The 72,089-nt window shown below is 35.3% G+C and overlaps 5 protein-coding genes across 8 annotated transcripts; 2 read left to right on the plus strand and 3 right to left on the minus strand.

The window, feature by feature from the left end:
* Positions 1-20,276: 20,276 nt before the first annotated feature.
* LOC110728662 lies at positions 20,277-20,972 on the minus strand. The gene has a single exon (XM_021908306.1). The coding sequence runs from the start codon at positions 20,970-20,972 to the stop codon at positions 20,277-20,279; it is 696 nt and encodes a 231-aa protein (XP_021763998.1).
* Positions 20,973-22,982: 2,010 nt separating this feature from the next.
* LOC110728601 (3-oxoacyl-[acyl-carrier-protein] synthase I, chloroplastic-like) lies at positions 22,983-29,341 on the minus strand. Of its 4 annotated transcripts, none has more exons than XM_021908241.1 (8): positions 28,659-29,341; positions 26,893-27,324; positions 25,249-25,422; positions 24,695-24,808; positions 24,457-24,558; positions 23,994-24,060; positions 23,329-23,437; positions 22,983-23,188 (listed from the first exon to the last, which is right to left on the minus strand). In XM_021908241.1, the coding sequence occupies exons 1-7, from the start codon at positions 29,133-29,135 to the stop codon at positions 23,370-23,372; spliced, it is 1,434 nt and encodes a 477-aa protein (XP_021763933.1). In that variant the 5' UTR covers positions 29,136-29,341; the 3' UTR covers positions 22,983-23,188; positions 23,329-23,369. The 4 variants fall into 4 exon arrangements, with proteins under 4 accessions (XP_021763933.1, XP_021763932.1, XP_021763931.1 ...); XM_021908240.1 differs by having other exon boundaries at positions 22,983-23,193; XM_021908239.1 differs by having other exon boundaries at positions 22,983-23,197.
* Positions 29,342-34,134: 4,793 nt separating this feature from the next.
* On the plus strand, positions 34,135-39,631 carry LOC110728602 (high mobility group B protein 14-like). The gene is made up of 6 exons (XM_021908242.1): positions 34,135-34,272; positions 34,369-34,545; positions 37,073-37,130; positions 37,235-37,279; positions 39,034-39,114; positions 39,229-39,631. Exons 1-6 carry the CDS (start codon positions 34,205-34,207, stop codon positions 39,283-39,285), a joined length of 486 nt encoding a protein of 161 aa, XP_021763934.1. The 5' UTR covers positions 34,135-34,204; the 3' UTR covers positions 39,286-39,631.
* A 12,929-nt stretch (positions 39,632-52,560) lies between these two features.
* LOC110728603 (uncharacterized protein ycf23-like) lies at positions 52,561-54,969 on the minus strand. The gene is made up of 9 exons (XM_021908243.1): positions 54,651-54,969; positions 54,335-54,400; positions 54,144-54,218; positions 53,994-54,056; positions 53,855-53,914; positions 53,642-53,731; positions 53,432-53,539; positions 53,205-53,327; positions 52,561-53,095 (listed from the first exon to the last, which is right to left on the minus strand). Exons 1-9 carry the CDS (start codon positions 54,843-54,845, stop codon positions 52,961-52,963), a joined length of 915 nt encoding a protein of 304 aa, XP_021763935.1. The 5' UTR covers positions 54,846-54,969; the 3' UTR covers positions 52,561-52,960.
* Positions 54,970-60,340: 5,371 nt separating this feature from the next.
* On the plus strand, positions 60,341-62,229 carry LOC110728664 (cation/H(+) antiporter 15-like). The gene is made up of 3 exons (XM_021908307.1): positions 60,341-60,832; positions 60,922-61,093; positions 61,205-62,229. The coding sequence occupies exons 1-3, from the start codon at positions 60,341-60,343 to the stop codon at positions 62,227-62,229; spliced, it is 1,689 nt and encodes a 562-aa protein (XP_021763999.1).
* Positions 62,230-72,089: the final 9,860 nt, after the last annotated feature.

Raw genomic sequence — 72,089 nt, forward strand, 5'->3', positions numbered from 1 at the left:
ATCACAACACAAATCATAATCAATTCGAGCTTTCAAACACAACAAGCACAAATGAATGACAAGCTTTCTATATAGTAGAAGTGAGCACGCAAGGGGATGTCAAAATTTGATTGAAGGATAAACCATGCTAAGCGTAGATAACTCTACATGCACCATTCCCCCCGCATTCCACTCAATCTTACCGCGTTCTCTCATCTAGGTTCAAATACACCCTTAGGGGTAGCATCTCTTGACTCCGCAAGGGAGCCGGAACAAAGATAAGTCAATGAAGACGAGGGGAACCCGACGTCTCACCAAGTCATGCTCTGTCCATATGCTTGAAATCTAGCTCCCTCCACCGCCTAGTGACTCAACTAACCTAGGTCGAAAGGACATTGAGAGGGTTGTAACGTTGGCTAGGGGGGTAAAGGTGTGGAAGAATTTGGAAATTGGTGCTAAGTCTAATTTGTGAAGCAAAGGGTGATCTAGCCTCTATTTCAAAATCAAACATTCCCAACTTTCAAACAAGATTACCCCAAACTATAACCAACTTACCAATCACTTTGAACTTTCATTTTCTTCTTCTTTTCATCTTCAATTTCTTTTATTTTTTTTTCCTATTTGAGCTTTTGGATTTTTTTTTTTTACAAATTTTATTCCATTGTCCTTGCCCTTTATAACTATGGATGGCTTTTTCTTGAATTTGCTCTTGCTTTTATTGAACACAAATATCCACAAATCACAACCTCACTTTCCATTTCATGCCATAACCTATCTAACTTTTCAAACCAAGACGATAACAAACTTTTGTGAGCCAAAAGCCTCACAATTTTAAAGGTGAAAAAAAAAATGAAACAAAAAGGCCATGAGGTTTGTAACGTGCTCATGAACAAGAAGAGATAGGCTCAACATGTCTAGCAAGGGGAAAATGCAAATAAAAACACAAAGAAGCAATAAAATGAAAAGCTAGTCCTAAAACAAAGTAAAGATAGTCACTGAAAGAAAGTGCCTTTGTCCTCCCTAGATTTAGTTCGGTCACGATCTTGGGTAGCTAGACGTCAAGTTCTCGATCTAAGCATGCCTTGGTAAGGATCCTATGTGTTGAGGCTTAAGAAATTTGATGATGATGAGTAAAAGCAAACTTCAACTAATGTGTTTTCTCTAAGTATTTAATTAGAATAGGTGAAGTTGACTTAGGAAGTGGAAGAGTAGCCTGCCTATGAAGATCCAAGGAGAATGAAAGGAAAGATAAAGAGAATAGAAGAAGAGTTCCTCATTGGAACTAGAAGTGGTTCAAAATAGGAATACGAAGATGAAGTTCCCTAATAGGAGCTTGACAGCAAGCTAAGAAGACTAGCTTGGACTGCGTTGAAGACAACAAGTTCTATTGAAATTTGGTCTGAGAATTCCAGCAAGGAGCTAGAGAGTTGAAGACAGTAGGAACTCAATCCTAGTCTGCGTAGAGCCTAAGTATCCATACAATACGACGATTGAAGAGACAATCCAGCAATAGACTAAAAGTATTATTATTGAGGTTTTTGTTAAGTTTATTTTTACTAGGTTGTAAGTATGTTTGGCTAGTTTATGCATGAAATTTATTAGAAGCGTGGCAAAGCTTGGAAAGCATTTAAATATGGAAAGTTTTATAAAAGATAAGTTTTAATTTAGGAAAATATCTTTGAGAGATTTTATCTTATAAAATTTGGTTTTGCAAAATAATAATCTTTTCTAAAATATATCTTTGTTATTTTTTTCAAAAGATTTTCTTCAAAAGATTAGTTTCACAAGGGCTTTAAAAAATGACAGTTTTCTAATATTCTATCTTTTGAAAACCCTACTTTACATACAAGTACTTCTTGTATATAAACGAGAGATCTTAATTGAAACAACTTGTGAGTTTATGCGTGAAAAATTTGAAGAGTGCTTAAGAGTAAGTTTGCCAAGTCTAAACTTTGTCATATTAGTTTTGGATTTCATGTGTAGCTTTCCAGTCACATATTAGAGTCAAGAGTTTGTATTATTTTTGTATTGGGTGAGGGATTAGCTTATTGCATACAGTTTGTAGGCTTCAAGGTTGAAGCTGTGTTGTGAGTACTCTGGGAGTGCTGAGTGAATCTAAGTCTGGGACTTAGATTGGGTAGAATAGGGTTCTACTGCGTAGAAAATTCATTCTGGAACTTGTGAGAAAGGTCTGATTGTAATAGGTTGTAACAAGGAGTGCTTGGCCTATTATAGTGGATTGGTTTGGTGTTTGAAATCCCTTGGAGGGTCGAGGTTTTTACTTCCAGTTGGGCCCTGGAAGGTTTCCTCGTAAAATCCTGTGTGCATTACAAGTTCTTTTAATATTCTATTTTATAATTCTACAAAAAGTAGTCACTAGGAACTCACTACAATTCACCCCCGCTCTTGTAGAAGTTTGTCTCAACTAACAATTGGTATCACAGCAGGTTTTCACGTATAAACAAATAACTTTGTTGAGTAAGTTCTTGAGGAGAGATGAATTATCGAGAGAAGCTTGAAGAAGGGCACTCGACCCAACGTCCACCTATGTTTAATGGTAAGTTCTATACCTACTGGAAGAACAGGATGGAGATCTTTATCAAGGCTGAAAAATACCAGGTTTGGCATGTTATTGAGTCTGGTGATTTTGAGGTAACCAAAACTAATGAGAAAACCGAGGAGTTCCTAAACCTTTATCTGATTTTTATAAGGAATATTTTAAAAAAATATGAATTTAATGCCTTATCAATAAAACTATTGCATTGTGGACTTAGACCCCATGAACACAATAGAATCATGGAATGCAAGTCTGCAAAGCAAATATGGGATCTACTTGAAGTTACTCATGAAGGTACAAACAAGGTAAAACATTCTAAAATTGAATTATTGATGTCTAAATATGAAAGATTTGAAATGCTGCCTAAGGAAACCATAGAAAAAATGTTTACTAGATATAATGATATAATCAATGAGTTGGGTTCCCTTGGAAAACACATTCCCATTGATGAACAGGCTAGAAAGGTGTTGAGAAGTCTTCCCTAAGATGAATGTTGGGGATCCAAGGTGATTGCATTGCAAGAAACTAAGTACTTCACCAAGTTTAACATGGAGCAGCTGGCTGGATCTTTGATGACTCATGAACTTCAATTAGGAACTAATGCTGAAAATTCTACAAAAAAAATCTGGCCTTGAAGGCTCAGGAAACTGATGACTCTGAAGTTGATGAAGATGAGATAGCTATGCTGGTGAGAAGATTCAAGAAGATGCTTAGAAACAGAAAGTTCGATAGGAACAAGAAATTCTCATGTTCCAAAGAGACTTTCTGTTTCAAGTGTGGCTCGAAATAACACTTTATTAGAGACTGCCCATTAAAGGAAAGTGATAGAGCAAGATTTCAGGGCAAGGATCAAAGCAAGGAAACAAAAGCTTACAAACCTTCTTTCTCTAAGACGGATGTAAGAAAAGCTATGATAGCTGCCTAAGGTGACTCGGAATTAGAAGAAGAAGAAGAAGAAGAAGAAGAAGAAGAAGAAGAAGAAGAAGAAGAAGAAGAAGAAGAAGAAGAAGAAGAAGAAGAAGAAGAGCCTCCTGAAGAAACTGCACACTTGTGTCTAATGGCCTAAAGAGACGAAAAAAGCTAAATTAAAGGCTTTAGAGGCTGAGGTATGGTATAATTATAATCAATTAAAGCATTACTCTAAAGAAAACTTAATTGACATTGTCTTGGAAACTCAAAATGTGCTAACTAATTTGCATGTGGCTAAATCTTAAAGTGACGAAGCACAACTTACAAGGAACACGGTGAATGGATAGATAATATGACACTTAATATTCAACAGAGATTCTTCGATTAGTTTGATGATAATTTGAAATTAAAAGAAATTGTTGAAAGGTTCAAACATGATAATATACTAATGAATGTGGAAATTTCTTTATTAAAACTCAGTGGTGCCACTCTTAACTCTTAAGTTCCTCCTTTAGATCAATATCCAAATTTTGAAAAATTGAAATCTAATTCAGAAGAATTAAAATTGGATAAGGCTAGACTTGAGGGGGAACTTGAAAGAGCTAGGAAGGACAAGCAACCAGTTAAGTATACTATACCTGACCGGATTACCAATGCTCAAACCAAAAGAACTGAAGGTCTAGGGTATAAGAAGAAGTTCCAAAAAGAAATGAAGTATGTTGACATATCATGTAGTATTGTCTGTTATTTCTATGGTATGATAGGGCATAAGCAAAACAAGTGTCCTAAGAAAGACAAGAGCACTCTTAAAAACGAGAATCATGTTAAAAAGATATGGGTCAAGAAAACTAATTCTACATCTAATACACAAGAACCCAAGGAGACCTAGGATCTTGACACTAACATTTGATTTTTCATATAGGTTCCACTGAGAGGGAACAACACGTGGTACCTTGACAACGGCTTTTCTAAGCACATGACTGGAGATAAATCAAGATTTCTCTCACTAGACGTGTACAATGGTAGGACTGTGATCTTCGGAGACAACATGAAAGGTGATATCATTGCTATTGTAAAAGTAGGAAGGTCAAGTTCCCATGCTATTGATAATGTATTTTTGGTTGAGGGTTTGAAGAAAAACATGTAAAGTATTTCGCAATTCTGTGACAAAGGTAACTCTATTAGCTTTACTTCCAATTCATGAAGAATCATTAACAATGACACTGGCAATATTATATTAGAAAGAATTCATAAAGGGAACACTTATATAGTGGATCTTAACAAAGTTAATAATAGTAGTTTGACATGTCTTTGTGTCATTGAGGATGATCCACTTCTATTGCATAAGAGATTTGGTCATGCCAGTTTCTCTTTATTTGACAGGCTTAGAACTAAGGAACTTGTGGAAGGTCTTCCATTCATTAAGTTCTTAAAAGATAAAGTTTGTCATGCATGTGTTAGAGGAAAACAGACTCGTGTTTCTTTTAAATCTAAAAATATGGTAAGCACAAAAAGGCCATTGGAACTCATTCATATGGATCTCTGTGGTCCAATGAGAATCCAAAGCAGAAGTGGTAAGAGGTATGTTATGGTTATTGTTGATGACTTCTCAAGGTATACATGGGTATTCTTTCTTGTAAGTAAAGAAGAAACGTTTGATTAGTTGTTGCTTTTGTGAAGAAAGAACAGAGAAGAAATGGTCACCAACTAGTACATCTAAGATCAGATCATGGAACACAATTCGAAAACTATAAGTTTGATAAATTCTGTAAGGATCAAGGAATGGACCATAACTTCTCTACACCTAGGACTCCATAATAGAATGGAGTGGTTGAAGGCAAGAATAGAAGTATTGAGGACACGGCTAGAACAATGCAGATTTCCAGTGGAGTGCCAAGGAACTTCTGGGTAAAAGCTGTCAATACAGCATGCTATATCTTGAACAGGGTTACTGTTAGAGTCATCACCAACAAGACACCATATTTGCTCATCAAAGGGAGAATGCCTAATATTCCTTGCCTTAGATCTTTTGGTTAAAAGTGTTTTGTTCATAACAATGGAAAGAGAAACTTGGTAAAATTTGATGAATGTAGTTATGAGGTAGTGTTCTTAGGATATGCCTCAAATAATAAATCTTACAGAGACTATAATAAAAGAACAATGTGTGTTAAAGAGTCTGTACATGTAATTTTTGATAAAACTGACCAATTAATTGATGTACTTGAAGATGATGATGATTTTGAAATTGGAATAGTAAGAAAGTATAATCTAGATGAAGAATTAACATCATTGCAGAAGCAGCCTCATGAAAAGGAAGGTGAAATGAATCAGGAAGCAAATGTAAATGATGCTCATCAACATGAGCAAGTAACTATTAAAGCACAAGGAACTCAACAAGGAGTTCCAGTAGAAGTTCCAGATGTAGTTCCAGCAGAAGAACAAGCAAATGATATAATTCAATAAAGGCAATTTTCTATTAGAGATTTCCAAACTAAACCTTAAAAACATCAAAGATCACATCCAGTGAATGATATTATAAGTGATATGGCGAAAGGAACTCGGACAAGATCACAACTAAAGAACCTCTGTGCATTCTACGCATTCCTATCCTCCATGGAACCTAAAAATCATATAGAAGCATTGACTGATGCTGATTGGATAAATGCCATGTAATCTGAATTTAATGAATTTGAAAGAAATATAGTTTGGCATCTGGAACCTAGACCTAGCCATCAAAAGGCAATAGGTCTCAAATGGGTGTTCAGAAACAAACTAGATGAACATGGTATTATAGTAAAAAACAAAGCAAGATTAGTGGTTTAAGGTTTCAATAAGCAGGAAGGTATTGATTATGATGAGACATTTGCCCCAATTGCAAGGTTAGTAGCCATTCGTTTACTTATAGCTTTTGTCGCTTACATAGGATTTAGGTTGTACCAGATGGACATCAAATGTGCATTCTTAATTAGATATCTTAAGGAAGACATCTATGTGGAACAACCTCCTAGATTTGAAAATCTTGAGTTCCCAGATCATGTCTATAAGCTTGACAAAACGCTCTATGGACTAAAGCAAGCTCCTAAGGCATGGTATAAAAGATTGTTTAAGTTCCTTTAGAAAAATGATTTTAAACGTGGTAAAATTGATAAAACTTTGTTTTTGAAATCAAAAGGAACAGACATTTTAGTTGTGCAAATTTATGTGTATGATATATTGATTGGTGCAACTAACGAATCTTTGTGCAAGTATTTTACTGATCTCTTGAGTAGAGAATTTGAAATGAGCATGATGGGTGAGTTGAATTTCTTTCTTGGTTTGCAAATTAAACAAACTGAAGAAGGAATTATGATTCATCAACAGAAATCCACTAAGGAACTCATTAGGAAATATAAGCTTGAGAGTTCCAAAACCAATAGAACTCATATGGGGGTTGTAACTAGACTGATGAAGATCCAACTGGAACTAGCATTGATCAAACTATGTATCGAGGTATGATTGGCTCTCCACTATACTTAACTGCTAGTAGACCTGACATATCTTTTAGTGTAGGTTTGTGTGCCAGGTTCCAAGCAAGCCAAAAGGAGTCACACCTGTTAGCTGTGGAGAGAATTCTTCGTACTTGAAAGGAATTAATGATTTGGGACTCTTCTATCCTAGAAGTGACTCATTTGATTTAATTGGTTATACTGATGTTGTATGTAGGTGATTTGGTTAATAGAAAAATCACCTCAGGTATGACAAAGTTTTTAGGACCGTGTTTGGTATCTTGGGGTTACAAGAAACAAAACACAGTTGCATTATCTACAGCTTAAGCTGAATATGTAGCTGCAGCAGCATTTTATTCTCATATTTTATGGATAAAGCAACAGGTTAGAGATTTTGGTATTATTTTTTAGTGTGTTCCTATTTATTGTGATAATACCAGTGCTATATGTATTTCTAAAGATTCAGTTCAATACTCAAAGGTCAAGCATATCCACATTAGGCATCACTTCCTAAAGGATAATGTGGAACAAGGGAACATTAAGTTAGAATTTTGTCAAACTGAAAGTCGAATTGCTGATATTCTAACCAAGCCCTTGAACAGAGAAAGAGTTGAAAAATTGAGATTGGAACTTGGGATGATCAAGATGACTTGATTGCTTCTGAAGTTCCAAGATATATGGAAAAGTTGGAAATAATGCAAAACGAGGAAAAAGGACATCTAGCACAACCTTAGTGTGCTAGACATAGCTGAAGTGTCACCGTTGATGAATTCCTGGAGGTTAGTTCACTAATACTTGAATGCGTGTATGATTAGTATTGTACATTGTATGTGTGTATATAGCGTGTTCATTTTGCATTTGAACTTTGAAAAATCTTTTTTTTTGGAAATTAATTGAATTTGGAAAGAATAGGTTTTGTTAAAAAAATTCATCCTGGTTAATCTTAGAAAATAAATTAAAGTTGTTCAATTAAATGACTGAACAATAACCCATTCATATCCTTGCACCGCTTCCTTTATTATAAAAGCATCTTTCACCCACCTTCTTACTCTATTGTGAAATCACAAAACCCACTCCAGTAAAAACCATCAAACTCTCTAAAATCCTTAAACCTTCAAACATGGCGATTGAAACTTCCAAAAACTCTACTGAGAAAATCCCAACCCCACAACATTCCAAACCAGAAGATACATCACCTCTTGCTATGGTGGTGTACGAATCCCCAAATAAGGGCGAAGAAATTCCAAAAGAATTTCCTAAAGCATATACATCCACTACGTCAACCACAAGAAAAACCCGGAGGAAAAGGAGAAAAATTCTGGAGGTGCTGAAGATTCCTCTTCGTCTAATGTGATGAAGAAGTTGCAAGCGTGAAAACAAAAGAAAGCGAAAGAAAAATATCTGGAGGAGCACATCAAGGAGGTAGAGGATTTTGCTAAAGGGGAATTGCAATTGGAGACAAAGGACGACCCTATGGAAGAGGATGATGATCAGGATGACTTGGAAAAGTATGCTGGAAGGTAAGTTGTTGGTCATAGGCTTGATTTAAATTGGTGTAGGAAAGCTAGGTTTTTAAAATATCTTGATTTACTGCGATTTCAAGGTTAGGAACATATGCTATCTAAGTATTCATACAATCTCATGTACCCATTAGCTATGAATGAATTCTGTGCAAATTTTAAAGTGAAAGAAGGGATAATTTCGAGTAAAATAAATAAAATTGCAATTAAGTTTGATGTTGAGCGATTAGGAACTATTATGAAAGTTCCTAATGAGGGTTATGAAGCATATATCAAAGGGAAGTCTGGTGTAAAAGTGGGGAACTATTTAGGTGGTAACATTGTTGAGTTTCTGGGAGGCAAAAGGGGTGTTAACATTATGAATCATAATAAGTTGAGCCCTATGAACAAATTGTTGTTTAATTTGGTTAAGAAAACAATCCTGCCTAGAACTCAAAAGAAAAATGAAACAAGTTTGTTGGTTATGACTGTGATTTTCTACTTGGTGAAAAAGATAAAAATCAAGTATCCATCCCTAATGTATAAACACTTAGCATATTGTGTTCCTAATAAGAACAAAGTGGGCTATGAGGCTTTACTGTTAACTGTGTTTGAGAGTCTTGGTGTGAAGCTTAAGGGAGTGTATGGGGGATTGAAGAAAAACCCAGAGAATGTCATCAATGAGGAGACTCTGCAAGGTATAAGTCTAGTTGTGGTGAATGGAAAGATTCAAAAGGTTGAGGAAAATAAAAATACAGCTAGTGGGAAGAAGAGAGAGGAAGCAGCATCTGGTGAGCCTGTGAGGAAGAGCAGGAGGCTGACAGCTAGTTCCCTTCCTCAAACCAGCATGCGGGAACCTCTGGAACTTGACGAGGATTAAAAGGTTATGGTAAGGCAGATTGCTGAACTTGCTGACAGGGATGAACTTGCAGAGATGCAGCTTAAAGAAGTCGCAGGGAAAGTTCAAAAGATGGAGAAGAGTGTGCAGGGTCTTGAGAAGAGTCTTAAGGGACAGCAGGTTGAGTTTCAGAAGACTATCAAGAGTCTGGAAGCAAAGCTGGATACTACCATTAAAGCATACAAGGAGGACACCAAGAAGATTCTTGCCATCCTCGAATCCTGAACCAGCTCACCTCTTACAGCCTTTCCCTAGCCTAGCCTTAGCCATATTCTTCTTTAATTGTTTTAGTCATGAATAATTTTAACTTTGTTTTTGGTATTTTGAACAATTTGGTTTGTATTTGTTAAAACAAGATGATCTTTTGGTTTTTATGCTATTCAGGAACTTTTCTTATATATATGTGCATTGTATAAAATGAAAGTATATGCAGAATTATGTGAAGGTTCTAGCTAAAGGGAGCTAGTCAGCATTACCTTCAGTTTCCCACACTCGATGAATTGCTTGTGGGGCTATGTTCAAATTTCTAATAACTTAACTTGAAGGACTTTTTGATGATGCCAAAAGGGGGAAAAGAAGAAGCAAACTTGGAAGTGTAGTTCTTCTGGGTTCTAGTTGATAAAGTATCAAAGATTTCTTTGATATGGTGTATATAATACTTTAGTTTGTGTGTGTTTAAGTTTCTGTTTTTTGTCCTGTTTATTTTTATTTTTAGTTTCAGTGTGTTTTATTTCTTGTTAAAAAAAAATCAAAAATACACCCTTCTATTATATTTAACTTTCCTGCTTGAAGTTTGCTAAGTTTGTCATCAACAAAAAGGGGGAAATTGTTGAGGCTTAAGAGCTTTGATGATGATGAGTAAAAGCAAACTTCAACTAATGTGTTTTTTCGAAGTGTTTAATTAGAACAGGTGAAGTAGACTTTGGTAGCGGAAGAGTAGCTTGCCTATGAAGATCCAAGAAGAATTGAAGAAAAGATAAAGAGAATAGAAGAAGTGTTCCTCATTGGAACTAGAAGTGGTTCCTAACAGGAACACGAGGAAAAAGTTTCCTAACAGGAGCTTGACAGCAAGCTAAGAAGACTAGCTTAGACTACATTGAAGACAAAAAGTTCTATTGAAATTTAGTCTCCGGAGTTCCAGCAAGGAGCTGGAGAGTTGAAGACAGCAGGAACTCAGTCTTAGTCTGCATAGAGCCCAAGTATCCATACAATACAACGATTGAGGAGACAATCCAACAGCAGACTAAAAGTCTTATTATTGAGGTTTTTGTTAAGTTTATTTTTACTAGGATTGTTGTAAGTATGTTTGGTTAGTTTATGCATGAAATCTATTAGAAGCGTGGCAAAGTTTGGAAAGCGTTTAAATATGGAAAGTATTATAAAAGATAAGTATTAATTTAGGAAATGATCTGTGAGAGATTTTACCTTATAAAATCTAGTTTTGCAAAATAATAATCTTTTCTAAAATATATCTTTGTTAAATTTTCCAAAAGATTTTCTTCAAAAGATTAATTTCACAAGGGCTTTATAAAACGACAGTTTTCTAATATTCTATCTTTTGAAAAACCTACTTTACATACAAGTACTTCTTGTATATAAAGGAGAGATCATAATTGAAACAACTTGTGAGTTTATGCGTGAAAAATTTGAAGAGTGCTTAAGAGTAAGTTTGCCAAGTATAAACTTTGTCATATTAGTTTCGGATTTCATGTATAGCTTTCCACTCACATATTACAGTCAAGAGTTTGTATTGTTTTGGTATTGGGTGAGTGATTAGCTTACTGCATAAAGTTTGTAGGCTTCAAGGTTGAAGCTAGGTTGTGAATACTTCGAGAGTGCTGAGTGAATCTAAGTCTGGGACTTAGATTGGGTAGAATAGGGTTCTACTGCGTAGCAAGTTTAGTCTGGAACTTGTGAGAAAGGTCTGATTGTAATAGGTTATAACTAGGAGTGTTTGGCCTATTATAGTGGATTGGTTTGGTGTTTGGAATCCCTTGAAGGGTCTAGGTTTTACTTCCAGTTGGGCCCTGGAAGGTTTCCTCGTAAAATCATGTGTGCATTGCAAGTTCCTTTAATATTCAGTTTTATAATTCTGCAAAAAGTAGTCACTAGGAACTCACTACAATTCAACCCCCGCTTGTAGAAGTTCTCTCAATTAACACTATGCTACACAAACAAGAATGTTGAAGGCTTGAAATGAAACTCACATCAGATTACAAAAAGTACCTTTAAGGCTTCAAATCCCCTAATGAGAGCAACACCTTCTTATCACAAACAAGTGAAATTAGGATTGATGGGCCTTACAAGTTCTACCACAACTACCTTAGCATAGGCATATCCTAGAGTCCACCAAAGGCAATCCAGGAATGTGGAAACTCTTAATTCTTAGGAAGAAAGTAATACAAATATATAAATCCATCAAGTATTGCTCAACACAAACACAAACATACAAAAATCACATGGTTTGTTTTGAGCAAAAGAAAATCCTATACAAAAGAAGGGAGCATAAAAGGCAAAAAGGCATGCAAGCATATAATTCCCAATCGTCAAACAAGGATCGTTCGACATCAATACCAATGATCACCATATTCCAAAGAATCAAATGCATACAACCTCGAACCATTTAACTCCAATCTAAACTAAGACCTAAGCTATGCACACAAAGAGAAACTAGAGGAGAGGATAAACAAGAAATATCTCACCAAATAGATGGTAAATTAGAAACCAAGAACGTGACAAGAGTTTCACACTTTGCTGCTCTAAGATTTCTAATTGTACTCCAAAAGGGGTAAATCTTCAAGTTTCCAATCCAATCATCACCTAAAATAAGAAAACAAAAAGTCAATAGACAAAAGAAGGAAAATAAAGAGAAAAGGAAAATAAACAAAATAAAATTAGGAGAAATAAAACTAAAACTAGATATTAAATAAAACTATACAAGCACATAAAATAAAATAAAATAAGAAAATAAACTAAAAACTAATTAAATCTACGAATTAAACTAAAACACGCCAAAAATACTAAATAGATTAGAAACTTTATTAAAGAGAAAAAAAGAGAATAAAAGGAAAAATAGAAGAAAATAAACACGAAAATAAATTAAAAGTTACCCCTAAGAGTGACATAAATGCCACTCATCAATGGGTTTTCGAGGACTTCTACTGCTCTTCCTTGAATTGGGTCGTCGAATTCGTCGTGGTTTCGGTGCCATTTTAGTGGTACTCTTCAGAGCTCCGTTTGTGAAAGTGGGCGGGTTAGGATGGATCCGGGTAAGATCCGAATGTCAGTTGGTGGGGTAGTTGGTGGGGTTTTTGTGGAGGATTATTCTGGCGGAAGGGGTTGTGCAGAAAAGGGGGTGGCCGTTCAGCCCTTGGCGGTGCAGGGGTGGGGTTAGGGTGGTTGACTGGTCGTTCAAGCCTTATAGGGGGCGGGGTTCGGGCTGATTTCTTTTTTTTATAATTTTTTTAATTTTTTAAAAATGAAATAAAATTATGAAATTGCGACACGTGGCATATAACTTACAAAAACCAGTCACCAACAGGTAATGGATCTTTAGATGAAGATTTGGGGGTAAAAGTTGGATTTTTATGGGATAATCAAAAGGTTGGATTTTTAAGGGAAGACCAGTGAAAGGTTGGATTTTTTATTTTCATTTTTCTAATTTTTTTTCAAGTGTTACACTTCCCTTTGGCGTTTTTTATTTTTATTTTTATTATTTTTATTTTTTAATGTGTTACACTTTCTTTTTTGGCAAACTATTATTTCTTATGTTTTCTTTTATTTGCAACACAGCCTCTAGGCATGTTTTTGTAGGATTTAATAAGAGTAGGTAAATGAACACTTTGTCATAATTATTTTAGCACTAAGAATAGAGAAGAGTTAGATACCACGTGTATAAATTAATTTGATTAATTTGTCTATGTACACTACCGAATTATTTCCTCAAAGTGCGCGTCATAGGTGTGTTGCAAATCAAACGAAGAAAGTACATTATGTATAATATCTCTCTCCACTCAAAGTCTCCACACATACCCACTATTACTTTTTTAAATTATTTCTCTATTCTCACATCCATTACTTTTTTTTCTTTTATGATTTTTTAATACCCAACTACCTCACTTACATCTTATTACTTCCTTCATTTCATATTAAATGACATATTTCATTTAGACACATTTGCCAATGCATACTTTCTAATGCAAATAACCTTGATTACATATTAGAAAAAATTATAAAATTTAATATTTAAAAAATAAAATGTTGAGACAAATCTAGCAAGACCTCATATGACTATACTTTTTCTCAATACGAAATCACAGAAAGAAGTCAAGAAAAGTTATATGAATAGTGAACAAAGTTAAACCATGTCATCTTATTTGAAACGGAGAAAGTATTATATTAAAGTCAATTAATTTGCCTAAAATACATGTGTCTGTTAATGTGTAATAAAAAAAATATAAAAAATAAAAAATAAAAAAATTATAAAGGGAGTAAAATTTTGTCATTTAGGAAAAAGAAATTGACTAGCTTTGTTAAAATTAAATGCAGGTTCCATTGAAGGAGGAAGCTTGTTGGGGATTTTCTAGAAAACAAGGGTCACAAAGAAATGAAAATGAAATTATTGGAAAAATCTTTGAGGCGTGAATGAGATCACTTTCCCAAAAATATAATTCCGACCCTATACTACAACCAGGTATCACGGAAATTACTTAGAAGATACAACGAATAATAATTACAATAACTTGTAGGATTATTGCAATTCAATGTATAAAAGTGTTTGTAATTTTGTAAACATGAACAACTGATAATAACTTCCTATGCCAAAGTGATAAGATAGAAATTATATTTCATTTCTCTACTTCCATTCATCATATGAGGAGTTTCTCATATATATAAAGATAAGTAGTGTGTGAAACAATGCATTAAGTATTGAAACCAAAACAACGCATTCACTAAACAATGCATTAAGTATTGAAACTTAAACAATGCATTCACTAAAAGGTATGAAACCGAAACAATGCATTAAAACATGTCTTAAACAATGTATTAAGACATGCATTAAACAATGCATTTAGTCATCATTAATACATTAAGTTATATGCATTAAGAAACTGCCATACTAATGCAAGAGATATCGAAATCGAAATCTTATGTAGCGCTCCGCTGCAACATAATTTAGTGACGAATTAGTCACTTTCTTTCTTTCTCTTGATTAGTTGTATACTACTACCTTAACCATATGTTGTCTAAGTCATGACACCTTAACCAAATGACTTAAATTTAACATAACATGAATATAATCAGCTAAATACTCTAAAATTCTCCAACAAAGCTTAAAATGGTGTTTGAGAAGGAAGTGCTAAACGCAACCTAACTTTACTTAACGTAACTCCTATTCCACTCATTTATTAAGGTATAGGAAAAATATTCATCAATTATCTCTACTCTTTTTCTCTCAAGTACTCTTTAATATTGCATTAATTTAATATTAAAACACATTGAATTTGGAATGGATAATGTTTTCGTCACTAGCCTATTCGAATTTGACAAAGAATTGCACAAATCTATTTTGTGTAAAATCAATAAAGTTGCTATGCAGATTTCGTTCAACTTTAATGAAATGGTTGTGCCCATTTGTGTATTGAGCGAAATAGCTATATATATTTCATGCATGTTGTATACAGCGTGTCTATCCAATTTGTGAGTATTATATGAAACAACTTTCGAATATAATGTGTTTCTAGAAACAGAATTCTCCTCTAGATGTAAGGGTATTTCAGGTATTAAGATGTCCTAAGCTTGAGGTCAGATGTCTTAATGTACCTGAGCCCCGCCTTACAAGGTTGTTTGAGAGTTGGGCCTGCAAGATGAAAAAGGTAAGCTGCCCCGGAGGATCAACCCAGGAAAGCCCTTCTGATGCTTAAATCAACGAAACATACTTTCAAAAGAGAGAAAGTAAAGAGAGAATGAGTGAGATCAGAAAAAGTTAACGTCATTAATCATTGATTGACTATTTATAGATATACTTTCAGGTGGCAAAACTGTACTTTATTGGATAGATGTACTTTCAGGTGGTATATATGTACTTTGTGATGATTAATTGGATGGTTAATGATGATGAGTTGGATTATGGATGAGTATTTTTATCTTTTGAGCTATATTGGGCTAAGATTATGAACTAGGCCCAACATAACGTACATCAGTTATATGAAATTGTACCAGCGATCCCATGTTAGATAAATGAAATACGAGTAGTTCCATTAGTTTCTTGTTTCATGTATGAAATTCTCCTTATAATTTGTACAACCTGTGGGAAACAATTGTTGTTCTGCTTTATTTGACTTTGATTTGTTCTATACTAGGATATGTGGACACTTCATCTAATTGCCATGTCCGACAAGTCCGTATTCGACACTGTATCAGACACCGACACTCGTGGGACTCGCGACGATACATCTCGGACTGTATCCTACTATAATATGGGTTGTTTAACTTTTTTTTTTTGTTAAGTAAGATAAATAAGGTAATTATTAAATAATATGGGTGCTTTCATATATAGCTCATTGTTAATATGATACAATATGATCTAATGAAATGACAGAATGACAAATATATGGTCAAATTCTTTTTTTAAAATATATTATATGAATTTTAACATTCCTTACCTGTGTCCCTTATTCTGAGATAGACGTTTTCCCATGGGACTTGTTAAACATCGCCCGCGTTTTTCTACATAAAGCCCACAATTTATAAAATTTTGACAACTTTGCCCTTGTTCTAATTTTAACCTAAAACGAAATTTTGTCTCACCCAAAATGTGGAACAGCGCCGGATCGCCGAGGGACACCAAAGAGCCGCCGTCGTAGCCGGAAAACGAGGTCTGAAGTGGTTAAAAATCAAGTTTTGGCGGCGAACGTCTGGCCGGGACGCCGCCACCGTGGATGGGGCGCCTGGCCAGGACGCCATCACCGTGGCTGGGGCGCCTGGCCAGGACGCCGCCACCATGGTAGTGGCGTCCTGGCCAGGCGCCCCAGCCACGGTGGTGGCGTCCTGGCCAGGCGCCACCTCCTCGGTATATTTTTTTTTAAATCTTTTTTTTCGTTTTGGTTTTTATTTTTTTTTTATTTTGTTTGAATTTTGATAAATTTGAATTTTTTTTAAAAAAAAACAAAAAAAAATATTAATTTATTTTGAAAATATGCTTTAGTAAATTCAAAAAATAAACAAAATTAGAAAGAAAAAACCAAAATAATAAAAAAAATTTAGGAAACAAAAACATAATAAAGAAAAAAATTGCAAAGAAAATCCAAAAAACAAAATACATTTTAAAAAAAAATAGGAAAAAAAAATTGAAAAAAAAATTAAAAAAAATTTGAAAAAAAAAAAAAAAAAGGCTACTGGCGCCTGGCCAGGACGCCACCGCCACGGTGGCGGCGCCTGGGCAGGACGCCGTAGCCACGGTGGTGGCGTCTTCAGTGGACGCCACCACCGTGGCCACGGCGTCTTGCCCAGGCGCCGCCACCGTGGCGGTGGCGTCCTGGCCAGGCGCCAGTAGCCTTGGTTGTGGCGCTTGGGTGGGGCGCTGCCACCACGGCTCCTTCGCGATCCGGCGACTTTGTTTACTTCCACCGCGAAACCGCCTCCGGTGCCGCCACTTCCCGTTTATTAGCCATAACAGTGTGTTTTAAGATAAAAGTGTGTTTTTGATGTTGAGGGCAAAAATGTCATTTCATTTCAAATTTGTGGGCTTTATGTGGAGATTTGCGGGCGATGTTTAGCGTTTCACTTTCCCATATCCGTTTCGTACCCGTATCAGTGTCAATACCTGTTCTTGTGCAACCTAGGTTATATATACAATTAAATTTTGACTACTTTTAGCATAATTTTATGTTTTATAGTAGTATTTTTGTTTTTTTTTATTTACATATCTAATGTATTAAATTGTTAAAAGTCAGTTAAAAATAAAAAATGAGCCTCCATGAGGGGGTGAAGTCAAAACCCACTCAAAAGTACGAAGTCTTTCATTCCATGCACACTTGCACCACCCTCTCCCCGGGTTCATCATCATTTGGTTGGTCCTATGGATTTTCTCGAGTATTATTTTCGGGGTTTTCCTAAATTAATTAAATTAGACTTAATAAAATTTTGATGTGTATCTTATTGAGGTGATTACTGCCGCAGGAATTGCCCTTGCTAATGGGTTAGTATCAACTGTCATGGTAAAATGGCTACCACTTCATTCCACCAAAATAAAATGGCTTCCTCTATATCATCGTAACGATATGAAACTGATACCATAACATCATTCAAGCCAACGGAAACATAGCACACCATTTCGGACCAACTTTAATCCCAAATACGAAGTATGCAGCAATTGATAATCAACAAAAATACGGAGTATTATGGAATATGAAGGGAAAAAAGCAAAAATCAACCCCTAATTGTGCAAATTTATAAAAGATTCTTGAACAATCAACCCCAAAAATTCCAAACACTCAACAAGTGAAAATGAAATCCAATACTAAGAAATTCAAAAATCGGCACCCAATTGCGCAAAAAATCAGCCCTGAATCCGTTATTATTCACACAATTCTTCTTGAAATGGAATTAAATCAACGGAAATGAAATATACTTTGATTTTTGTCCCTAACTAGAACAAAACTAGTTTAGTCCCGTACGTTGCACAAAGTAAATAGCTATTTTTTTTGTTTAAAACAGTTGTCAATATTTTTTATTCAAAATTAAATGTCACAATCTCATTAATTAATTTTGAAAGAAGTGTTGTACTCCCTCCGTTAAATATTATCTGCAACTTTTGCCATTTTTGTCCGATCAGGGTTATGTGCAACTCACTTTTTTGTTTCCTTTTTTAGCTAAAAAAAACCCATGAAATTACATTTTTACCCCCACTTTAAATATCTGATTTTTTTAATCATTGCCCTTACATTTGCTTAATCTGAGTTAGGCTTATAAAATCAAATTAGGCTATTATAATTACTCCCTCCATTTAATCATTGCAACTCCTCAACTTCCCAACCAACATTAATTAACGTGGCTGGTTTTTTTTTTTTTTTGATATGATGAGTTCTTTGAACCCAGTTCTTCATCTTCCTGTTCGTCCTTCTCTCTCCTCTTCTTCCTTCATCTTCCCCCAACTCACTCCTATTACTTACTCAGATCTTTTCAAATCCGAGTCCCTTTTCACCATGATTAACATAGATCCACTTCGAGATGCTTACATAGCAACCAACGACAAGGGCGAGGAGAATTTGATTAGGCGGCTAATGAAAGACATTGAGGATGGAGCTTCCTTCCCTCGTGAATTATATGAATGTGATGAGGCCCTTAACTACTGTTGCGAAGAAACCTACGACGCTTTGGGGAAAGTTCTTCAGAGCGTGGATGAGGAAGCACGCAAGGAGAAGGTTGAGGGGGAGGGTGAGTCTATGGGGAGAAGATGGTCAAAATCGATGTTGTGGTTGAAGATCTACCCTCTGACAGCGGCGATTGCAGTGTTGTGGCCACCCTAACCCCCAAAACTAAGAGGGCTAGGGCCCCACCGAAGATCCGGGCAATCAGGAAGGCGGCGAGGCTTGCCCTGAGGCGGATCCGTGGCTTGCCTGAGGAGGACTGGGTAATTTTGTCCTCAGATGACGAGGCTGACAAGGTGGGCTGTTCCTCAACTACTGCACAGAACCCTCCTTCTGGTGTCCCTGCTGTCGTTGATGAAGAAGAGAGGCGGCTGAACCCTCCAACTGACTACTTGCGTAACGCTTCCTAACCCTAACCCTAAATTGTGCATTTTTAACTTTGAGTCCCATGGTCTTTGTTGTGTGTTATGTTCACTATGAGTCCCATAATTAGTGGTTGGCTGGTGGATTTGGTTTTTTTTTATGAATTTTGGTTTTAATTTTTGTTAGTTTTGGATCTGTGTATAATGGGTTTGTTGGTTTCGTTGGTTGTGGTTGGTTGGTATTGTTGGTTTATCTTGTTTGGTTTATGTTGGTTTGTGGTGTTGTTTCCTGGTTTTTGTTGGATGATGGTGGTTGGTAGTGTACCATGGTGGCTGTTGTGGTTGCTGGTGGTTTTTGTTTATGGCTTGTTGCTGTTGGTAGACTTGTAATGTATGTTGGTTGCTGGTGTTGTTGATTTATGTTGCCTGCTGTTGTTGTTGGCTGGTTTATGTTTTATTATGCTGTTGATGACTGGTTTGTTTATGTTGGTGCTGTTGTTTAGTGGTTTCTGTTGGTTGCTCCTGCTGTGTCCTGGTTTTAGGTAGATGCTTGTGTTGTTACCTGGTTCATATTGGTTGTTCCAGTTGAACTAATTGTAGTTGGCATGTTGGCTAAGGTACTTGATTAGGGGGATATGATTGATGAATGATGAGACTACTGTTTGATATGGTTACCAAGGGCTACTTTTTCAGTAAGTTCTTGTGTTTCATATGTGGAGTCCCTTTTTGTTTGTTGGTGATGCACTCAAGTTGTGAGTCCCCCATTTCTGTTGTCTTCAAACTTGAGTTCTTTTTTATAATCCAAATGATGAAGGGACTCCATTGAATGTCACTTCATAGTAAAGTTTTGCTCCCACATTTTCCTGGTGGATTTTGTTGGTGAGGTACCTCTACTATGAAGTGTTGTATTGTATTCAACACTGTGAATTACTCTACTGATGGATTACTTGGCCACACATAATATCAGAATTTCATCTTCATTCCATTATAAGTGGGGCTAATCTACAATAAACATTTTACTACCTTACAGGTTGCTTCATCATAATAAACAAAAGACACCTAACCACCTATTCATGCATATAAAATCTTAAGTATAGAAACAAAAGACAAAAACATCTAACTAAGTGGTTAAGTGTGGCAGTCAATGTACATCACCTTGTATCTGATTCCCTTAATCTGCATCTACCTCAGTGTCCTGTGCTGCAAATTGAGTCCCTTAAACTTGACTGGATGGCCTAAACATACTGTCTAGGTAATCCACAGTGTCCACTACTACTTCCTTCCTTACTGTCACTTGATCTGGGAGAATTCCCAAATTTTCAAGTTTCTTCTTATTCATATGAGGTATTTTGTACTTGTTTCCACCTTGTGCCTTCAGAATTTTGATCATGCATCTTTGTAATGTCACCCAAATGTACTTGTTCACTTGGGGCTTGAATGTGTTATAACACTCAATAACCTTTTCAACTAGCTCATCTAAGTCCTTAGGGAAAGATTGATATTGCAGTGATTGCATTGACCTAAATAAGCCTAGATCCAACACAGTTAGATCAGGTGACTGTGCTGGTTGGAATACAAGTTCAATATTGAACCCATTTGCCCTAGTTGCTGCCATGAACTCTTCATCTTGGGGGACTTGATGAGGCCTTGCATTGTCCCATTGTATGATAACATTTTTGGGGAGGGTTTCTGGCCATTTAGATTGAATAGCTGGAATGACTTTTGTGAGTAGCATCTCCCTAATAACATCTCTATTCGCATTCTGGAGTGCCTTGGTGACCAAAGTGCCTACTGCTCTGTTTTTGCTTGATTTCTTTACCACCTCTTTCACAGTAAATGGGAATATCCCATACTTCCCATCATGAATGAGTCCCCCATGTATGTCATACAATGACTTCCCAATTACAGCCATAAACATATCCTTTAACTTGAATCTTTTTTACTGTTGTGCCATGTATGGGTCTTCTTCACCTGGCAGAAGATAAAATCTTCTCTTGTCAGGATTGAGATAGAACCATTTCTCATTTATGTGTATAACATGGTTCATACTAACAAAAGTGGGGTCCTCATTTCCTGTGATTGGATTTATATGTGACAGCACCCATTTCATTCTAGCAATCTTGTGGTCTGATGTGAGTGCAGGCTTGGTGCTGCATGTATGTGTTCTTAGCCTTCCCTTTTTCTTTAGGTTGTGTAGAGTAACATGAGAAATCTTCAGGGCAGCAGCATAACTTCTCTCTGTCTGCCTAAGATAAAGTGGGACTGATTGTAGGAATGCGTCTGAAAATTCCCTTGGCTTAGGACCTGTCCTGCCATACTTCTTAGTCCTGACATCAATTGTATTCCCCATTGCCATCTGTTTTTTAATGTCAGCAAAAACTCTTGTGATTGTTGACTTGTGTACACTGAATTGCATTGCTAATTCTTTCATGAGTCCCTTAGGTAACATGCCATTTTGCATTGTGACAAGCATTGCATCTACAATCTGCCTTTTTTTTTTTTTGCAATGTAAGCTGCTTTCTACTGGCAGCTGGAGTCCCTCCCTCTGCCCAATTTACAGTGTTCTGGTTTGCTTCATTATCACCTGTGCCCTGTTGCTCCATGTCTGTTTCCTGTTCTTCTTGCATATTTTCATTATCTGATTCATAATGCTCAAAATCTTGATCTTGCATTTCTTCATGCTCATCGTAGTAAAGTTCTGCCAGTGCTTCCTCTGATATTAATTGGTCAACATCTAAAAACTCTTCTTCATGAGGATCTTCCATGTTCCTGGTTTGTTTGTGTTTGTTCGGATTTTAGAAGCGTCAAAAGGGCTGGCTACTGTTTTTTTTTGGTGAAGAAGCTGCCCTTTGTGCATATGAAGACAGTGGGGTGTGATGCTAACAAAGATGAAGGTTGTGCGACACTAATTGTAGATTAGTGTTATTTTTTGCAAACATTTCAGATTATGAACTAATGGAAATTGTGGTAACCATTGGCTTTTTTTGAGAAACATGTGTAACTATGAATTTATTGCAAGCTTTGTAATGGGGGCTGGTTTTATAGTCCTCTTAAATGAAAAGGGGGAGCTGAAAAAGCCCCTATTATGTTTTAAATTTTGGCTGAAAATTCAAAAATTTCAGATTTCAAATTTTGGTCTGTTTTGGTGGGAAAATGGGGGGGGGTGGGGAGTGGAACTCCCTCCACTATCGGATTTTCCACCAGAAATTAAGTGGAGGGGACCAACACTTTCTCTCTCCTTCTTTCCTTTAATTACATACCCCCACTTCCTCTAATCAAGGCCCTCCAAAAAATGCATTGGCAACCGCGAATTGTACTGCGGTTGCACATAATATTTAACGAAGGGAGTATTTGTTTAGCCTTAGAAAAGAAAAGAAAAAAAAAATGATGTCAAAAATAGGTTAGACGGACTTTTTTGTAAAAAGTTGACATGTATTTTAATGATGTCAGCATGTTTTGTTTTAATAATATAGTAGTTAGTAGATTCTAAAAAATTCAACCCTGTATGAACGCATTACTTTGAAAATGTTGCCCAACTTCGCCTAATTCTTGTTCGATTTCTTTAAATCTCAAATACTGTTCGTTAGTTGATTTGGGCAAGTAATTCGAATAAAAAAAAAAGTATAAATTTCTAGAAATAGGGTGTGAAAGAAGGGGTTGGAAGGAATGCATTCCAAAATGTCGTGAAGAGCATTTCAGCTTAAAAGGGTATTTAGGAGGGGTGTATACTGTATAGTAGTAGTAAGTAGAGGTTGCGTTTAGCAATCATGGGTTTTCGCAATTGCAAAATACCCCTTGATTATAAGCATGAAAAGGTTGTTTTTTCGTGATTCTTTAATTTTATAGTCATTTCTCATAAAAAAAAAAGTGAATTGAAAGATATTTTGTGACAAACTTCCTTCATTCTAACAAGGCAATCGAATAGCTTAGAATCAAAAGATCCACCTCAATGCACAATTTGACATCTAAAAATTTAAAAAAATTATCTAACCTATCAAGGAATAACACTCGTAAACATGCAACCAAATGGTTCGCTACAGAGGGGGCAACCTGTTATAACAAGACCACACTCTTCTGCAGGCCACAAAATCCTCCGTGCAATGTATGGACCGAAGAAGCCGCTGAATACTTCACTAGCTTAAAGGGAAAATAGAGGAAAAATGAAGAAAATTTAGTTCTCTATGCTACACTTTACTCAATATTATTTAATGGGTAAAGAAGAATGAGAAGAATACAATCGTTTAAAACTCGAAAATTACAAAGCGTACATTGAAGTTGATGATATTGAAAAGCCACATTACGTAGACATTCAAGGCTTAAATGCGGAGAAGACAACAACTGAGTTGTGACCCCCGAATCCAAACGAATTTGAAATAGCTGCAAAATCATGATACGGGTTCATTAGCATCAAAAAAGTTCCTTATTTCTGTCTAACAATAGTAGTCAGACTTACAATGTATGAAACTTTAAAAAAGTGCTTTATAGGATGTTATTATAATTAAGTTTCAAACTATACTCTCCTTAATTAATCATCAGCATATCTTACTAAACAGAAAAAGGTTGCAGGGCGGATTCTAGATTGTTGTTGAATGTGTTGATGTACATGGTGGGAATTAAAGGTATATTGGATGAATGAGAGAAACAAATAATCAATGACTTATTGTAGCCTATGCCTCCAAATGACAGGTATTTTGTCTTGGTGAGGTGCTGGGAAAGATAAACATAATGCAATAATGCAGTATATCGGAAACCTAATCCATAGGCACCATTAAGAAATCACCTCACTTTGCATTTCAATTGGCAGGAATTACAGAAGTATAATTGCAAAATCATATTCAAGCATGTTGAGGCTTCATGGAAGGGACAACGTGACCACTATTCTGAGACGAAAGGAATATAAGATAATGAAAAGAAAAATGGCTGGAAATCTTACCAACATTCACTTCGTGCTGTTGCTTTTCATTTGGAACTGTATTAAATTCAACTGATGGTTCTGGATTCTGCATTATTATGAATAGTGTAGTTAAGCTTCAGAGCAACAAATATGGGGACAAGAAAGGCAATAAAGAAATTAAGTACGAATATGAATGGAGCAGAATATATGCATAAAAAGAGGCTAATCTGTCAAGGAAATATTTCAAAATTCCTTTCTGATTCGACTGATTGTATTGAAAGATTCTGGAGTCTCTTTAGTATGGCATAAAAATAAAAAGAAAGTCCTTGCTCAGACTAACGCTCAATGAATAAATAATGACAAGAACCTGAGTAGGGCATAAATCACAATTGCTTATTAAGAAGTTGCTAGTGACTATAATATAAAGGTCTTTCATAATGTTGCTACTTGCTACTGACTATTATTAAAAGTCTTTCATGATAAAGAGAGATTCACAACTTACAAATTGATTTATGGTTGGATGTAGCCACCCTGTTGTACAAGCCTTTACGGTGGCAATAGCTTCCATACCCCCAGCAGCACCAAGACAATGCCCTATCATAGACTGCAAAGCATATACAAATATAAGGGATGAGGATCTTAATATTATACATGAGAAAGCAGAAGCATAAAAAATTCACGTTTTAATCTTACATTAATGAAATTACAAGCAGATGAATAAAAACATAAGACAGTCTTACCTTAGTTGCATTCATCTTGATCTCAGATGTGTTTTTGAATACTTTCTTTACGGCGTTCACCTCAGCTAAGTCACCAACAATTGTGGAGGTAGCATGGGCATTTATGTAATTGACCTGAAGATGTTCAATGATAAAACATGTATCAAATTTTGCAAAGTTTAACTTTTTAAATTTTAATAACTATCATGTCAACACTCATATTCTAAGCACTTTCTCCATCTACAGAAGTTTCACAGTACAAACTACAGACTATCGAGTGTATCAACATCTTATCAATATGGCTTGACAAAGAAAGAGCCATTACACAAAACTCAATTCATCCTTGCAGAAAGACATGAGTGTCACATCACTGAAGCCTTCAAAACATTTTTTAATAAAAGATAGGAATAATAAAATACAACTACACATGGGATGTACTCCACTAGATGACTTTAAATCTGACAGAAACTACTTGTAGCTCAAAGAGATCTGAATTTAGTACCCTGTCATACAAGAAGATGCTAACACCATGAAAAATAAAAGCTACCATTATGATCATATATAAGAAAGCTTACCTCTTCAGGTGAGACACCTGCATCTTCCAGGCTCCTCTCTATGCATGAAGAAACACCAAGTCCATCAGCTCTTGGATCAGTCATGTGATAAGCATCACAATTGACTGCACCTCCCAAATACTCAGCAATAATCGGTGCACCTCTTTTCATTGCATGCTCTAAGCTCTCCATTACCTGAATGTTTAAATTATGATTTATTTCATTAGAGAAAAATGTGTTGTCTTACACATGCAAGTACAAAAGTGAAAGAAAACGAAATATATATATATAATAAATTATAAAAATCTATGTGCAAAACATTATAGGTAGTACATCACCTAAAGATAACGAACGATATTAAGCTAAGTTCTTCGAGTAAGATTACTGAAGGGAATCTTCACACTTTCACTTAAAATGGTTTCTTTTGTACAGACTACAGAGTACTTTTATATTGAACCCATGTTTTGTAGCTAAAAAACACATGAAAACCCTTGAGAACTCTGAAGTGCTATTGTCTTTTAGGAATACAGAACTGCTAGATTCTCACTAACCCCCCTACGTGTGTCCAATGCTTATACTGAAGATCCAATATAGTTTCCATGGCTAAAGGTTATCCCCACCCCACCCGCTCCCCCCACCCTCTCTCTCAACACAAAAAAAAGGATTTGGGACCTTTTCTCAACTATTAAGTGAGCAGTGGTGTGAAAATACTCCATAAAGTATCCCACAAGATCATGCATATCACATAATCACATTGGTGAACAGCAGAGACCAATGAACAAATTACACAAGCAAGGAACGCCAAAAAGTGATGGACCTTTCTTCAAGTCAATGAGCTAGACCATGAGTGTTATTGGATCAGGCAAAGATTGAGGAATGTAAAATTTATCAATTCAAAACTAGAAATGAACTTAAATAATCAATGTCTGGCTCCATCTGTTTCCAAATAAATGTAGTGGTAAAAGCTGCAATATGTTTTCCAGAAAAAGAAGATAATAAGGAATATAAGTTCCATTGACCAAATTTTGAATCTGACATGAAATATACAGCAGCACTACTCTTCAAGAGTATGGAACTGAATAAGAGCTGGAAGACAAAATTTAAGTTGTATTTTATAAGAAGTTTTAATATAACAGATTATCTAAAACTTTTAACATCTTACAAGAGGTCAAGAGCCACGTGACTAAAAATGTATATTAGTATACTAATAGTATACTACTGTCCAAATCATAGAGTGCAAAAATGCTTTGCTATTTAATAGCAACATTTTTAAGGTCTGCCTATTACAGCGAACATCAAAGCAACATATAATTTCAAACTTCATTAAAAAAAAAAAAAAAAAAAAAAAAGGACCTACAGTTATTAGATTTCAAAATACCCCATATTACCTAAAAGTTTTTCAAGTTTACGGCTTTTAACTTTTTTGCAATTTCCAAACAGAACTACTTGTTTATGATTCTACTCCAGAAAGAAACCACCATAAATACCCAGACTTGAAACACAGTCCACTACAGAAGTTTTCTTACAAACGTGAACATTCAAATGAGAGATATCTAAAAGATTCTAATTTTTACTTAAATTCACATGCTTTAGACTACCAGATCATCAATGACTAATGCACATATAGTTTTAGAATAAAAGCAAAAAGAGAAGACCTAATCTTACCAGAACACCGGATCCTTCACCCATTACAAAGCCATCCCTGGCTTGGTCCCATGGCCTTGAAGCTGTCTGAGGATCATCATTTCTCTGTGACAAAGCTCTACAAGCAACAAAACCTCCCAAACCAATAGGAAGAATTGCAGCTTCAGTTCCACCAGCAATCATCAGGTCAGCTTCTCCACGACGGATATGATTGGCAGCAGCATAAAAGCAATAATTTGAGGTGGCACAGGCAGTGGAGATTGAATAATTAGGACCCATCAAACCGAGATCAATGGCAAGCAATGCGGAAGCCATGTTAGTTATGGCATAAGGAATAAAAAATGGAGTTATTCTCTTGTGACCTTTCTCAATTAAAGCTTGAACACCATCAGAAAACACAGTGAGCCCACCCATCCCAGTTCCCACAAGCACACCTGCTCTTACTTTGTCAATCTGCAAGCATATATCAGCAGTGATTAATCAAAACAGCAAATGCAAGTAAATGATGAAGGGAAAAAAGTATCCCTCCATACATGTTAATGATACGCACATAATGTAAAAAATTAAAGATAAGCTGGAGAAATCCAGCTATGACCCACAAAGTTGCAAACTTCAACCAAATCTTAAGCAAAGAGCTTGTTAAAACACAAATACTTCATATTTAACCATTGTACAATGTATAGGGCAAACCTTCAGAAACACAAAAATTAGAACCAGATTTGGAAGTTTCAATTCTGAGCCCAAAACACAAACACGATTGAGCACAAATAAATCAACAGACTTTTGGGTTGGGTTAAATGCTTAGACCATATTTTAAGTGACGTTGTAATTTTAGAATTAAGTGAAATTACTATGTTTTCCCAGATTTTTTTTATCATTATTACTCCGTATTAAATGATTTGCTCGTTTGATGCACTAAGAATCGAGGATGCCCTAAATACTTGACCTTTCTTACAATATCCAACATAGCTATCGCTTGATAAAACTTCTACATATACTTGGCTTGGCCTCCTTAAAAGTTTTATAAAAATAATGCAGGTGCGGACTTGCACCATATTCCTAATGTTTTTACTCTACTAAAGATATTTCACAAAGGGTAGTTGAAGGATTATAACAGACTAAAGATTGATCAAACGTGTAAATTGAACCTTAGTCAAGTGATGAGAAAGCATATTTAAAAATACATATATGACCAATCTACAAGATCAATCAACAATCTCATACAATATGACTGTTTTGATACTTTTAAATGCCACAAAAGTAGGTGTAGCAAATAAATAGGGAATTTCTGCTACAACTACATTGATCAAGAAACCTTTTTTTTTTTTACCACCAACTACATTCTACTACAAGTTAATGACAATTTCTCAATCAATGAAAGAGAGGACCAAAATCCCTACAAATTGACCCATCAATATAAAGAGTGTAAGAGTTTTATCTCGAAAGGTGAAAGAGACCCAATAAACATAAATTTCATATCAAACTAATAACATAATCCCAAAGACAATTTCGATAAGACAGTCCATTTTTCTCATACTATCAATAACAGTAGACACTCCGTCATTTCATCAAACACTTGGTCTGCATAAAACCATCTAACAGAAAACGACATAATCTTTTATCTATTCAATCTAAACTAAGAAAACGAAACAATTCCCAAATCCAAATTACATCCAATCACACAATCAAACAATACCCATTAATCAGAATTCATAAAATACCCATCAAAATCACAAAATTGGAAAACCCAATTAAAAAAAATCATCAAAAAAGGAATAAAATTAAACCTTGGAGAGTCTATCACCAGCAAGATCAGCAGATTCAAGAGCTCGTTTCCCAGCAACAATGCAGTACCTCAAACAATCATCAAGACGACGGTCATTCTTTCCATCAATATACCCTTGAGCTGAGAAATCACGGATCTGCCCGGCAAAGCGAGTCGGGAATTTCGACGCATCAAAACGATCAATTGGACCAATCCCACTAACCCCATCAAGAAGCTTCTGGTAGAAAACATCAGGGTCATTCCCAAACACAGAAACAAGACCCATTCCAGTAATAACAACCCGTTTCTTAGGATCCGTTTCGCGTTTCGGAGCAACAGCAACCTGGGAAGAAGCCCTAGGAGTGAAACAAACTTTATTAGGGGACTTACATTTTGAAGGGCGAGAAATGGAGAACAGAGAATTGGGGTTTCGACGAATCGAATCGAGCGGCGAAGGTCGGAGAGTTGGAGAAGGGGAAGGGGTAAGAAGAGCCTGCATTGTTGTTGCGGCGAAAGGCGGAATGTTCCTGCCTAATCAGGGGAGTTTCAGAGGGAGAAAAATGGAGGATGAAAAGGGGGTGAAGTAGGCGGAGAAGTAGAGAAGGAGGATGACGATATTGTCGAGGACAAAGGAGAAGCAAAGAGATGATCACTTGTTGCAGTTGAGCTGTGTCACCAGCTAAAATTGAATTTGGGTTAAAGTGGAAAAAATAGGTGTGCCTTTATAGGATTTTTAACAAACAAACAAACTCTTTAAAAAATAAATACGTAGTAAAATAATAAATAATAATAATTTTTTAGAAAAAAAAAAAAACAAACAAACAATATTAAGATCTACAACTAACGTTTTTTTTTTTTTTTTTTTTTTTTTGGTGAGGCTAGTTGATGTGATAGGAAAAGTATTAAGATTTGTGATAAGAAAAGTGCAGGTCTTTATTAATACGTATTTAAAAAATAAATACGTAGTAAAATAATAAATAATAATAATTTTTTAGAAAAAAAAAAAACAAACAATATTAAGATCTACAACTAATGTTTTTTTTTTTTTTTTTTTTTTTTTTTTTTTTTTTTTTTTGGTGAGGCTAGTTGATGTGATAGGAAAAGTATTAAGATTTGTGATAGGAAAAGTGCAGGTCTTTATTAATATATTTAACATTTAATATTCTATAGTAATAATTATTATCCAGGTATATCTTATTCAAAATATATTACTAGTAAGACATAAAATATTCTTTTGTTGCACATAATAATTAACGGAGGTAGTATTTATCTTTTTAAATTTTGTTAATACGAAGTATATCTTTTTTTAGAAATTGTTCACATATATTACCTTAAATTATTATAATTTTCTATCATTTTGAAAATTTGGTGAAGTTTAAAAACAAACTAGTTATTGGTACGAGTGATGCCCTATATCACTATAAATTTATAAGTCTGATCAAAATTAAATTTATAAAGTTATTGTTCAACAATATTTATAAGTGATTAAAAATATAATAATAAATTTAAGATTAATCGGTGCTAGTTTTTATTCATTTTACTTTATACTTTATGTATAATTGCTTAACTGATATTGAATATAAAAAAATAGCATCTAAGGAATCAATAACCATTAATGTGGTTTATTTCTTACAAATTAAATTGTACATTATTGTGCAATTACTTAGGAGTTACATTATATGGGAAAATTTAATAATACGAAGGTTACACATATGAAGGGTTTTAATGCGATGATGATGACATATTATAAGGTGACACATGGCACTAGCATGCTGTCCCTTTGAGTTTTAATAATAGGAAAAAATTGGTTTTAATAATCCCAATTCTGGCTTATTTACTTTAATTAATCCCAACTTTGAATTATTATTGAATACCCCCAACTTTAGGGGTATTTGCTTTAATGGGCCTAAGTGACTGATAACTTGTTAAACAGGTAATTTTTTGTTTTTTGGTTTATTAGCCACATGTCATAATTTGATTGATCAAATATTTTTTTTAAATTAAAAAAAAAAACAACCAGCAAGCCACCTCTGGCGTGGCTGCCCTACCCACGAACTAGCCCTCCCCACCTAACCCACCACCGGAATGGCCTGAAAACCGCCCCCTCTCATCTTCCCAGGCGCCGAAACCCTACCCCTTCCCAAGCCCTGAAAACCCCAACAGAGTGGTGTTAGAGTTGAAGTTGGAGAAGGGGAGGGGACGGGATTGAAAGGAATGGTATCCTTCGAACAAGTGTATTATTCCGATAGAGGGTTTAGAATAAATTACAGAGTTAACTATTCATTAAAGTCGAGTGATCGGAAAGTCGGGCTTGAGGTATAATGGATTACTTCAACTTAATTGTCTCTTTTTTTTAAAAAACTTTAATCACTAATGGTTACTTTGCAAAATACTGTAACTAGTCGTTAATTGTACATCAAAATTGAATATTTAATTTATTAATGTATGATACTTAAATGGTGCTTTGCTTGTACATAAAGGGCTGATATAGTACATACAACCATTAAGCTAACAACAATTATAATCAATAACATTAATTATGTATTATGTAATAGTGTGTCAATTAAATTAAATTGGAAACTAGGTTGAAAAAAGAGTACATTTCAACAGGTAACACACAATATAATATAATACAATACATCTTATGATAATCCACGCAACTTGATGCATCACCCAGTTTAATTTTGACAACCATGCACGTTTCATATTGTAGTCCATGAACATCACAGAATGACATTGTTATAGAATTCAACATTTATCACATGTAGGCTCTATTGCTTGCGTACATGTAGAATCCTCTCGTTCACGTCTATATAATACAGAATCATTGATTTGAATCGATTTGACTCCAAATATCCTTCTTTTGCACATGAAGTTTTAGAATTCACACTTGATTTGTGGTTGTTGTTGAAGCAAACACAACTAATTACTCATCCCCCAAAGCATGGATCATATGCCCTTCAATTCCATTCATAATTCTCCATGCCAAAGAAAGAACATAAGCAAACGACAAACAACCTGCCCTTTGGGGGGGTAATCATTCCCTTTATTTATTTTTAAAGATATTATATATTTTTTTTAGAATTTTCTTTGAATTCGACGACGAAGCCGCTAGAAGCTTACTCTAATGTCTCCATTGAAAAGGCTTCTGAGCTCTATCTTCCATTGAAAGCGCACTCTATATAATTTCTCCTATGAAACTACTTATGAGCTTTCTCCATTGGGGTTAACGGTGGCCTTGGGAGGGGAAGAGAGGGACGTTACATGTATGGGTAATGTCATTTACCACTTACCGCACATTGTTAGCTGACTATACACTGTGAATTACACAAAATACTTGTCACTATATATCGGAATTGATGGTTTTACCCTTATACCGTTTATTAAGGTACAAGGGTAAAACCGTCAATGGATTGAATTATATTGACTCTTGAATTTATTGAATTATATCCTTGCTCTTTGAAATTCCTTTGAGCATTGTGCACTCGGATGCATGGATTGTCGATTGTACCAAAAAAGGGAAATTCCCATTGGTACACCTCTAGAATTGGTTTTTTCCATTGGACATTGTTAACTATTTCCCTACCCACCGGTACACCTCTACTTTATGTTTCTTTCCATCGGCACACCTCTCTTTTATTTTTTGCTAAATTCGAGCTCAATTTGGACCCATTAAGTTAACTAGTAAAACCCATTAAGTTAACTAGTAAAAAAAAAAAAAAACTTAATTACCCCTTCTTAAACATTCATGTCTCGATTTGAGTGCTAATTAAGAATTGTTCGGTTAAGATTTTGGGGGTCATATATATCCTTAAGGGACCAAATTGAGCTCGAGCATCGCCTAAAAAACTAATGTGAATGCCTCGACTTGTATGTCAAGAAAGGTCTCATTTTGCGTGTAGTAATTTTTTTTTTGTGCTAAAAACTGTTCGGTTAAGATTTTTTGGTCATTTTGGCCTTAATGGTTAGTTCCAAATTGATCTCAAATTCAAAAAAAATTAACGTAAAGGTTTACTAGTGAGAAGAAACATAAAGTAAAGGTGTACCAGTAAGAAGACAAAAAGTTAATAGTGTACCAATAGGAAAAACCAATTCTAGAGATGTACCAATGAGAATTTCCAAAAAAGAAAAAGGGAAATATTGTCGAGAACTACCCATTGAATATGCCATTTTGTTAACAAGTTTCGCTTAAAATTTTTATTAAAAAAATTACCCCTTAAATTTAAAAACTTTGAGTAGCGCTACCCATTTGTAAATTCTGGCAGAATATCCGATGAGTGAGACTTTTTTTTTTAATTTTTTTTTTAATCTTTTCTTCATAAAACCCACTAGTTTTCTCCTCCTTTAACTTGTCAAAATCAAAAAAATTTGAATTGTGAGATTTTGTTGTGAAGAGAAGTGAGAAAAGGGATGGGTAGTTATATAAACTATGGTTGGAAGTTGGAACCTATTTTAAGAGTTAAAAATTAAAAATAAGAAGCTCATTCATCGGAGATTCTTGTTGGAATTAACAAATGGGTAGTGATACACAAAGTTTTAAAACTTAATGGGTAGTTTTTTTTTGGAAAATTTGTCAATTACTACCTCAAAAAGAGGGCATTTGTGAATCACTACCCTAAAAAAAAGTTGTTAATTATTATCCCTAAAATTGATTAATTCTAGCAACTACTACCTTTTTCCCTAATCATCCTACTTAAGCTCTTAATAACATCATTATTTAGTTAAATTGTAATTAATAGCTTTTAAACCTTAATTAATTAGATAAACCCTTGCACCACCTCCGACAGCCACCTTACCACCTCCAGCAGCTCCCCCACCACGAAATCCACCGCCTCTTGGTCATCCACCACGAAACCCACCCCTTCCCATTCCCCCGTCGCGAAACCATTCGCAATTATCACCCCTTCCCTTGCCCCCCAACCCTCAAAATTCATCCCTTTCCCTTTCCCAACCCTGATTACGACCCCTCCCTTTCCCCCAGCCCTCGAAAATAACCCAGTCATGTGATGGAGGTGAGTTTCGCTACGGGAAACGAGGGAAGGATGTGTTTCATGGTGGGGAATGGGAGGGGTGGGTTTCGTGGTGGGGTATCGAGAGGGGAGTGGGTTTCACGGTGAGGGAGCTGCCGGAGGTGGTAAGGGGGGCTATCGGTGGTGGTGCAAGGTTTAATAAATTAATCAAGGTTTAAAAGCCACTAATTACAATTTAGATGGATAATGATGTCATTAAGAACTTAAGTAGGTTGATTAGGGGAAAAGGTAGTAGTTGCTAGAATTAATCAATTTTAGGGTAGTAATTAGCAACTTTTTTTAGGGGTAGTATTCGCAAAAGCCCCCTATTTGAGGTAGTAATTGACAAATTTTCCTAATTTTTTTTGATAAAATTTTTAATAGAGTATTTGTTGACAAAATGACATATTTGGTAGGTAATTCCTGATAATATTTTTTAAAAAAATAAAATAAAATTAAAAAAAAAAAAAAAAAAAACCTTATGAATGTGCTCATTATCTTATTATTCGTACTCATTAGGACGCGTAGCATAAGCAGTGGAAGCAAAGGAAAAAAAAAAATGGCAAAGAGAGCTTCATTTTCTACTACATCAATCAATGGTGAAACAACTAATACAACGCCAAACAGGTATTTCTCCTTCACTTTTTGCTTAACAATACTGCATCAAGCAATTATAATACTTCATGTTAATGGTTTTTTTTTTTGTTTTTTTTTTTTTCGAAGAAAAATTACGTTGAGGATAAAATCATCACAAAATTCCATGAGAAAATCGAGGGATGAAGAAGAAGGTGAGAAAGAAGCAAGACCCAGTTCATCAAAGAGGTCAAAATCGTCTTTAAAGAAGAAGAAAATTGATCCCAATAAACCCAAGAAGCCACCTACTGCATTCTTCTTCTTCTTGTAAATTCCTATCCTTTTCTCTGTTAATTTCTTTTCATTTCTACTTGTGTTTATTGTATGTGTTTGTAACTCTAAAATTTTTTTGGATTACTTTTAAGTTGTATGACTTTATTAGTATGAAGGCTTATGAGTGAAATTAGGCCAAATTGGGGTAAAATTGACATTTATATGAAATTTGGTAATTAATTAAGGAATTCTACCATGCCCATGTTGTTTGTTTATGAACTCTAATGTGCTAATTGTTGTATTTTAGATGGTAAGTAACATAACGTGTTAATGTTAAAATTGGTGGTGTAAGCTATTTTATTTGGACTCGGGTACCCATGTCTGATACGGGTACGTGTCCAAGCATCCAAATCGGCTATTTTGTGAAAAAATTCTACTACCTCCGTTTCATATTTTTTGCAACTTTGGAATATTTTATATCTCACAAATAATACCCCAAAGTTGCAAAAAATATGAGACGGAGGTAGTATTGTTTTGAACTACAAGTGAAGTGTCCCAGTGTCATACCCATATCCGAGTGTCGAGGATCCGACACGGGTATGTGAGGTGAAATGAAGAGTGATAGAGTGTAAGTAGAGAATTGAAAATTTAATAGTGCTACTATCGCAATGGTTGAGTAATAGTTAATATTTGTTGTCTAATTGGGTTTTGAAAAAAACTTGCACACTGTACAATGATTTGTACAATGAACTTAAATATGAGTAATTTTGTTGTATATAATGCACTATTCACCTATTGTATACAAGACCTACAAGTTTTTTTTATACTTAGGTTTTTTTACTATATACTCTTAGTTAATGGCAAGATCTCAATGTACTTTGTTTGAGGTAATGATGTTGCCTCTTACAAGTAGTTGACTGAGTTAAGTAAGCTTCAAGCTCTTGGTTGATGCTTTCGTTTTGGTTTGGTTAAATGCTTACATTGACGGTATGGTGTGTCATTGAGCTTTCTCAGTAACCAACTGAGATGTGGATGATGTGATAATGGACAGTATATTTACCAATCTCTTATATGAGTTGACTGTATTCAGGCGTATTATGAACTCTCTAATGGTATATAAATTAGTGTGGTGAAGCTCTAGACTATAGATTTTGTAGGATCTTGCAGAACTTGTAAATGAGATTTTGCTTATTGTAATTGAGTTTTAGATCACAGCTTTTGTAGGATACCCTGGACCTTGAAAATGAGAATTTGATTATGTGCTAAAGGGATTTTGGATTCCAAGTGTGTGTGAACAATATTTTCAAGTAACTCCACCATGTGTCGTTTTTTGTGAGTTTCAAATGTTAATATGACACACAAAACCAAGCCCAACAGTGGGGAAGTAAGAGTGAGGGGGAAGGAAATTGGTTTTATGGGCTATGCTTAATGTTTGAAACTCATCATTATGCCAAATGGTATAAACAAATTAATAATAGGATAATTCTTCAAAGGTTTTTTGTGGGCTATATATGAAGTAGGTTGTTTGTAAAATATATATTACATAAGAAGTAGTTTCCTGCAGTTCAGAGAAGCCAATGGTCATTGCTTATTGGATTAAGGGGACTTATAGAATTGACCCTCATCCACAAGGTAGGAGCAGCTTACAGGCATTGGGATAATGTTCTTATTGGTATGTAGGGAGAGCCTATGATTGATATGATACCTGCCCTTGGTCTTTCAACATGTCACTTAAGTATAGCAAATAATATATTGTGTGCACCCACTAGGTAACGAAAAAAGAGCAATAACTGATACAAAACCTTTATAACTAAGATATAAAATTAACAATAAGTGACAAAATTAAGCGTAGAAACACAGAATTAGGCGATTGAAAGAAAAAATGAATTCAAAGAAGCTTGAAATTCTTAATGCAAATGACTAACCTACTGCGGGTCGCAAAATTCGCATTAGTTAAAACAGGAAGTTTCATGTATTAGTAAGCAAATAGAAAAAACCTACCAGTGCCGGCCTATACTATTGCCACATTTGCCAGCACCTTTGAACAACAGATACTAACAAGCTCTAATTTTACTTTAATCAACATCTCTTATAATTTTGAGCATATGAAATTGCATGAAAAAGGTTTGCCCTTATATTATGGCTTACACCAGATAAGTAAGAAGAATCTTTGCTCAGAATGTTAAAGTTAGGCCCTGTTCGGCAACATGTATGTAGCTCTAGCCTGTAGGGATACCCGTTAGTTGTGGATCTGAGGTAGTAGATGTTGGTTGTGTTATTGTAAGCGATCAACAACCCGTTAGTTGTGGATCAACAAGTTGTTAGCTGTGAAAATTAATAATTATGAGTGTTCACGGAATTATGGTTAAGAACAATGTTATCGGGTTAGGGGAATTATAGGCCTATAAAGCGAATATGAAGGCTTGGTCATGTGGATGTCTGACACTATCATTCACTTATTCAGATGTTATTTACCTGACTATCATATCTGATGCCTTTTTAATTTGATTAGTTATTTGTTTTGGAAAAGTGCTAAATTTATTTGAAACTCTATACTTACTTTGGTACTCTATCTCTTAAGGGAAGACTTCAGAAGAGGATATCAGGAAGAGAATCCAGAGGTTAAATCTATGCGTGATGTATGTACTGATATATTTCATATGTTCTCTCTCTCTCTCTCTTTTTCAGTTCTAAATGCTTTTACTTGTGAATTTGAGTAACATTGAAATGCTTCTGACAACAGATTGGAAAAGCTTGTGGAGAGAAATGGAAGATTATGACTTATGAGGTAATTCAAGTTTGAATCTTCAGCAAAATTTTTGTACTGCATTTTAAATTACTACTTCGATTTGTATGTTGTATTCCTATAAAAAAAGTTTTTTACAGCTTGTTTGGTGTAATGTGAAATATATATGACTTTTGTAGAAAAAAGTGTAACTCAGTGGTTGTTTGGAGTGATGGTCCACCTTAGGCATGATTTAGAGTGTCTAGTGCATGTAGCTCATTTCTGGCATACGAAGAAGCCATTGACAGCACCACCATTTAACTGTAGCAATAAAAATGAGACGGAGAGAATAATTTAAAAGTGAAAGATGACTTAAGTACGATGCAGTTTACTGAATGAGCTTGATGGTTATTATTGTTGGTGAGTTATCACTTAAGTTTGGGTCTGGTGAGGTTCATTCAAGGGTGACCACTTACCACATTGACTGGTTGTGATGTCCATCTTTCCATTTGATTTTAAAATATTTTCATATAAGTGTCTTCATTTCTAATATGATCTCTTGGAATATTTTGTTCTGTGATATTTCTGTTTGTAAGGTGCTGAAAAGGGAGGAAATTTCAATCTCTTCTGGAAAATAACATGAAAAAGGCTATTTCCATGTTCTGCAATTTCCTACTTTGTGTGTAATATGTATGCATATCATTTTCCTTGCATTTGCAATGCTATGATCATTGCATTTTTGTCAATATTATATACGTTTACTATCACTTTTCAATCATAAGTATCCTGCTACAGTTGGTTAGGGACCTTAGGATTAATAAAGTAGCACATTAATCTTTCCATAAGCCACCAAAGGCAGGATCTATATCGTTAAACAAATGTTGCGGAGGATTACTTCCTCAAGTTTGACGTCGTCACAAATTCTTGCATTATGTATTTCTGGCTGGCATCTTTATTTTGTCAGCTTCCATGTGTGATGCTTTCAGCCTTTGTCAAATCGGAAATAGGGCCAATAAGATCACACAGAACTGATAAGTAGTGAGTTGGAAAACAAAGTTTCAATTTATGCCTTCTTTGGTCATCTCAAGGTGATGCCTAGAGAGTTTGTTTTTTCACTGTTACTAGAAGTTCAGGATATTGAGTTGTAAGTAGAGAGTTAGTCAGAAAACATAAACTTCGGACTGACTTCTGTTATGTTCTGGCTCTTACACTCCACCAATGTAGAAACTTCTACTGTCTCGACCCCACAAACTCAGCCCACAAGGGTTTAAGGAGAGGGTGAAATGAAGCAAATGTCATATATGTTTGGTATGTATTGGCAGTTGTTGGTCAAAATTGTAAAATTATACCCCCTTTGTTCCTTTTTAAAGACCCTATATCTCCAAAGCACAGGTTTTTGACGAGTACTACAAAGCTGAATATGAAATAATGTAGCGGGAATAGTTGTATTGATCTTAGGGGAATTGATGGAGGGATTCTGATTGTTAATAAAAAAAAATTCAGTAACCCAAAATGAGAAATTGGTCTTTAAATGGGATGAGTATTTAGAGATATGGGGTCTTTGTTTAGGGACATAGATATATTTACTACCTCCTTTTCATATTTTCTGCAACTTTGGAATATTTTATATCTCACAAATAATATCCCAAAGTTGCAAAAAATATGAAACGGAGGTAGTATCTTAAATGAGTTGCTGATAATAGGATGAAAATTGGGGTGATTGAATCCTTGCTTTTCAGAAGTACTCATAATTGTGATTTATCCTTGCTTCTTTGCCATCAATGCATGACAATGTATTGGTTCTTTGGTTTAATCAGGAAAAAGTGAAGTACTATGATATAGCAACTGAAAAACGAGCTACATTTGACAAGGCAATGGCAGAATACATCAGAAGAAAGGTATACTTTCTCATATACAGCCATTTCTGTGTCTGTCCTGTTTACTTTTAAGTTTTAAGTTTATGTAAATTTGGATTTCGTTGTGCCTTAATATAGCATTGGATTTTCTTACAGGAGAGTGGTGAGGGTGCAGAATATGAGGATTCAGAATCAGAGTTCGATCTTGAATAACAAATCGTGGAAGTGAAAAGTCAGATAATAGGCACAGGAGCAGTAAATTGGTGCCAAATATGTCAGAATGTCAGGTGAGGTTGGTAAGCTAGGAAGAAAAATTGTACATTGACTTGTAAGCGGTTAGTGAAGATCTGTCTGTTGGATATGTATATGATTTTTGTGCTGATTATTATTTTGTATTAATCAGAACAAATGGTGTGATGTGGTTATGTAGTTGGGACATGTCATTGATGAGTAAAAACTAAAAAGCTCTTGGGTGACCAATATTTCCTTGCTTATTCATGTCTTGAACCATTTTTTATGATTTGATGATCAAGATTCGAATATTTGATCTTGTTCTGAAGGCATAGAGTCTGAATTCGTATCAAGGATTTGCTTCTTTTATATGTCTTGAAGATCAGTCTGCCAAATTTTGGGTTCTGGTCATTCTGGGTCTAAATTTAGCCCGTATTTGTAGCGAATGTCTTCAAAGATGCTACTTCATTTGAGAATCATGCGCCATATATGACTTTGTGGTAGATTCTTATCAATTCTTGCATTTTTGGTACCTATATTATACTTCATAGTTAACATTCAAAGTGTGCATTTAAAGCACATCTTAAGATAATGTAGGAAGGATTTATTCATAGTATGATGTTTTGGTATCTAATTAATGAGCAAGGAGAGTTTTGGATTCTACTGCAGAATATAGCATCTCTTTTTTTAGGCTTGTTTTGTTTTGTTTTGTTACAATAATGTAGTAGGATTTCTAAAACGAAAGCAGTGTTATTTAGTGATAGGTCCTTTACTGTAAAAAAGGCTTAAAAAAAAGGAACGGAGGTAATATATAATTAATTACTGTTGGGAATTTTTTTCTCACCCTAATGTGGGTCATATTTTTAGGCATGCCGACAATCCTAGGAAAGAAGCTAGAGAAAGAGAGTCGCCAACAAGTTTTAGGAACTTGTAAACCGTTCACGATTGTGAAGGTTACACCCAATTTACAATTACAGAGATTGCTAACTCCATAATGGTCTAGAACCATGACCGGATGTTCAGGGATGATGGTACGAATTTGACTTTCATAAGAGGTCAAACTCGCCTTAAAATAGGCCTCTACTTGATCCTTATTGATATACATGTGTGCTTTTCGATCAACATACATACATCAAATTAATCCTAAACTTGCTTAAATTATGTTGGTTGATTATTAATGCACAATTAAATCTAACATTGGTGATCACTTGAATTAAAATCATGTTAAAACCTAACTCCAATTATTAATTATCTTATTAAGCCTGATTTCAATTACAAATTCCCTTTAAACTTGCAAAAAAGGGGGTGATCAAGCAATAGCAATAAATCATTGGTAATCAAGCAACATATAATTAACATCTTGAACTTAAGATCTTGAAGCAAAAGGGTAATTAAGACTTCATCGAATTCTATACTAAGTGGAAGGAACCATGTATGTTTAAACCACTTGTAGTTACAACTTGTCAAATCATCTATATTACTTACATAATCATTATGTTTCAAAATCAATATTTTAGAACTCTTAGTCAATATGAAATCATATTTCTTTGGCTAAGTTTTAGATATGCTAGTCATCATTGTGGGTCTTTATACAACAATTGAAACTTATACAACAACTAGTTTTAAATTTCAATGAGAAACGACAATAGAGGGTGTGCACTTGGAATGTACTACCTTCGATTCCCATTACACTTAATTAGACCATGCGTTGTCATTTATAAATATGAGGTGAATCATGCTCATATTGTTGCTTTTATTCGATTATTCTCGAATTTCTTCAAGATTCTCGAACTAACTTTTCTTGAACTCTTTCAAGGCTCTCAAACTCTTTCGAGATTCATATACTCCCACTTGCCTTTTGAAGAGGCACATTAGCATGGGTGAACTAATCATGCTTTGAACCATGTTTGTTTGTTGCTTTTCTCAAAACGCTTTCGAGATTTATACTACTCCCACTTGACCTTTTGGAAATGATATCTTTTTCAGAAGGGCCTCTACTTGAGCAACAAACATTTTGTGCTAAGTATGACTTGTGTAGTAGTACCCCGTGCTCTATATAGGCATCGAACGCTTATTAAACGATTTAATACAACTTTTATTCCTTGCTTTGTAGAAAGACTTTATAAAAACTTTTCTTATCCACATCACGTATGAAGCCTTTGCAACATTTTGATTTGACGTATGAAGTTTTGTTTAGTATTATAGCTCAATTTAAAAGTATATCCCTTGAATATGGTTGGAAGATAGGTAATTTTCATCCATTATCAAAATATATCTCATATAGATTGATAGCTCCTTTCATAAACACTTCATAAGGTTTCCTTTCATAAACACTTCATAAGGTTTCCTTTCGGAGTTTGTTGTAAAACGATTTCACAACTCTTGGATGTTTATCAAGGTCTTGGCTTATATTCTCATGATTACGATTATATCGCAATACTTTGAATATCTTTCCAAGTAAATGTCTTGACTCAGACTTTCACCATTACAATCATATTGTAATGTATTTATTATCTTGTCAAGTTGATTCTGAACTTCATACTGGACCTTTTGAACTTTTCAAAAAAACTTTCACTATTATGCTTCAACTAAGCACAAATGATCGTGTCACAAGTGAAGATTCATTGTCCGTCTCTAGCCTTTGAACCTTAAGTTTTCTTACATCGATATGTATTTGACCTTGAGTTCACATCATCATTTCGCTAAAGGATGACTTTGTCAATTTTCAAATTAGAATGATGTTTACATATATCAATAGATTCATAATCTAATGATATTGAAAGTCCATCCCTTTGGATCTTCCGTATGTAATGTTCATTTTCATTTGAACCATTTGACATTTTAGAGACAATTTATATAGAAATGGTTTATCTATATCTGCCATATAGAGCTTTTAACCTATTTAGCTATTTAAAACACATTTTGATTCAAATAAGCATAGAATAACATTTACTCCATGTTTTTGAATCCTCCATGTTTTAGATATTTACATGTTTTTGAATAACATTACTAACATTGATTGGTGTTTTGATAATGGTAAGAATAAATAATATTTATTTAATTCTAGCCAATTACTAGGTAAGGTGAAATGTAAGTTTTACTTGTAAAGTTGCAACTTTTGCTTCTAAACTTGTAGAATCTACTTGTGATGTAGTAACATTTGCTTCTAAACTTGTAGATTTACTTCTTCCTTAGCCAAACTTCTTCTTTTCATTCAACCACATTCTTCAATGAGTGAACTAAACATGACATCGCATATCCAAGAAGTAGTAATATGCTAAATAAATTTCTATAATATACTTTTTAATTGGAACATTTCCATTCTTTTATTTTCCAACTTTATGAGGTAGTTTCTAATCAAGTGAAATTGGTCCATTTAGTTGGAAACATTTGTCGTTCATAACAACTTTTAGCATATAAGTAGTTTTAGGTTTTAGAAGTAGCAAATTACTTGCATTTCTTAGCCTATAACTTCTTAATGCTATCCCCATATATTCTTAAACCTTTCCCTTTTGATCCACTTAGAACATTTCTCTTAGGTTCAAATTATTGTTTTGCTTAACTTCTTTAAGAACTTTTCATGATTTTGCTAAGTCTATTTAACATTATTCATATTTGAGTTAAATCAGCTATTTAACTTCATACGAAATAGATGAAGAATGATGTCATTTGATCAACTTTTGATCATAGAGGTTTCCAATCACTTTCTTATATTTAATCACGGATTCTATTGGAATTTCGTACTTGTCTTTTAGAGGGTTTGTACCTCCCATCTTATTATATCCCTTGAAATGCTTTTCAAAATGAATATGGTATTGGCATTTTACTCAAATGTTTTGAGTTGAAGAAAACCAACTTGGACATGTGACATGGGTTTCTAAAACTTACCTTATAGAACCATCTTAGCAATATTGGAATATAGGTTTACAAATTATCTTTTAAACTTTTGAGAACGTTTCTCAACTTTATTTTCAATCGAGGAGAAAATATAATAATAAAACTAGAATATATATTACTTACTTAATAAACGCAAAATTCGACTACGTTTATCTTAATTTAAAGCACCTAAATTAAAATATAGTTTACTTTAACACTTTATTCAAAATTCCAAGATCCTTTATTCGTGTAATAGTTGACCGGATTTTGGCCCTACCATCAACCATTACATTTTCAAGGTAACTAAACTCTTTACTAATTGCAACTCTTACAACTCTTGATTGAATAATTAACCATCATATGTTTAATAATTATTGCCCTTTGCTTCAAGGTTCTAAACGCTTTAGGTAACCTTGTTGAGCACAACCAATTAAAATTGTAAAACTTGATTTATCCAAAGTTACCTAAGATAAAAAATGACACTCAGCTTTGGCATGACCTATCATTAATTATCAAAGGGTTGTTGGGTTTTTAATTGGAAAAGCAATTTCAATATTACCGGGACCTAGATTTATTATGGTATGATTCATTTAGTAAACTCTAGCGCATCATCATCAACATCAATAAAACTAGCATGCATAATCTACAGAATGCATAAACAAGACATAGTATGACCCCTAATCCTAAAAAAACTAATACAATAAATGCTTCCACTTGAATCTTCATGGATCACCATCCCTGGGCCTTTACTTCATGGACTCCTTGGATTAACTGCAACCTTTAATTCTACTCTAATCTATTTACTACTTAAATAAAATAGATAAAATTACAAAAATACTTAATCGGTACGTAGACCTTACTTAGATTACAAAAATATATCACGATGCGCAGATCGTATTTAGTAATCTACTGGGTCATACTAGTCATTATATAGCAACATAATATCATATATTATAAAACTGCCACATAATAAATATCACGTAAACATGTCTGCCTAAACCATAATATTGAATGTTTATAATTAAGGATACATGGTACCAAAATATCTCATATTTTAATCTGTAATTAGATAATATCATATATTATTCATGACTATATTTAGAATATCATACATTTTAAATTAGGCATGAGATAAAATCAAGTCTTATTTTAATCTTAAAAGATAAATCATATTTTTATCTTTTAAGATTATCCTAAAAAACTTAGGAGATTCTATCCTAATTACTAGCCAATCACATAATTTTAAATCAATTATCTCCTAAAATAATTATGGGATAATTTCATTATTAAATCAATTATTATCCATATGAAATCTTTTGCTCAAAATATCCTAACAAACTTATCAAAATTAAACATTTTAATTTTGAAAACTTATCTTTCAAAATAAAATCCGATTTTAAAATGATATTTTTTTTTTTTTTGAAAAATAGCGCCAACCACTGTGGTGTGGCCAGCCGAAGCCAGCCACGGTGGCTGTACACCTTGTGGTGTACGTTACTGCAAGCAGCGACGCAGAACAACAGCCACGGCAGTAGCGTGCAACTCTTGCACGGCTGCTGCCCAGTCACCTTGAACCACCTGCCCTCCCCGCCCCTCCCTCTTGGACCTGTAGCGGCGGCAGCCACCGTGGTTGCGCCACCCAGCCGCAGCTACCGCCCTTAATCAACTTCAATTTTTTTTTTGATTTTTAATTTAATTAAAAACAACACTTGCTAAATTAAATTAAATTAAATTAGTCCAAGTAATTTAAAATTAAATCACATTCAATTTTAAAATTAGGGTTCTTCACGAAAATAATTCCCAATACAATTTAACACTTCAATTAAATCATTGATCATGAAAAATTCATAATTTATACATGAAATCAATTAAATTAAATTCATATAAAAAATCAAACTTATTCAAATCACAAAATTAAAATTTAGGGTTTAGGGTTACGAAAATTTCGAAATTAGGGTTGGGGGGTTCGAATTTTTTGAAATTAATAGGGAAAAATCAGTCCAAATATGTAAAAATTGAGCAATTAAATCATATTTAACAATTTCATATGTAAAATCACCATTTAAAATAATAATTGACCCATAATTAGATTATTCTCCCTATTAATTGAATTAAAATTTGTGGGTATCAAAGAATTATGATCAATATACGTACATGCATTAGGCTAACTGATACCACTATAGGGAAAATAGGCACTCTAAGCGGAATTGCATGAATCATATTCATAACCACCTAAACAGGATCTATGCACAACACATAAAGCAACACATAATTATACCTTTAAAACATGATTCCACAATCGATCGACCACGAATAATTAGGAGAATAAGATCCCCAAGTTTTGCTCCTCTACTTGGTCCACGGGCTAGAATTGAACCTCCACTAATGCTAGTTAGTTGAGAATGAACGATTCGATCTACCTTCTACGGAGAGACGAGGAAATGAACAAGCCAAGAACCACCACCACCACCACCACCATGCAACCACCTTGCACGGTGGTCCATACTGTATGGGCTAGGGGAGAAAGAGAGAGGCGTGTGAGAGAGGGGAGGAGACAGTTTGGTTGCTTGCTTCACACTTTACTGCTTAGGTTAATTATGACTTGTTTTCTAAACCTAGGCAAGGCCTCTCTCTCTCTCTATATATATATCTTATATATAATTAGAGTCCATGTGACGCTCAAATTCCTAATCCAACCCAAACTACTCTAGCCTTAATTCTTATGTGGCTTGTCATTACCTCATGAGGCCCATGAATGAGCTTCATGCTTTGTTCAATCCATGACCCTTATGTGTGATCTTATAGGATCCATTCTATTGGGCTTTGGACTATTTGACTAGGCCAAAAATCATTTATCATATCTAGCAACAGACAATGAGGACCTAAAAGAATGAGCTAATTATCTCCATAATAATGACCCATGATACATCTAGTAATTGCACTTGACGAAGATATAAATCCTTCAGCTAGAACCTCATAAAGCTTGTTATCATCGATCAAATCCTGGATAGCTTCTTTGAGTTTCCAACATTCCTTAGTATCATGGCCTCTTCCTTGGTGGTACTTGCAGTGTTTATTAGGATCCAACTTAGGTGGTCTGGCCTCCGGGACTGGATCTTTGATGGGTCCTGGGGCATGACCAGTCCTTTGTGGTGTAGTCAATCGAAGGCTGTTTTGTAGCTCATGCCAAAAGGAGTAAACACCCTTTTTGACCTTTGGATTTGTCGCTTAGGAGTGTCTGTAGCAAGTACTTCATTAATGGGAGAGGAAGAAGAAGGATAGTTGTTCTTCTTTCCTTTTGCATTATTATTGTTGTTGTTGCTAGCCAATTCATCCTCGATCTCAATACCTATGTCATATACTAACTTGAAAGCAGCAAAACCCAAGAATCTCAAGTATTGCTTGTATTTAGGTTGGAGATTTTTGATGAACATTCGAACGACATCACGTTCATCCAGAGCTTTGATCATCTTAGTAGAAGCTTCCTTTCACCTATTATAGAATTTGGAGATATTACCCTTGTATCTGTTTATGAAGGCATGCATAATATCGTCCCAAGTGGAAGTTCTCTTGAATTCTACGGAAAAGAACCATTGTTGACACACCGGTTCTAATGAAAGAGAGAAAATCGAAGGAAAGAGTTGCTTGTCAATCCCCTTGATTTCCATGACTGTTTCGAAAGCTCTCAAGTGAAAGTAAGGGTTATTTGTGGGCTTGAACTTAGGAATGTCAGTTGTAGAGAACTTGTTCGGAAGAAGTTTCTTATCTAGTGAGATTCCCTTTGTACTCATATCAAGATACTTATAATCATTGGAAATTTGACTTAGCTTCTCTGGGATGCGCTTGATAGTCTCAGGCGGAACTTGTTCATCGGTATTTTCAACTTTCTCCACTTGAGTGGAGAGCCCCTTGACAAGATCAGCAAGAGTATCAATGGAATTTTGGAGAACATCGACGTCTTCCTTAGTGGCCGCCATTGGTTGTTTCTTCTTTTTTCGAACCGTGCTTTCAAAGCAGATTTCGCGAATATAGGAGTTGTTTTGAACTAATCGACTCTCTTTCCTTGACCAAAGGATGTAGAAAGGGAAACCATAGACACTTCTTGTCAATCACATGACTCGAACTCGATTCAACATGCATAGATAAGGAATTTCCCGAAAGAGCGTAATGTATGAGGGAGAATGATATGAATAGGGAAAACATGTAAGAGGAAAGTATTCAGGAAGGTATATGTGTATAGGGAAAGTATGTGAATGTGGAAAGTGTCTAAGAAGGAAGGCGTATTTATGGTAAGGTATGTAATGTATGGAAAGTTATGTAAAGGGAAAGGATGTATTTGTGGAAAGACATGAAACTTTCTGGGAATCGAACGAACCCTCAACTCAAATGACAGAAAACATAACTCATGCATGGATCTAAGATATTGTCATGGCAGATAATATGTGCAAGGTGTGTGTGAGGACTTGTGGGTGTTTTGATATTTACAAGACTCTTGTCATGACCAAGTGACTAGACATGTGATTAGACTCATATAAGACCAAGAAATGACTGAATATTGACACTAAGACTGGTTAACCATAGCAGTGGGACTCGATTTAAAGACTCTGAAAGAAATATGAACCATCGTGTGACGATGGTACTGTCGCGTGACGATGGTTCCATCACGGAGCAACAAGCTTGTTGCGATGCGATGATTACCATCATCATGCACCACAAATCTAGAGTGATGCGTTAATATTGGAGCATCACAGTGATTTGTTTTCAGTCGTTCTTTCGAAGGCTTAGTCCTAAAGTCTTCTAGGTTGAGCATATTTAGACTTTTTGGGTTCATTTTAATTAACCAAATTAATTAAGCAAAACCCTTTTAGTCTTTAGGTTAGTATGTATAGACATATGTACAAGAAACAAGTCAAAGCAAGGGTAGTTTAATCACAAACAAGGTATGCACAAGTAGTCACAACATGATGCAATGAGTTTGCAACCTAACCATGGCTCTAGTTCTCTAAGGTCAAGGATTTTGGTGTCCAAGAAGGTCCATAAGAGTCCGGATGCATCGCACGGAAGCCTTACCTTAGAAGGGTTGGTGCAATGGACGGGACCCCACGAGTTAAACACAACTTCATAGTTTGGTGAATTGAACAAACTCAAATGAACCCTTTTTGCACTGAGCGTTTATTAGGGTCGACGGAGCGTGAATTTCCATGGGCTAAAACCACATGTAAAACACATATGGGTTCAGAAAGGTTGAAAAAACTTAATCAAAAAGTAAAATCGTCGAGACACTACTAGAATTAGGCAAAACACAAAGATAGAGGACTGGCGTAGAATCAACAGATCTTGTCGCTGGACGGCAAAGATCATCGTCCGACGACAACCCTATCGTGAAGGGACAAGGCTGTCGTTCGGTGTTGACCACTGTCGCCATGCGACAGTATTGTCGCTCTGCGGTAGGCTTGATCTTCGATATTTTTTTCGATGTTCGCAGTATCTTCTTAATATTAGTTGTAAAAAATATTTATGGCCTTTCCTACATGTATTCCTATGTTTTGACGCATTACGGATAGTCTTTCAATACGTACCTTTTAATGTTTATGCCACAATGTTAATCAAAATTACACGCATGAACATTAAGAATCTTTTAAGTCTCATCCACTCATTCTAATTAATTGCCAAACAAATTAGGAATTAACAAGAAATCCTCCCCAGCGGAGTCGCCAAAAATTATAGGGAATTTTTTTTTCTCACCCTACTGTGGGTCATGTTTTTAGGCATGCCGGTGATCCTACGAAAGAAGCTAGAGAAAGAGAGTCGCCAACAAGTTTTAGGAACTTATAAACCGTTCACGATTGTGAAGGTTACACCCCATTCACAATCACAGAGATTTCTAACTCCATAGTGGTCTGGAACATGACTAAATATTCGGGGATGGTGGTACGGATTTGACTTTCAAAAAAGGTCAACTCGCCTTAAAATAGGCCTCTACTTGATCCTTATTGATATCCATGCGTGCTTTTCGATCAACATACATACATCAAATTAATCCTAAACTTGCTTAATCTATGTTGGTTGATTATTAATGCAGAATTAAATCTAACATTGGTGATCACTTGAATTAAAATCATGTTAAACCTAACTCCAATTATTAATTATCTTATTAAGCGTGATCTCAATTACAAATTCCCTTTAAACCTGTAAAAAAGGGCGTGATCAAGCAATAGCAAAAAATCATTGGTAATCAAGCAACATATAATTAACATCAAAATCATCATCATGAAAATATTGTTAGTAGTAAGATCCTAGGAATTATACCAAACAAATTAATAACAATCCTAGCATGTTACTAATAATAAAATCAACGCGTTATCCTAAACATGAATTCTACCAAAAAGTAATTAAATTACTTACTTTGATGCCTCGACTTTCTTGCTACAAAAATAAAACACACGTTAGTAAACTTCAAGAAAGTAAATTAAAGTAAATAACGAATTAAATTAGGGATAGAAATATGGATTTGGGTCCAAACCCTCAGAAATATCAACCTTTCACGTCGAGGTCAAAGACAGCGTCGAGTATGGCTTGAAGTATTCGAATCACACAAAGGAAGTATGGTGAATGATATCTAGGATGTGTTTAGGCTAAGAGCATGGGTTTTTAGGAATTTCGGGTTTGTTTAATTCTCAATTGAATTCTTTCTTATCAATCGAGTTCTTATTCTCAATCTAATTCTTGTTGTGTGTTCTGGAATCGAGGAAAACGACCTCTATTTATAGGGAAAAAATAGAGTAAGACGATCGAAAAAAGGATCAGAATAAAAGACTGCGATAAACTTTTTATCCATCGTGACAGGGTTGTCGCGGCGCAATGAATCTGTCGCTGCGCGATGGTTCGTAAGACAGAAAAAGTTCGTACAGAGTTTGTTTCTGGTTGCTTATCTCTGCAAAATATATCCGAACGTCTTCTGAAAAATCAAGGATTATCATAAAAGTTCTATTTAATCTCAAATTCTTGATCTTTATCATTATGGGAAGGATAAATTAGAACCTTATAGAAGATTCTAGCTGACTTGGGTTAGGAATATGATCATATGGGGCCTAAATAAAATGTTTGGACTCCATATAAGCATTGGGTCGTACTAAAGGTGGGCCTAGGCTCGGTTTGAGCTCGGTTTAGTATTTTGGCCATATTCATTCGTTTTAAGTCGGATTTGGACTTATAATATATCGTTGGAAAGCACTTTTCGAGCCTCATCCATCCAAACAATTATTGGACTGAGAAACGGGCCAAAATAATCAGGTTGGACGTTTTTATGGTTATAGGCACGAAAAGGATATTTTTGGGCTAAAAGACACGAAATGAATCTATTTGGATTTAAGGATACTAAATGGATATTTTTGGATTTAAAGACATTTTGGGTAAGGTTAGAAAGATGGTCCAGGCTTAAGGAAACCTTGCACGACCTTCCGAATCTTTGCCGAACTCGTCAATAAAAACATGAAAGACGTTCATCACTAGGTTTGGTGTTTAGGGAGACACAATCAGGTATCAATAATTACTTATAAATAACGGATTTTTCACCAAATACCACTGAGTTATTGCAAAATTCACCATATACCACACAAAATTTTCTAATTCACCATATAGCACTGAGTTAATGTAAATTAACACAGAATGACATTTTTGGTAACTGTCGTTAACGCCGTTAGTAATTAAGGTTAATTGTGCCACGTGGCAGCTTGTAATTGGTTCTTATTAATATTATTTAATTACTTAAATAAAATAAAATTAAAAAAAAGCCACCTTCTCTCTCTCCTCTGACCGAACACCCAGACCACCACCAACGCCCAAACCACCGCCCAGACCACCAACCCAGAACCCAAACGCCCAAAACACCGCCCAGACCACCAACCCAGAACCCCAAACGCCCAAAACACCGCCGGCGACTCCCTTCCTCGCTCCGACGCCCCACCCAATACAACGCCCCAAACCTAACCCTTCCTCCTCAATTTTGCCGCTAGAATACCCCCAAATCTGACGCAACACGCCACCAAGGCAGCCCGTAAGTCAGCCCTAGTTGCCAGAAAAGCCCCCAAATCTTGACATGACCCATGAAAGGTTTCTTTAATGGCGGCAATGAAGAGAGAAAACTGAGAAAAATCAACTATAAAATCGAGAGAAATCAAATCGAGCGAAATCAAACCCTAAAATCGAGCGAAACCAAACCCTAAAGCTTTGAGAATAGAAGAAACCCATGATTTTTGACCTTCATCTCGAAACCCTAATTATCTGATTTCGTTTTGGGAGGAATGATTGAGAATTTAGGGATTCTTCGAGGAGGAGGTTTCGGGCTGAGGGAGTTGGTTTCGATGAAGGGGCTGGTGGTTTAGGGGGCAGGAGAGGCGCGACAGGGGGAGGCCAATGCACCGGCGACTGGGGGAATCTGGTCGGATTCCGTGCCGGCGAGGGATGTCGGGATAAGGTGGTGGTCTGGGTGTTCGGTCAGAGGAGAGAGAGGTGGTTGTTTTTTTTTTAATTTTTTATTTAAGTAATTAAATAATATTAATAAGAACCAATTACAAGCTGCCACGTGGCACAATTAACCTTAATTACTAACGGCGTTAACGACAGTTACCAAAAATGGCATTCTGTGTTAATGTACATTAACTCAGTGTTATATGGTGAATTAGAAAATTTTGTGTGGTATATGGTGAATTTTGCAATAACTCAGTGGTATTTGGTGAAAAATCCGTATAAATAATTAATCGTATTTTAGTTGTTAGTGAAAAACAAGAATAGAAGAGTTATATTGAGGATGTAAAACAAGAAGCATACTCTAAAAAGCTAGCAAGACTAACTTTTCATATCGGCGAAAAAGTCCACTTTTTAGCCAACCAAATAGCTCATTGCCAAATGTTTTCTCCGTTTGTATTTATTTGCAAGTTGCAACACATCACTTTGACACACTTTAAGGAAGATATTAGATTAGGTAAATGAATAAATTAATTGACAAAAATTTTACCAGCAATAAGAAAGAAGTGATAAACTACTATGGTTTAAGTTTTACAACTTTTAATTCGTCCGTTTACCTAATCTAATCACTACCTCAAATATCGTGCCTAAAAGGTGTGTTGCAAGTATTAAAAATAAGATGAAGTACTTATTTTGGTTGTTTAACCATGTTAAAAAGCCGACGGCTAATGAAAAAGCTTACTAAAAGCTACTTTGTATTTACCAAACACCTGTAACGAATCTCTTATATAAGAGTAGAGAACCTGGGTCATGCGAATAGTTTCTCAATTATAAGTGATACTCTCTTTGCCTGGAGACCCAAATTAGTGGTCACATTATATTATACTTCGTGCTTATCATATGTAAAGATATGATTCTACCAAAAGAGACCCTTTTATGATAAACAAGTCATTTACATTTTCCCCTATCATTCAGCTCAATAATAAGAGTTGCAGATATTTGATATTAAACCAACACTAATGTAAGAAAAGGGACAACTTTTTCTTTTTCCGTACATCTTAGACAGAGAAAACAGTTTTTATCACTAAAGATTGATATCCATACTCTATTTTATAACCTGGTGCATGAAATTGCTGTCTCATTCCTAACGCAGTTGCTCCTAATAGTAAACATTATATTCAGAACCTGGCACTTTAGAGCTTGAATTGTGGTAATGACTAATTTTGCTAGGCTAATCCAAAACCTGAAACTTTTGTGTCTTCGTTTATTTTTTGATCTCCTCGTCTCTCAATGATGAAATACTAGGCAATGCTAATCACAGCCACTTTAAAGTTTTCTCTTGATCCAGATTCGCTTGCTTTTGAGATGAGGCCAGCGCATCAGCAAGACTTCGAACTTCAGCGATCATTGCCACCACATCATTAAGCTTGTTAACAGCTGAGCCAACTCCCTGTTTTTTATGAGGAACAAAAACTACTAATGTGAGAAAATTTCTCCCTAATTTTAAGAACGGTCAAAAGAGTGAAGATTTCTGACAAAATGGAGGAAGGTTGACTTACGACACCAGCAGCCCCTGCTGTTATGGCCATTGGAACTGTAACGGCGCTTAAGCCAGAAGAACACATGACAGGAATTGTAACTGCTCGGGATATTGAATACGCAGCTGCTAACGTGGGTGTTGCCTGAAATTATGACAGTTTAAGCCACCAGCAACTTTAGTTTTCATGATGTATGCCTTTTGGTGTTCATTTTGTTGCATTAAAATTTTATAATGACGAGATTCTACCTTCTCAATCAAACCCAGAACCCCAGGTTTTGAAGGTGTTGAACATTTCCCCCCTTCTGTTTGGATAACGTCAGCACCTTCGAGCTGCAGGAGCTCTGCTAGCCTGGCCTGTATGATCATCAACAGCAGAAGCAATGGATATTTGAAGTAAAATGATTGAAATAAAGGCTATATTCCTCATTAACACACAAAATAACTTCATTTATTTACCTGCTCAGGGAGGCTTAGGGTGTGCGGCACAGTGACTGATAAGGTCACACTTGGGAGGATTTGTTTAGTTTCCTTTGTCAACTTCAAAATCTGCATGATAAAATGTGATTAGAGTCAGCAACAAAAGTTTCGAAACTAAAAGGAAGAAGGAAGTTAGACAGAAATGTCAAAATTCTGTTGATGATTTCCGATTCAGAACATTATAGACAGTACCTCTTCAGGAGAGAAAATCCTGCCCATCTCATAGAATGAGTCGTAATTTCCGATCTCCACCTGCAACAACCATCAAGCAATGTTTGTTTAGTGCTTCCCATTGGGAGGTTAAACAATTGTATTTGCATAGATTACAGACCATTGTTGCGCCGGCTTCAACAGCAGCTAGGAATGCTGAGGGATCTACAGAAGAAACACAAACCTGCAAAGATGTAGCTACTAGTTTGTTAAAAAGAGCTTCAAGAACTGAGGTGTTTGACAATTATTCCGTTAGTTGACGATTGATTACCGGAAGGGATGTTAAGCTGACAGCAAGTTTCACCAACTCGGGGTCGCAGGCAATATCAACATGAGTTGCTCCTCCCTGCATGTGTGTTAGTATCAAACCTTAGCAACAAGCTAGTTCACTGTATATCCTCACTTAACTTGGCTAATCGAGACGATTATGATTAGTGAGGAATATATTGTTTATGCTATTACCTTATCTGCAGCAGTCACAACAGAAGCTACATTGTTCCTGTCCAAATTCTGCAAACCAGAGATAATCTACAAAACAAGAAGAAAAAAAAAGTGTATTAATTCCTCTTCATACTTTCATCACACATGCTTTTGTCCAAAATTAGTTGTCACATTATTCGAACCTCTCATAATTAAGGATAGTTATATAACAACATTCAATCAAAAACCATTACTGTCGTAAAACAAGATGACTAGATTTCCAGGTATGAGAATATAGCAGTATTCCATTATAGCACTATGCATACATGACAATTAATTTGGAACAAAGAGAATATACCTTAAGAGCTCTATGGTGGTGAAAATCCTTCAAAACAGCTTCTTTGGTAGATGAGAGAAGTGCTGTAGTAGTAGTACGAGTAAAAGAGATTTGAGGTTTAGACTTACGAGAAGTGTAAAGAGGATTGTGAGTAGGTTTCACAAGGAGGTGGTGTTGAGAAGGAGAAGAAAGACCCATTTGAAGAGACATTGCCATCTTCTTTGGTTTCAGTTTAGTGGAAAGAGAAGTGGTGAATATAGATAGGAGAGGTTTAAGAGATAAGAAATATGTTTTGGCTGTTTTCTATACCTTACCTTAAAAGTTCTCTACTAGTACTATCTTAGCTTGGGTTGATATTCTGTCTCTTTTACTAAACATTGTGCCTAGCAGAATGTTGATATTCTGTCTCTTTTACTAAACATTGTGCCTAGCAGAATCGGAGATTCCTAAAATATAAATAACACTTTTTGCAAGAAATAACCTTCTCAAAGATCCTAGCAACTACATACTTTAACCAAAAATAATTTTGCGAAAACAATCTTGCCTTACTTTCTAGCATTGACTCACCCGTTCTAGTCACGTGACCTTTATGAATTCGGATTTGTCACCAAATACCCCTGGATTATTTTTTTATTCACCATATACTTATAAAAATTTTCAAATTCAGCATATACACCCCTGAGTTTAACAAAAATGTTACAAAAGGCCCAAATGACTAACATACGTAAACTGCATTAGTCATTAAGGCTAAATTTGCCACGTGGCAACCTATGAGTAGTTGTCATTTATATTATTTAACTTTTAAAATAATTATTTAATTAATTATTAAAAAATAAAAAAAAACCCACCCACCACAGCCCAGCCCCAGCCACCACCCTGTCCCCGCCACCCCTGCCAGTGAAATCCTCCTTACCCCACGCCGACGCCACCCCAAACCCGCAATAACCAGCTGGCGCCCCTTTGCTTCGTCTCAACCACCCACTCCTCAATCCTAAAACCCCCCTCCTTTCTCCCTCGAGAACCCCTTCCCTCCCCACCGCCGGCGTCCAAACTCCCATCCCCGCGCCATCTCCATCTCCTGAACCACTACGCCGAAACCCCAAAATAAAACACCCCAAAATCAAAATCTAGATGGAGCTTCGATTTGTGCTGTTCTCGGGCATAAATTGCCGCTGCTACTTGGCATTAATGGTTAGGTGCGAGGTGCGAGGCGGGCTGTTGTAGTTTCGGTGATGGTGGCTGCACAATTGTTGTTGGCTTGTTGCTGTTGTTGTTTGCGGGCTGTTGTGCGGTTTGTTGTGGGGAGCAAGGGAGTAGCGCTAGTGTAAAAGAGGGCGGCTGGCTGGTGGTGTTTGATGGGTTGGCTACCGCTGCAGTTGGTGTTGCCATGGCTGGGCAGTGGGCTGCAAAGGTGGTTTGGTTGAGGTGTTGTTGCGGTGGTAGGGGTAGCATGAGGTAAAGAAGCAGGGGCTGCGCGGCTGAGTGTGCAATTGGTGGTTGGTGCTGCTGGAGGTCAGAGTGTGCCTGTGAAGTCGGTATGTACGGTGGTAAGGGTGTGACTGATGACATTGGTGCTAATTATATACTATGTATTTTTTTTAATCAAATTTCATTAATATGCATTCCTTAAATAATTTTTTTTGACTATTTCAATTATTAATTGTAAATAATGTGGTTCATATATGTCGTTAAATGTAAATTATTTTAATATCTAATTCTAATCTTTATATACAATGTAATATAACAGAACATAAATTACAAGAAAGATTAATTCTAACCGTGCATCGTACGAGGATAACCTAATTAATTAATTAATTTAAAAAACAACCAATAACATGTATATGATGAATTTGAATTTTTTTTTTTTTGGGAATAATATGGTGAATAAAAAAATAACTCAGGGGTGTATGATGAAAAATCCATTATAAATTTGATTTTCACCTTTTCTTCATCTAATTCTCCATTAATTTCCAATACAACAATTTTTCAATTAAAGGATGAGTTCAATTTTATCTTTTGATACTTCGTTGCATATTGAAAATTATTTTTTCATTAAAGTATCAAACCTCAATCTTAAAATTACCAAAAATCCTTTTTTTTTTTCTTTTTTTTTCCCCTTCCCAAATTCACATGCTCCTTCATCTTATACTCTATGACCCCCCATCGATTCTCAGTTGGATAAATAAAATATTAAACATACCACATTGCATAACAAAACTTATAGGATAATTAGTAAGGGGGTAATAATAAAATGATTGGAGAATATTAAGGGGGGTGTTGGTATCCTATTTTGTGGGCAAAGGAAGGACCCTTAGATGTTAGTATTAAGTAGCTTCCCATCTATTTTTACCACATCCCCCCTTTTTTTTCCTTCATTAAAAAATGAGTTAAGGTAATAATTAGGGACTAAGCTCTCTATTGGTTACTTATAAAAGAAAGAAATAACGAACTCAATTCTAATTCAAGGTCTCCCAAACAGAGAGGAATTAATCCTAATACACTAAAAAAAAAGTGTAAAGTCCTAGGCTTTTAAAAGGTCATGGGCATAGAGGAAGTGGGATCCCCAACGACAGGCTACCCTCCTCACAAGTCTTAGCTAGTCCTAGTCATGCATTCCACTCATGTATGCACAACAACACTGCTGGGCCTTGCCAAATGTCGACTCGCATTGTGATTGTGCAACTACTATCGTGGGATGTTGGTGCACACTATGGCACAAGGTCTGTGGCATTGCTATGGTGTGATGTTGCCTCGATTGGGCCTATGAGGCCTTACCTTAGCATGTAGCCTATGATGCGAGGCTATGAGCCATCACTCGTGGTTGTGTGTGTGTGTCATCAAGCCATATGATCTTTCGACTTGTATTTTGACATTGGGGTTGTACTTGGCACATCTAAGCCCAACGTCCAATGCTTTGCTTATGACATTATTGAACAGAGTATTTGGCTTTTCGTCTGATCCATTTAATTGATCAATTTGTGCTTTAAATGTGACGCAATAGGTTGAGTTAAGAATATATAAGTTGTGATGAGACTAACTAAATAATATTCTCACGAATCAAAAGTGGTCGCTAACTAGGCATATGGATAATTGATCTCATTGAACAATTAGCTCCGTAAGTATCTTAACCAACTATTATGCACTTGGCCGAAGGACACATTTTCTTCGGTCTCTATGTTTATTTCCATTAAATTTATTCATAGTTTTCAAAGCGCATATACATTAAAAAAATATTTTAAATACATTTTATTTAAGGTCATATTGTGAAACTGCACTACGAGGCAGATTAAACGATATCACACATAATATATATTTTTTATGTACTTTCTGTTGTAATATAAGAAGTATTTTCAAGGCTACCAAGAAGAAATAAACAATAAGATCAAAAAGCTGATCTTATAATCAATAGAATAAATATGGTGAGTCGTGATGCAAATCACTGATTTGAAAACGAAATTTCGGTGCAACCGTGGTGTTCAATTGTATTCGCCGGCACATTACCTAAGGTTATTAACACACCAATATCATACAAAGGCACTTTTGGATGAGAGTTTGGAGTCATATAAACTTATGCCCAAAAAGAGGAATGTGTTTGGCTTAATGTGTTTGAATGTAATTTTGTTTATGTAGCATGTATGTATATCTGATTATTCTCACCAAGAGATTATATGATAATCAACAAGGTAAATGAAGAGATAAGGAAGCTCAAAAGATGAAACATTAATCAGAAATTAAGGTCCTTAAACAACCTATTAAATGAGAGTTAAGAGGAGGTTATAAAATGAAGAATCCAAAGGAGAAGAAATGAAGAGGCATAGCCAAGTGAGTCAGCTAAGCTCACTCGCGCCCGACCGGGCGATCTTCCAGCTCGCAATCTCTCTTACTCTTGCGCCCGACCGGGCACAGCTAGCCCGAATGGGCATATTGCTACGTACCATCAAGCATTTCCTTCCTTTATTCCAACATTTTCGATTAATGTATTTTCATTTATAGTGGAATATACAAAGATTTTTAAAAATAAGCTAAGACAACAAAAAAGAATGGCATGAGTAATATTTAACAATACAAAATTGGTGTTAATTGATATTTGTGAATTGATAATCTCATTTATAAGAAATAAGTAACATGTATTTATCAGTAAACATCAAACTATAGCTCTTTTATAACCTATTATGTATATGATTTTCCTAAATATAGTGTATAAAGGTGAACATTGTTATGCGTTAAGTTTTAGTGCTTAATATACATGTTAACAAGTTCTTATCATTAGAGTATTACCGCGTTGATGATACTAATTATGGCGCATTCATAATCATAGGAAAAAAAAAAAAAAAAACCAAGTTTCTCCATAACAACAAATCGCATCCCTATCTCCCTTAAAAATAATTATTAAAGGTTTTTTGAACAATTATAAGTTGATTTTTTCAATTTCCTATAATTATTTGTGTTTTAGCTTTCATAATCAATCTTCCTCTTATTATGTGTCCTTAGATTTGGGAAAATGAGTCATAATTACACCCATCAAACCCATAAATCTAACGAAATATGTTATGCCGATATAATTAATCATAACCAACTTTGGGGATTGAATGTTTATCCTCTGAAGGATCCGGTTCCACATCTCGTACTACAGATGGCTGTAGCCATTGGCATCAATCATGGCCTCCTCATTTGTCAACGTTTTGGTCAACCTCAGATTGTATCTTATATTATGGTATGTTATTTTCATCAATTTTGTTGTTTATTATGGTACTTTTCTACGAATTGATTATTTTTTTTCTTTCTGAAAAAGAAAATAATTTGAAAATGCTATATTACATTATATTATTTAAGTTTTCTTATCTTACATAGTGTATATTAACAATGAATCAAATAAATTCCAACAATATTTTGTAGAATTTAGTCTTTCTATTACCAACAAAAAAATTATTAAAATTAAAAACAAAGTACATCTTATTCGGTCAATTAGAGAAGTTTTTTTATATGGTAATTTACCTTAAGGAAATGATGAAGGTTTAAATATTTTATTTTAAAAAAAAATTGTCTTTTATTTTGAAATTTCAAATAATGGTGTTGCATTGATTAGTAAATGAATTTTTATTATACTTCATATTTCATGTGTTTTTAAACTAATAGCACTTTTATGCATGTCTAGTGCATAATGCTAATTATAATTATAATCTTGTTCTGACAGACATCCTTAAATACTTAGTCCATCTCTTTTGAATTAAATCCATTACCAACTCACAGAATTAATACTGCCATCAAAATCATTCACCATTCTCAAGGCACTAGCCAATTTGGGGCTTCTTTATGCAACATTTATCAAAGCTCTACAAGTATATCCAACTCCTATTTCTCATTGTAGAACCAAGATGTTATACCTCTCATTCTTAGTAGTCTTCTTTCCTTTTGTGATTGGATGTGCCTTGTATATATTGTTAATCAAGGAAGGTAAAACATCTTATATTGTTGGGATCGTAAGCATATATTGGGGGACTACTATAACCGCCACAGGATTTACAAGTTTGGCTCCGATATTAACTAATTTTAAGCTATTGTGCACACGCTTGGGACAAGAAGCATTATTTGTAGGCTTATTGAATAACTTCTGCACTTGGGTTCTCATTAATATTACTACAGCTCTCTCGGCGTCTCCAAATGATCGTAATAGTATTAATGTAGTATTCACATGTTATATCTTATTCTTTATGGTACTCTACACATTGTTTTGTTGTACGGCTATCAAACCCGCCATTTTGAAGATTACGGCTAATGTACCAGAGGGTGAAAACTATAGCAATTTTGTGGTGCATATGATTTTGTTTTTGGTCTTGGCTTGTGGGCTTCTAACAGACTACCTTGGTTGTCATTTCATCTTTGGTGCATATGTACTGGGAAGAATTATTCCTCCAGGAAATCTAGCTAAAACATTGATAGAGAAGATGGAAGATTGTGTTGATGGTGTTTTGATGCCTCTCTATTTTGTGGTGTTAGGAATAGGGGTGGATATCTTCATAATCTTGGTAAATTCCAAATACGTTTTGGTTATAATATTGGCAGTTGCAACTAAAGTTTTATGCACTCTTCTAATTGGAATCTTCTGCGATGTACCACTTGTTGACGGCTTTCCGTTAGGAATTCTCCTAAGTTCTAAGGGGTTCTTTCCATTAGTCCTCCTTAATATTGGACGTCAACGAAAGGTAATTAATTTATAAGATCGATGTACCTTATATAGGATTACTCGAAAGCATAATTACTTACTATACAATAAATTTTGCATTTTTTACAGATTTTATCAGGTGACTCATATACGTTGCTCTTCGTCACAATATTTTTGTCAACAATTTTGGTGGAACCTATAATGAAAATTATTTGCAAGCGTATAAGGAAAAATCCTCAGTTGTATGATCAAAGAAGTTTACAAGGAGCAAATTTTTCAGAAAAGCTTAAGTTAATCACTTGTATCCATAGCACAAGGAATGTCCGCAGCATCATAAACCTCTGAGAGATTTCAAACATTACAGTCCAACACCCTGCATCAGTTCGTGTTACTCATCTTATTGAACTTTTAGGTCATGCCCCCGCGATGCTTGTTGAGCACGAATCTCAAAGATCTTTCTTTTGGAACCTTGGTTCCAAGCTTTTCTGTGATCGAGGTAGGGCTGAATCAGACCAAATAATCAAGCAATTCAATGAATACACGGATCAACATGATAATTCTACATCATCTTTAAAAGTTTTTACAGTTGTGTCTCCTATTAATACAATGCATGAAGATATATGTAGTCTTGCCATGGATAAGCATGCATCTCTTATAATCCTTCCCTTTCATAAACAACAAGGGGTGGATGGAAAGTTAGAAGACACTAACATAGAATTTGGAGGTGTGAACCAAAATGTGTTAGATGTGGCTCCGTGTTCTGTTGCTTTGCTCGTGGATCGTGGACTAAGAGTGAATTCCATGTCTTCCTCTTCCGAAATATATAGTGATGATGGACAAGGTTGTGAACAAATTCAAATAGCAATGATCTACATAGGTGGTTGTGATGATCGCGAAGCCTTAACATATGCTTGGAGGATGGCAGGCCATTCCTCTGTTAACCTCACGGTGATTCGATTTCTAGAAGGTGAAAAATTAACTGATTTTGATCAACCTATAGACTATATAAATTTTGGTGATAATGATATTGAGGTTGAAAACCTTACTATATCAGCACAAAAGTCAAGGGAAATCCAAGTTGATAATGAATTTCTAATGGATTTTCAAGAACAAAATAGTTATGACAGATCGATATGCTACCTTGAAAAATTTATTAATTGTCCTGGAGAAATTATTACTTCATTGAGGGAAATGGGTCATGATTTTGATTTGTATATGGTTGGAAAAGGTCAATCAAGGTTATCTTTTCCGACAATAGGTTTAGTTAAGTGGAGTGAGTTTAAAGAGTTGGGACCTATAACAGACATTTTAATAACATCTGAATTCACCTCTACTGCATCAGTGCTTGTCATGCAGCAATATTCGAATAAATTAAGTCAAAAAAATTTTGTAGTTAGGTCTACTGAAGAAGAAAAAGTGACTATTATTAGTTCTTAGAAATAACAATGATTTGGTTTGTTAGATCATATCTGAATATGTATAACTGTATTTGCTATATTCATTACCATGGGATTACTTGATTGGTGTTATAAGGGTTAAGTGAGGAGGGTAGCCCGTCGTTACCCACTTCCTCTATGCCCACAACCCTTTAAAGCCTAGGACTTTATACTTTTGAAGGTGTGTTAGGATTTAAATTTTTGACTGTTTGGGGGACCTTGAATTAGAATTGATTCTATCATTACGCTTTTTTGTAAGAAACTAATAGGGAGTCGCCAATGTGTTTTAGGAAAACACATAAACCTCTTTCATACCTTTCTCCCAAGTAGTGTTCAAGGGATAATTGACATGAATCATAAGTTTACCCATGCCCAAATTGGTCTACTAAACCAAAAATGAGTTCGGGAACGAGGGTACTACGATAACGTTCCTTTTTTAGGGGAATTGCCATCCTAGCCCTAGTGCGGCCTCTACTAGCTCTTCCTTTTTCACAATTTCATTACCAAATAATATATGCAACGCAAATCCTAAAAACTAAGTTAGTTGATTTTATTTACACGCGTCAATCACATAAAGATTACATTGCAATGAATGTCGTTATTGTTTTTATTCAAATTCGTGAAAAGAACAAGAAATAAACAATATTCGCCTTGACTTAAGTGATAAAACAACAGTTAATTATTCCAATTCTAGTATTTAATTAACGCAAGATACTATGTGAAATTAATAAATTAAAAGTTTGTTTAAAGTGATCAAACAACACTAATTAATCAATTAAAGTTATTTAAACAATAAAAGAAAAGTGATTTAACTAAGTGCTCAGGAAACTAACCATTCTTCTTTGTTGCTAGATCTCCGTTTTTAGCATTTATGGACTTTCCTCCTTCTTCGTACCTCCAAGGACTTAAAAAAGAATGGATTAGAGTTGAAGAGTAGTTGGAAAGAGAGGGAAAAAGTAGTATGATAGTAAGAGGGTTTGAGAGATTAGGGATATAAGAATTTAGGGTTTTAAGTTTCTGAATTTTCTGTTGTCATTAGGGCTGACGAAGACCCCTATTTATAGACGTAGGAATCTGGGTTTAGGATATTAGATCCGCGCTGTCAAGTGGCGTGCGCAACTCTAAGACTTACACGCAGCAGGCGCATGTGAGAGTAGCGCGCGGTGCGGTTTGCCTTATACAAAAATGCGTTTTTAGAACTTCCATAAATTTTGATTGCAAAGTCGGATTAAGGTTAATAAGATATCATAGGAAATCACTAAATGTCTACTTTCTAATGCCATTGGAATTAGGTTAAAATCTTTTATGGATCAAAAGATATGGTTGTTTGAGTGCAAGGGTGTCCGTTTTAAGGCCCGGTTTAGTATTTTGATGCTAACTAATTCGTTTTAACTCGGAATTGGGTTTATAATATACCGTTGGAAAGCTCTTTGAAAGGGCTATCCATTTTTATAGGCATTTCATGGAAATTGGATAGTTGGTTTATCTTTTTTTTCTCGGTTTTTCAACAATGTAAGATCCATTTGATCTAATCATTGCATTTGACGTATTTAGGTCCGTTATTAATCAAGATTAAGCATGTATGAACATGTTTTAGGCTTAATTAATCCTCGGACTAGGCTCTAAGATAATTTGGTCTCAAATACGGGTTTTAACTTACTTTATAATGCATTTCGGAGTCCATAAACACTTCAACTTTAATCTAGCATGAGGAACGAGTTTTTGTAACATCATCGCACTTCCTGTCGAGACAAGAGGCCAAGAGTAGGTGTCTACATGTTACTGTCAGTGTTATTAATGGTTACCCAATTAATATAATAAAGGGTTACTTTGTCAGTGTTATAAAGGTTACTCTATTATTTAACAAGCGACCATACAATGTGGTTAGCCGCAATGAAAACGTGCTGATAATTCAAAGACTATATTCTCTATCCTACCACACCCCCTCAGAAATAGAAAATATATCTCCCTTGAAATTCTATACTTTACGTTAATCATACATCTTTTGTTTTTGAAGTTATTTTTTCAATCATCAACTTTTGTGGGTGGCTGGCCATACCGTGTGGCTAGCTAACACACAAGTAACCTCAGCCAGGAAACCCTTGACCGACCTACTAACCCCTAACCAAGTAACCCCTGATCGACCCAGTAACTCCCGAACAAATAACCCCTGACCGACCGAGTAACCCCTAACTGACTGAGTAACCCCTAATTGACCGAGTGAGTAACCCTTCTGACCAAGCAACCCCGGCGATTCTTAAAAAAAATAAAAACTATGTGGCTGCCGGGCACATATAAAAGTTCGTGTTTTTCAATAGTCTCACTTTTTCTTTAATTGATGCTACTTGGAATTATTTCTAGAATAGAAAAGATATGAAACAAAAATATTTATCTAATCATTGCATTTGACGCATTTAAATCAACTATGTTGGCTCGATTTTTCAACAATGTAAGATCCATTTGATCTAATCATTGCATTTGACGCATTTAGGTCTGTTAGTAATCAAGATTAAGCATGTATGAACATATTTTAGGCCTAATTAATAATCGGACTAGGCTCTAAGATAATTTGGTCTCAAATACGGGTTTTAACTTACTTCATAATGCATTTCAGAGTCCATAAACACTTCAACTTTAATCTAGCATCAAGAACGAGTTTTTGTAACATCATCGCACTTCCTGTCGGGACAGGAGGCCCAAAAGTAGGCGTCTACAGTTAGCCCCCACTTTGATCGAGTCTAGAATAGACGATGATCAAAGTAGCCAAGGAAATGAATCCGAGACTCATTCTGCGAAGTTCCTTAGGGATAAGGAATCTTTCAGTGGTGTTGAGAATGTCGAAACTATTCTCAATTCGCTAAGTGTTCAAGACAAGTAGCTGCTAAGACCAGAAAAGGGTTATTCTAGTTTTAGTGCGCTAAAGAATCTAGATTGACCCTTTGCTAGCATAGAACGATTTTACAAGTAAAGGTTGTCCTCGGTTGTAATTCCTTGAAAATTTCCTTCTTTTTAAAATACTCATTCTACTATAAATAAAACCCTTTTTAGGAAATAACCAAAATATTACCGCCACCATGATAACGGCTAAGGCTAATTTTCAAAGTCACACAGCGGAAGTCTAAAACAAAAACCAACTTTTAAAATAAAGTTTGAGTTCACAACCTCAAAACAATTGTAACATAAAACATACACAAGTTGGAACCAATTCAAACATAGCCCTTTTTAAAAACCAATTAAAAAATAACACAATAATGTTAGTCCATCAACAAACCAATAATTCAAAAATAACAAACTAAGAAACATAACAAGTAGCTCTCTGCACTCTATCCCATCATGCTCTTCATGCTTCAAGTACCTAATACTTCCTCTTTATTCAACCCTCTACTCACCATATAAATGGGTCATAGTAGGGCCAATCCAAAAGAAAGTCAAACACAAACACAAAAGTATGAATCAGCAAAACTGAGTACATATGCACCACACTAACATGAATATCCTAGCATCAAAATAAAAATAATAATTAAAACATTCTCGCCATACAATCACAAGTCAACTTACCTTTGACTCATAACTAACGCTGTTAATTATTAATAATAATTTTGGATTACACATTGAACAAGTTTCCTTCCTTGAAAATAGCCCATTTAAATATTGAGCTTCCAATTAGGGAGCTACACTAGGCGAAAAATGGTAATCAGCACCGGTTCAAAACCCTTATTTAGCACTAGTTTTGAATCGGTCTTGATTTGAAGGATGCCAAAAACCAAGACATTTCGCACCGGTTCAAAATCGGTGGCTTTTCAGAGATTTCGCACCGGTTAACTGGTGCGTATTACACTCTTTGGCACCGGTTAACCGGTGCTAAAAGTCCTGGCGCGCTTTTTTTTTCATATAAAAGGCACCAATACACAAGTTGTAATAGCATGAAAAAACTTTTATTAAATGAATAATGAGAAAGAAATATAGCTTAGAGAAGTTTATAATTCATACCAATATAGCAAGTACAATGGATGTATTCTTTCTAACTTCCCACTTGAGCTAAATATGTAGTCTTCAAGCTAAACTTGTACTTCAATTCACATATGAATCTATAAAAAAAACAAAAAGAAAAAACAAAAGTTAGTAAGTATTAATTTGTCAATTGGAAACTATGAACTATCAAAGTATCAATATATCATGTCTGTCAAATTATAAAAAAAATTATGGCTTTGAAAATTTAGTTTCATTTTATTATTTATTTTATTTTATTTGTCTTAATTCCTTTCCTCAGTTTTGTGTGTAGGGGTTCGGGTTTCATGGCAAGTGAGTTCGGGTTTCAATTTGAGTCAAATGCTAAATGCCTAATTTCATAAGCATGCTGCCAGCTCCACCAATTGCCGCCAAGCCCAGCAGTTGCTCCACCAGGCTGTTGCAGCCACACTCGCCGAACAAAACCAGCAGCCTCTGCTTCACCATTCACCAATCAACCAATCTAACCCACACCACACGTCCACCCCTACCACACCTCACCAAACTCCCCTACTCCCTCACAACCTGCAGTTCATCCACAAAATACCACCGCAGCCCAACCACTAAAACAAGAAATACCCATAAAAAATTTGCAAGCTCACAACAAGGCAATAACTCAATGCACAGCAAGTAAAGGAAACCGGAAAGGCAAACTCACCAGACACCAGGTCCACTGTTCGAGGTCGTGCCGCCATGATAAGAAGGTCGTTGTGGTTGAGGTGGAGCCGTGCACGCTTCAATGACAAACCTTAGATTACAAGAACCCTAAAATTACTAAACTGAAAAGCAAATCAACGACAAACCCTAGATTGCGAAGGAATTCTATAGTTTAAAAAGACCACAAAAAAATCTTACCTCGAAGCTGCTTCAATGGAGGTGAGAAAGCTCAGAATCCGCTTCAATGGAGAATAAAGAGCACGAGCTTCAATGGAGGAGAGATATGGAGAGAGAAGGAGGTGCAGCTGCTTCAATGGAGGTGAGAAAGCTTAGAAACCGCTTCAATGGAGAAAGGTGAAACTTCGGAGGTGGTGGAAGAGAAGAGCGAAAAAACGAGGGAAAACAGAAATAATGAAAATAGCAGGGGGAAAGAAAGAAAGTAGAAGATCCATTTTTTTTTATTTCGCACCGGTTTGGTTTAAACTGGTGCAAAATCATTTTCCCTCTTTTTTTTTTCTCTTTTTTAATTCGCACCGGTTTGAACCAATGCGAAAAAGATAATTTCGCACCGGTTTGGTTGGAACTGGTGCGAAAAGTCTATTTCCCAATCCCGCCTAATTTTTTTAACACCGGTTTTCAAAAACCGGTGCGAAAACTGCGGTGCATATTTCACTTTTTCTACTAATGCTACCCTGATTGGCACCTACTATGTCACACTTGTGACGGAATTCCAGCGCATTAATAATAAAAGAAAGTCCAGCGTCCTGTACCCCTGTAGAAGCTATGGTTAAATATAAAACCCCATAACTCCCCCAATATGTTCATACTCAAGGTGTATACGTTCCAAGAGTTTTGGGGCGTATCCTCTTACACTTTACGTGATTTACCAATTTAGCATGTGATGACTCAAACCAATTAATCAAGAATAAACATAGCAATATTCAACACATACTTCCAATTCATTCTTGAATTAATTAGTGAGCACATACTATTTTTTTAAATAAGGGTTCCTTGCCTAGTTTTGTGCACAAAATTGCACGATTACTACCTTGGTGCATAAAAATGTACTACTTAACTTCCTTGACTCAAACTCAACTTACATGAGCGAGTAAATAAATAAACTAACTTCTTAACTCAACACCAATAATAAATGGGTGAGAAATAAATTCATGAATCATGCTCAATAATTCTAATTTTAGCTCTCTAATTCATATATAAGTCTTCCTTATTAAATACATGCCTTCTTGATACTTGAAAATAAAACATACTTCCATGATTCATACATATTCAACTTGTATCATGCCTCAAATAACATATTCACATGCTTGCACAACAATTCATGCTCATCCAACATCAATTCCAAGCATATAATTAACCAAACATGCTACTAACTCATCACTTAAATCATACTCTACAAATCCTAGCATGATACTACACATACTCAAATATTCTTGTGCACATACGTACCTTGAAAAACGCCTAAAGTCGGCCATATTCGCTTGAAATCACCTAGCTCGAAGCTTCCTACAAATAAGAATACATAACTATAATTAATCTACTATTCTCACAAATTTCCAGCAACTATAATACACTTTAAACCTTACTAATCAACCCAATTTAATGACATAAAAGCTATAAAACCTTTTCTTTAAGTGGGTACTTCAAATCCTTTCAAAAAAACTTAGTTTTCATGACTTAAAAAAAATTCCAGCATACTTATTTAATACAAAAATCACTAATAGACTAGGAAATCATATTTAAATTATTAAAAAAATTTTCCCTTATATGGGTAATCAAACACTAACTCAATAATTAAAAAGTAGTGTGCATAAATAAATTTCAACATTAATTTGAGGGCTTTAAACTCATTAAAAACATGTTTAAACTATTAATTAAACAACAAAACCTAGGATCAAACCCTAACCATAAACCATAAATTCCAATTTCTAGGGTTTGTAAATTGGGGTTTTTGATTGAATAAAAATTTAAAGATTATATAAATAATTTAACAACATCAAATACCCAAATTCAATACCAAAACATAATCAAAATCATGCTTTAAATTAATAAAAACAATAGAATTAAATTAGGAAGAGAAAAGAGTTTTTTTTTTTATATATAATAATAATACCGAACCGAAAAAAGAGGAGAGAGAAGGAGGGTGGCCGGCGGTGGTCGCCGGCTGCTGCTGCTGGCCGCCAGTGGTCGCCGGTGTCTAGTGGTGGCGTCGGTGGCTACCGGCGTGCGTGAGGGGGAAGAGGAGAAAGAGGCGTGGGAGAAGAGAGAAAAAGAAGAGGAAAAATAAGGAGAAAAAGGAGAGAGAAAATAAAGAGAGAACTTTTGGGATTTTTGTGAAATATGACAATTATGATTTTAGAGTGAAAAATCTTGAGGTTTTGAAGTATTTATACTCCCCTTTTAAAACAAAAACTCATAATTACAAAACTGCCATTACTAAATCCTACTCCCCCTTAACTTCTTCCTTTTGGGACAACATGTTGGGCTCATAAGTGTCCTCAATTTCCCAACATGTTGATCCAACTATTTAAATAAAGATGACCCAATTCTAAACATTTTTATTGCCTCAATTAATGACTCATATTATTTTGTACAGACTTACATAATATTTAAATAATTAATTTCTTGTAAAATGAAATGAATCATTTTGATTTATAAAAGTAAATAAAATAAATAATTTATATATAAAAATACGGAGTATTACATGGGTGATGTCATGTTATGAGAAGGTACTGGCTTTAAAAAGATTAAAAGGGGAAGATACCCTCTCAATAAGTCATCGGCGGTCTAAAGTCCCTCGATTTGTCATTGAAACTTTAGTCCATCATTTTAACAAAGTAACAGATGATAAAATGGGGGATGTTTCGGCATTTGTGGCCTAGCACTTGAATTATAGATTGACATACGCTGCCAAAACAGGTACTCGATGTCCACAAGATAGAAATACATGTCTCAAGACTGGAGGCACATATCCAAATGCAGTGAAGGAGAAGAAAATCGGCTACTCTCTCAGCAGTTTTGTCCACAAGATGAAAACACGCGTGGGGGGCACGTGTCTAAATAAGTGCGGCTTTAGCATGGGCCGCTCTTTATACAAAGGGTGGACGAACACCCTAACTGTCCGGTAAAGCTAGATTGCTTCCTAACTAACCGTATTTGCTTCCAACAGGGGGCGTCTGACCCCGATGCTTCGGCGCGCTCGTCAACTCGTTTAAGCTAACGCCTAATGACAAAAACAGAAGTTATACCGTTTTCGAACGGGAGGCAGATCACGTTGCTAGTGCAATTTTACGCAGTACATATGCCATACAATTTTACGCTATATGATACACCATACACTTCTACGTTGTATGATAACGCGGTATTTTTGTTATGGACGCCAAAAATACGAAAAACGTGACATTTCTAAAAGGCAGTACATGAAAATGCCAAACTGCCTATGGGAGCTCTTACATAAAGCACCACAACGGGATATTTTAAGACGCTTCACGAAAAACATCCAAAACGTATGCTTGGGGCAGGCACAAAGCATGGTGTGCATGCAGGATGATGCAAAAATCTATCAAAGAAGAAAAGAAACTACTAGATGCAAAGCAATAAAAGGTTTTTGAAGGTTTTAATAACTTCGCAAGAAAGCCTTTCGAGGCGCAAATTTAATGAGCTAAAACGTTTGGTTTGGAAGACAAAACAAAAACCGGAAAAAATGGTCATTTTGGCTGACCAGTATTCGCGCGCAACTTCGAGGGTTACGTTGGGGTGTCGTGCGCAATATTAGAAGTTGCGCGCAGTTGTCTCGCGTAACTTTGTGAGTTGTGCGCAGAACTTATACAACGAACAATTCTGAAGAAACATGATCCACGGCTCGTGCTCTTCTTCGTCATTCGCCATTTTCGATATCTTTCTATAGAGCTCCATTTTCTCTATCATTTGAAGCTAAAGAAAGTAAATCCTGCTCCTTGTTCATTGTACCAAATTTTTAATTTGGTCAACAAAATGGGGAAAATCGAAAGAAGAACCCTAGTTTATGAAATAAGGGGTATTCGATTCGACTTGTTTTCATGAATTTGTTTGTTCAATGTCGTTGTGACATGTTTAAGGAATATATTGCAACAAATTTTATGTGAAGTGGTCAAGTATTGAGTCATGTATGAGCATAAAGAAGCAGATATGTTTATTCTTCATTTGATTTCCGACTTTGTGCTTGAACTTATTTCTCTTTTTCTTTTTTTTTTCGCTCACATGGACTATACTTGTCAATTTTAATGTCAATTGAAGTGTTGGAACGCCAATTATGCATTAAAATTAGGATTGAAACTTTTAACTTTGATAATGGCATGAAATTGTTCTTAGGGCTCATGCTTAAGTTGCAAAATTGGTTTTATCAATGATAACAGTAATCGATTGTTATTATTATTCACTTATAAAACTATGATTTCAAGATTTGCATAAAACTAGTTAGTTTAGGAAATTCTTGAAGACATCATCAAACTGGTGTAATTTGGTTATATTTTGGGCATTCTAGCCCTTATTTTGTATTTTCTAGTGTCATAGCCCCCAATATTAGGTGGCTTCAATGACTTGTTTGTTATTAAGAATTAGACCCTTTCATGTTGCTCGAAATGGTTCTAGAAATCTCGTGTTTCATTTTATTATGATAACAACTAGGATCTTGGAAATGATTAAACGAGTGTGTTTAAACCGTTTTTTACCATTCATAGTTTTAACAAAGGAAATTTGCAAAGTCTAGTAATATTGCTCATTCGTTAGAACAAGTAAGAGGGAAAATGAAATGTTGTTCAAATTTTTCCTCTATTCTCGCTACTTTCATATTCTTTCCTTTGTTTGAAAGTTCTTTCCTTTGAGCTCAAATATTGTTACTGATTGAAGCTCGAAAAGTAAATATTATCGTCTTTGCAAAATTCCAATGTTTTCAATTTTCCATTCGTGCAACAATAGAGAATTTAAAATGAACACCCCTTAATTTTGAACTTAGGAGTCTTTTATTTACGTTTTAACTCATGAAATTGTTTGTCTTATGTTATTGAAGCGTCTTGATACAATTTTCATGATGAACGATTGAGTATTAAACTTTCGTATGAGCAAACATGTTGTATGCATTTTGAATTCTATTTTGATACTCATGGTTTTTGTTTCTTTCGCTCTATACTAGTCGTACTC

The sequence above is a fragment of the Chenopodium quinoa genome, unplaced genomic scaffold, assembly GCF_001683475.1.
Source record: "Chenopodium quinoa cultivar QQ74 unplaced genomic scaffold, ASM168347v1, whole genome shotgun sequence".
NCBI lineage: Eukaryota > Viridiplantae > Streptophyta > Magnoliopsida > Caryophyllales > Amaranthaceae > Chenopodium > Chenopodium quinoa.

Excerpts from the sequence above, each read along its gene's own strand:
- LOC110728662 (XM_021908306.1), bottom strand. The coding sequence starts at position 20,972 with ATGGCTGTAATTGGGAAGTCATTGTATGACATACATGGGGGACTCATT.
- LOC110728601 (XM_021908241.1), bottom strand. The coding sequence starts at position 29,135 with ATGCAGGCTCTTCTTACCCCTTCCCCTTCTCCAACTCTCCGACCTTCG. Across the intron at positions 27,325-28,658 it reads CTGGTGATAGACTCTCCAAG|ATTGACAAAGTAAGAGCAGG; the intron begins GTTTAATTTTAT and ends ATATGCTTGCAG. Across the intron at positions 24,559-24,694 it reads TCAAGATGAATGCAACTAAG|TCTATGATAGGGCATTGTCT; the intron begins GTAAGACTGTCT and ends TATGCTTTGCAG.
- LOC110728602 (XM_021908242.1), top strand. The coding sequence starts at position 34,205 with ATGGCAAAGAGAGCTTCATTTTCTACTACATCAATCAATGGTGAAACA. Across the intron at positions 34,273-34,368 it reads ACTAATACAACGCCAAACAG|AAAAATTACGTTGAGGATAA; the intron begins GTATTTCTCCTT and ends TTTTTTTCGAAG. Across the intron at positions 39,115-39,228 it reads CAGAATACATCAGAAGAAAG|GAGAGTGGTGAGGGTGCAGA; the intron begins GTATACTTTCTC and ends ATTTTCTTACAG.
- LOC110728603 (XM_021908243.1), bottom strand. The coding sequence starts at position 54,845 with ATGGCAATGTCTCTTCAAATGGGTCTTTCTTCTCCTTCTCAACACCAC. Across the intron at positions 53,540-53,641 it reads CCCTAAGCCTCCCTGAGCAG|GCCAGGCTAGCAGAGCTCCT; the intron begins GTAAATAAATGA and ends ATGATCATACAG. Across the intron at positions 53,096-53,204 it reads CAGCAGGGGCTGCTGGTGTC|GGAGTTGGCTCAGCTGTTAA; the intron begins GTAAGTCAACCT and ends CATAAAAAACAG.
- LOC110728664 (XM_021908307.1), top strand. The coding sequence starts at position 60,341 with ATGGTACTCTACACATTGTTTTGTTGTACGGCTATCAAACCCGCCATT. Across the intron at positions 60,833-60,921 it reads ATATTGGACGTCAACGAAAG|ATTTTATCAGGTGACTCATA; the intron begins GTAATTAATTTA and ends CATTTTTTACAG. Across the intron at positions 61,094-61,204 it reads AAAGCTTAAGTTAATCACTT|GTCATGCCCCCGCGATGCTT; the intron begins GTATCCATAGCA and ends TTGAACTTTTAG.